Source organism: Chenopodium quinoa, unplaced genomic scaffold, assembly GCF_001683475.1.
Source record: "Chenopodium quinoa cultivar QQ74 unplaced genomic scaffold, ASM168347v1, whole genome shotgun sequence".
In the NCBI taxonomy this organism is placed as follows: Eukaryota; Viridiplantae; Streptophyta; class Magnoliopsida; order Caryophyllales; family Amaranthaceae; genus Chenopodium; species Chenopodium quinoa.
In genome coordinates this window covers 8,909,364-8,981,452 of record NW_018742738.1, presented here as the reverse complement: position 1 = coordinate 8,981,452, position 72,089 = coordinate 8,909,364, and the positions used below count along the sequence as shown (strand labels likewise).

General features: G+C 34.5%; 4 protein-coding genes across 4 annotated transcripts in view; 2 read left to right on the top strand and 2 right to left on the bottom strand.

The window, feature by feature from the left end:
- The window catches only part of LOC110724066 (protein FAR-RED IMPAIRED RESPONSE 1-like), a 1,025-nt gene extending 472 nt beyond the window's left edge, over nucleotides 1–553 (bottom strand). The window contains exons 1-2 of the mRNA XM_021903463.1: nucleotides 290–553; nucleotides 1–130 (exon numbers count right to left, since the gene is read on the bottom strand). The exon at nucleotides 1–130 is cut by the window's left edge and continues 337 nt beyond it. Coding sequence (XP_021759155.1) covers nucleotides 1–130; nucleotides 290–553 — 394 coding nt within the window. The remainder of the gene's footprint in view (nucleotides 131–289) is intronic.
- Nucleotides 554–32,778: 32,225 nt separating this feature from the next.
- Nucleotides 32,779–40,526, top strand: LOC110724204 (zinc finger protein VAR3, chloroplastic-like). The gene is made up of 6 exons (XM_021903611.1): nucleotides 32,779–33,360; nucleotides 34,460–34,577; nucleotides 37,177–37,523; nucleotides 38,756–38,869; nucleotides 39,887–39,985; nucleotides 40,108–40,526. Exons 1-6 carry the CDS (start codon nucleotides 33,017–33,019, stop codon nucleotides 40,226–40,228), a joined length of 1,143 nt encoding a protein of 380 aa, XP_021759303.1. The 5' UTR covers nucleotides 32,779–33,016; the 3' UTR covers nucleotides 40,229–40,526.
- A 13,229-nt stretch (nucleotides 40,527–53,755) lies between these two features.
- LOC110724019 (VQ motif-containing protein 20-like) lies at nucleotides 53,756–55,579 on the top strand. The gene has a single exon (XM_021903424.1). The coding sequence runs from the start codon at nucleotides 54,283–54,285 to the stop codon at nucleotides 55,069–55,071; it is 789 nt and encodes a 262-aa protein (XP_021759116.1). The 5' UTR covers nucleotides 53,756–54,282; the 3' UTR covers nucleotides 55,072–55,579.
- A 3,296-nt stretch (nucleotides 55,580–58,875) lies between these two features.
- On the bottom strand, nucleotides 58,876–69,780 carry LOC110724203. Its single transcript, XM_021903610.1, has 9 exons — nucleotides 68,973–69,780; nucleotides 64,494–64,728; nucleotides 63,948–64,117; nucleotides 62,896–63,038; nucleotides 62,493–62,670; nucleotides 61,770–62,340; nucleotides 60,971–61,083; nucleotides 59,857–60,100; nucleotides 58,876–59,252 (listed from the first exon to the last, which is right to left on the bottom strand). Exons 1-9 carry the CDS (start codon nucleotides 69,161–69,163, stop codon nucleotides 59,025–59,027), a joined length of 2,073 nt encoding a protein of 690 aa, XP_021759302.1. The 5' UTR covers nucleotides 69,164–69,780; the 3' UTR covers nucleotides 58,876–59,024.
- Between the last annotated feature and the right edge of the window lie 2,309 nt (nucleotides 69,781–72,089).

Below are 72,089 nucleotides of genomic sequence, written 5' to 3'. Positions count from 1 at the left end.
TCACACACATCTTTAAGCACTGGTTGAATGCATACTTGAATTCTTTGTCTTTTTTAAGAGCTCCAAATCTGGTTATGGCATTTTGTTCCAAATTCCAGATACAAAGTCTATGCCTTGTATTAGAAAGCACCTACATTGAAAATAAAGGGGTCACTTTATGCTGTTAAAAGGGTCACTTTATGCTGTTAAAAGGGTAACTTTATGCAGTTAATAGGGTAACTTTATGGGAAAAAGGAAAACATTATTGTCAGAGTTTAAAATCTGTAAAATGTCAATATAAATCTTTTACCTGCTCAATTGCATTTGCCATTGCTTGGTCCTGATCAGTGAATATTAAAGTTGGTGTTCTATTCTCCATAGCTTTCAAGAAGGTTTCTAGTAGCCACACAAATGAATTTGTTTTTTCATCCCCAATAAAAGCACATGCAAACATACAATTATGCCAGTGATTATTTATTCCAACAAATGGAGCACATATAAGATTATATCTGTTGGTTCTGTATGTTGTATCAAAGACAAGAACATCTTCATATATCCTATAGTCTTCTAGCATCATTGAATCTCTCCAAAAGATATTGAAAATTCTTCCTTCCTTGTCAAACTTCACTCTAAAAAAGAAGTTTGGATCCTCTGATTATTCCTGATTTAAAATGTTCACTAAAGTTTGAGCATCTCTAGCCTCAATTTGTTCCATTCTTAACCTTGAGCAGAATTTCAGGTGATCTCTTTCTTTTTAGGTCGGGTTCAAGATTCAAAACACTATGATCTACATTCTGCTCTCCTCCAGGCTCTGTAGCCATGTAATTGTAAGTGTCCATTGTAGTTAGACCTGAAGATTTCATTGTTTTTATTGCTTCAGCTTGTTCTTCTGTCATTTTTCTTTCAGAACGATGCAAATAATGCCATTGTGACCTTGTTAGCTCATGGTTATGCTGAATAACATGAGTCACTACCTCAAACTGTCCCTCTTTATTCACTTTTGCTCTTATGCATGCCTTGTAATTCGATCTTGTAATGGCTTTCTTGTTTTTACATTCACATCCTCTTCATCAACCATTTCAACTAACTTTGTTTTCTTGTCACCTGAATTTCTCTTTCCTTCAGCAGAACACACATAATTTTTCTCAGTTACAATTTTTTTGTGTGTCTTGTATCTAGTTGTATGCTTTCGTATTGAAAACCCCAGTATAGCAGCATGTTTTTCATACAATTCCAAAATTTCTTCAAAAGTTTCTTTTACCACACCTAGAAATGAACCTATAAGATCTAAACCAGAAGCATGAATTGGATTTGTATATGTGATTTAATACGGATATATCAGATTATAACCAGAGGCAGCATATCATTCAAATTGGAGGCAACAAAAGGGTAACATTTGTTCAAAAATAGGGTCAGTTTTATGCATGAAAAGGGTAACATTAAGGCATACAAAGGGTTACTTTTTGCATACAATTTGAATTTTCTGCATACAATCTTAGGGTAACATTTGTGCATAAATAGGGTCACTTTTATGCATGAAAAGGGTAACTTTAAGGCATACAAAGGGTTACTTTTTGCATACAATCTTAATTTTCTACATACAATCTTAGGGTAACATTTGTGCAAAAATAGGGTCACTTTTATGCATGAAAAGGGTGACTTTAAGGAATACAAAGGGTTACTTTTTGCATACAATCTGAAAAGTTTATAGAAATTACCTTCAGTTGCATTTGATTTGGTTGTTTGTTCTGAATTTGAATCAATTGATTTGCCAGGAACCACTTGATTTTCTACATTCTCAATTGCTTCTTCTGCATTGTTAATTGCTTCTTCTGTACCGTCCCCATTGTTTGGATTGTTGAATATTGGTATGAATTCATCTACAAAACTCTTAGTTTCTTCTTCTTCTATAATCGATCGATTTAAATCGATTTCAAATTCAGTTTCAATTTGCCTCTGTTTTTGTAGCAATTCGTGGATGAGATTGCTACAATTTGTGGTATCGAAAGTCGCATTCTCCAATTTGTGCGTTTTCTCACTTTCTCTCTTCTCAACTGATGATCGAATTCTGCAATTTGTAAGTTTTCTCACTTTCTCTGTCCTTAATTGATGATCGAATTTTTCAATTTGTGCGTTTTTTCACCTTTTTTCTTCTCAATTGATGATCGATTTCTGCAATTTTTGCGTTTTCTCACTTTCTCTCTCCTCAATTGATGATCGAGAGCTGCGTTTTATCACTTTATCTCTCCTCCATTGTTGTTCTGCGTTTTTTTGATTTTGAGGTATGAAATTCCGCGATTTAAAAAAAAAACTAGTAAATGAGTGGCACGTGCAAACAGTCAGATGTACAATAAAAATATTGTACACCAGGTGCATGCAAAAGGGACTGTCTTAAAAATATTTTGTGATCTGTTTTACAGCAGAAAAAAAAATATTGGTCGGATTTTTTGCCTACTTTTATTTTAAATTGTGTATTAGAAGCTACAATTAAAATTTAACATATCACATACTCCCTCCGTGTTTTTTTCTAAGTGTTACATTTTCCATTTTCGGCCGTTATAATTCGTTTTTTGGCAAAAAACTACATTAAAATATTATATCTCTCTCATCTCATGGTCCCCACCCAAATCCCCTATTACTTTTTTATTATATTTTTCCTCTCACATTCATTACTTTTCAATAAACTATTAACCCTACTATCTTTATTTTACAATTTTTTAATACTCCAACAACCCCACTTACCTCTTACTCCCTCCATTCCTAAATGTTTTTTACGTTTCCACTTAGGGTGTTCCTTTTTATTCTTTACATTTAGGAGTTGTTTGGTTGGGGTTAATTATTAAAGGGAAAGGGAATGAACATCTATCATTCCCTTTGTTCTTCTTTGTTTGTCCATTTTTATCATTCCCTTTCCCCATTTTTATTTTTGAGTTTACCCATTTTTATTCCAAATTGATTCCCCACCCCACGTAGCCTTTTGCATTCCCTTTCCCTACCCACCACTTCACTACCAGCCACCACCTTCTAACTTACCTCCACCACCCTGTCGCCCACCGCCACAACTCCTTGGCCCACCTCCGCCTACCTCCGCCCCTCCCCGGCCTACCTCCGCCCCTCCCCGATAAACCCTCATCACCCTCGAAAATATTCCCCCACCACACAACTACCCTCTCTTTCTCACTTTTCCAACCACGCCCATCGCCGAGCAACCCCACCACGCCCTTCGTCGGCCCTCCCCCACCTCTCCTCGATAATCGGAAGAAGAATTTCAAGAAGGTTAGGTTAGGGTTTCAGATTGAAGAGATTGAAGGAAGCTTAGGGTTTCGGAGCGTGGAAGGCGGTGGAAGAGAGAGAGAGAGAAGGGCGGTGAAGGGGGTGGTGGGGGTGGCTGGGCTATGGGGTGGCTGGAAAAGTTAATAAATGGAAGTTGTTGTGTTTGTAATGGTTGTGGTGGGGTGGTGGTGTGGTGTTTAGAAGGATGGTTGGATTCTCTTTGTTTTTTGTAACCAAACAACGTAGCAAATGTAATGGTTTTTCATTCCATTCTCTTTCATTCCCATTGTTCATTCCATTCTGTTTACCTTGAGTGAACTAAACGACCCCTTAGTATCTTTCCTATTTTGGTCATAAACTTTGGATAAAATTACCCTTGTTTTACAATTTTTTACTCAAAATTCCTTAATTTTCCATGTGCTACTGTACTTTTTGTACTATTTTAATAGTTTTCAACACTTATTATTACTTTCTCTCTCCTCTCTCCTCTAATTTATTCACCCCACATGCTCAACATTGTATTTTTCAATAAAATTGTACTTTCAATCATTGAAATATTCCAATATACCTCAACTTTACACAATTTCTTAATAACCGCGCATAATTCCAAACGTAAAAAACATTAGGGAACGGAGGGACTATTTAATTAGTCTTGTTCAGTTCTCGTGAAGAAAAAAAATATTCAGAAAAAATAATTAATTTTAGTTTAATAAAAAATAATTTAATTTTAGTTTGATAAAAATAATTTAATTTTATTTTGATAAAAATAATTTAATTTTAGTTTAATAAAAATAATTTCAATTCAGCAAAAATAATTTCAGTTCAGTAAAATTAATTTCAGTTTCGCAAAAATAAGGTGAAGTGAACATGGCCTAAATGTCTTTAATGTTGAAAGGACTTAGGTCCTGTTCACTTTACCTTAAAAATTTAAATTAAGTAAAAATAATTCATTTCATTAAAAATAAGTTTAATTCAATAAAATTAATTTTAATTCAGTAATTATAATTTTAGTTCAGTAAAAATAAGTTAAGTTTAGTGGAATTCAGTTTTCTTAGAATAACTGTTGGCGGTGGTTGCACCGACGCTAGATCTGCCGACGCCATTGTTGTTGGTGTTCTGGTCTGGTTCGTTTACAGATTTGCAATTTCGTTTAATAATTTGCAGTTAGAACTTAGAAGTATGAGCAAATTTTTTATAAGGATTTTTTTTATTTTAGGCACTTTTTACTTCATGTTAAAAGTAGTAGTAGTAAAAATAATTTAGTTCGTCGAAAATAACTTCAATGTTTATTTTTTAAGGCAAAATATAATTTTATTTTAGTAAAATTAATTTAAGTTCAATAAAAATAATTTAAGTTCAGCAAAAACAATTTCAATTCAATAAAAGTAATTTCAATACAACAAAAATAGAGTGAAGTGAATGGGGCTTAGGCTCCGTTCATTTCACCTTGAAAAATACGATAAAAATAATTGTATTTCAATAAAATTAATTTTAGTTCAGTAAAAATAAGTTCAATTTAGCAAAAATAATTTCAGTTCAGTAAAAATCAGTAAATTTTAAAGAAGAAATATTATAGAAAATCAGTAAAAAAAAATAATTTCAGTTCAGCAAAGATAATTTAAGTTTAGTAAAATTAATTTCCCCTTCAGTAAAAATAATTGAAGTTCAGCCAAAATAAGGTGAAGTAAACGGAGCCTTACTATTAAAAAAACACTTACCAAAACTCTATAGAGTGATTTTTTTTTTTTAAAGATCTTATGTGCACCCGATGTACAATAAATTAATATTTGACACTATCAAATAATTTAGTCACATCCTGATGATATAATCACTTTTTTAGATAATATATTTATCTTGTTGTAAGTCATATTTTAAATGATATAGTCGCTTATAAGCAGTTTACTCACATGTTATAATTATCTTTTGGATGATATAATAATCTTTCAAATAACTAGTTTTATGCCTCGTGCGACGCCCAAGTTATTTATTGAATTTTAAGATAAAATTTTAATCTTTCAAATTTTAAAATATATCGTTGATACAAAATTAGTTAGGAATTGATGTGCTTTTGTGACGATTTTTAATCTAGTAGACATGTAATTAATAATAATAATGTTTGAGGAAATGTTCGATTTAATACATTAAAAAATTAAAAAGTTAACAAAAAATAAATAAATAAATGTACAATGCCCGCCCTTTGGGTTGACCCGAAGCCAAAACTTTGGATAAGGGTTGAACATTTCTTGATTCGTAATCTGAAATTAAATTATCCAATTCAAGATGACTCATAACCCGACCCTAATTAACAGGTCTACATAGTTATAAAATTCTACTTGTACTTCGTATTAGATTGTGAAGTATATTATTTTAATTGATTAGTATATGTATTATAAATGGATGTTTTACGCTTTGAACTACTTCTTTCGCTCAAAAAAATATTATGATACAAAAATAAATTTATATGATAATTTTTTAGAATTATAATTTAATAATTTTTTTGAATTATAATTTAATAATTTTTTTGAATAGAATTATAATTCAATTTGTACCTCTAAAATATTGATTGTTATCGAAAATAAAACTCTAAACTAACAATTTTATCGTAAAATTCTATCCAAATAGAATTCTAAACTAACTTTTTTTATCTTCTGAAGCCTATTTAAATCAATCCAACGTGGCACGACACTTGGGCGTTCTAGTTAGAACTCCAAGTGTCGCTGCCTCGTGACCTGGCTAAGAGTTTAGCTTTATGTATTATTTATATATTTATATATTTTATAATTATTATTTGATACTTTTTTAATTATTATAAATTCACTTTTTGAATGGTATACTTACATAATCAATTTCATGGATGATATAATCACTTTTTAAAGAGGTAGTCCCAGTTAATCTATTTGGTAAACAAAATTTGTTTATCAAATAACAAAATGGTAAATAAAACAACATATATGTTTAGTTATCGTGACTTTTTGTAAATAAATCAACAAGAGTAGGATCAATATTTATAGCAGGTGTTATCATCAAAAATAGCAGCTAAGCACTCATCAAAGCATTTACGTTCAACCTCGACAACGCCATAGTATTTATAGCGGAAGCTACGGCTCTTCATAAAGGAGTCCAACTAGCTCTGGCATTTAAGGACATTGAAATTAAAGGTGATCAACCTATTAGTCATTAAATCAATAAAAGACATTTGGGCAGTACCTTGGAAGATCGACACATACAAAGATATTGTAGGAGTTTATAGGTACTAATTGCGGAAAACATGAATCATATTCATATAGCACCTCATCCCAAGATCATGCATAACACATAAAGAATTAGAATTAATACCTTTGTAGCGTGATTCCACGTATAATCGAGCAAGAACAATAAGGAGAATTAGAACCCCACATGTGATTCCTCTACTAAGTCCATGAGCACGGATCAAACCTCCACTAATGCTAGTTAGTTGTGATCGAACACTTCAATCAACCTTCAATGCAGATCTGAGTCATGAGCACACCACGAACCACCCAAAAAACCACCACACGCGCCACCTATGAAGGGCGGTCGTACGGTCAAGGGAAGAGAGAGAGGGCCGATTGGAGAGAGAAAGAGAGTTAGAGTTTTTGGAGTTTGTTGCTTGGTTCACAATTAACAGTTAATTATTATGTCATGCAACCCTAAGCATGGATTATATTTATAGATCATATCTCTAAATAAATCCATGTCAAGCCCAAAACAATCTAAGCTCATCAAACTATCCTAGCCCAACAATCAATGTGGCATGTCATAAACTCATGAGGCCTAATAATGGGCCTCTAACTTGTTTGACTCAACACTCTTGTGTGTGACCTCATAGGATCCATTCTATAAGGCTTTGGACTATTAAACTAGCCTAAAGATCAATTGTCATATCTAGCACCAAACATTGACGACCTTACAGAATGAACTAATTATCTCCATAATCGTGATCCTTGATATATCTAGTACGTAATTGCACTTATCGAAGACATAACTCCTTCAATCTCCCACTTGTCTGAGACAAGTGCGCAATATTCAAATTCCTTAAGTCAATGTGTGTTGATTTGATAACATGATTGCATCTCATGTCGTGATCATATTAATCTACAAATCTCTTCTTGAAATCAGAGTTAGAATTACAAAATAAATGATTACTATGTAATCCATTTTAGCACGGCCATGAATTTTCTAAATTCTCCCTCTTCAAGGGGCCAAGACACATTCCTAATTAAATAGGTAGACTCGATCCAATCTTGTGGCAACCAAAGCTCCCACTCAACTCATGAAGTAACCGGGAAACACACTTTATAATCTCCAATTATGGATAGACGTTTGAGTGTACCACAGTTAAATCAATCATTGAATGGAATCAATGTTCCACTCATGTCAAAGGAATCCACTAATATATCCGGAAGCTCTGACAGGCTAAAGTTGTATCACCCAATCAAAAGTAATTCCTAAATCCACTAACTCATGCAAATAGGGAAGTAGGGTCGAATCCACAGGGAAACTGGTCTTTCTATTCCTAATTAATCTAAGCAATCTAAATTATTAAGTAACAAAATAATATTATGGAAGGGAAACTAAACTACGAATATCAAGGGTAAAGAGAAATCGATGAATAAAGAACCTAGGGCATTGTTTCACCAATAAATAACATTCCAGGGTAAAACCAATAATCAATCATCAATGCATCAATTAATCAGATCATAAAGGGCTTTCGCTACGTATTACAATCACAAAAATAATCTACCAGCATTAAATCTCATCTCTTGAATCCAAATTTAAACATTATAAATTAACCTGCCTATTGAAACTAAGCCTAAATATCAATTCTCATCTCTCGAATCTCGAATTAATATTGTTAAACTCATACATAAAAGATCTGCGCAAATCTAGTTGCATAGCATTAAATCAATTAATAGGAAATTAATCAAGCATTGATAATCAACAACAATAAATTACCCCTTCATATTATTTATGGATCCCCACAAATCTAGAAAGAAAACTACTCACACATATTTATAACTAAACTAAACAAAGCAATTAAAGGAGACATGATGAATAAAAGAAATAAGATTACTAAAATTAATAAAGAAGAAATCGTTACCAAAATTAACGTAAATAATGAGTTGAATCAATAACAAGGTGTAAAGTTGTAGAGAGAGAAAATAATACTAAGTAGAGAGAGAAAGTCTAAGAGAAGAGGTAAAAAGAGATAAAAAGAGAACTAAACTTGCTTAACGAAATCGTATTTATATTAAGCAAGGAAATCCTAAACTTAAACAAACCAAACGACGCTCTAAACCTTATCAGAGACACGCGCCCAGTCGGGCGCCACACCGCCCGATCGGGCCTGCCTTTTGCTGTAGAAGACTTCTCTTGCGCCCGGCCGGGCGCGAACTCGGGCGAGACACTCTTTTCTTCTTCCCCCCCGCCCGGCCGGGCGTGCCTTCGAACGGAGCCATACTTGCTCGGGCAAGGCCAATTGGGCTATCTTGGACTTTTATTGGGCTCGTAACTTGGCCCAATCTGGATTTCCTCTTTGGGTCTTAAATACTCGGTCCAAATGCCTCGATATATCATATGTTGAGCCCTTAATCACCGGTTTGATGACTCTAACCGGCCATGGGCTACAAAAACTGGTCGTGCTCCTCCAATGCTCGTAGTCGCTCTATAAAATCCCGGAAAAATGCTCCAAAAGTGCAAATCCCTACAAAACTCAACCAAAACTACGAAAACACTAGAAAACACAAATTAGTAATAAAAGTGGCTCTAAAGAGCCAAAAACACTACCAATTATGACCAAGGGACGGGGGTAAAATACTATATAAAATGGAAATATCAAGCTCTATACTTGAACTTCAAAGTAGGTCTATAGTTCGATCATGCATCATCCATGCATATACATGTGATTGATCGAGCATCATCACTATGCCCCTATAGCCCATGAAACTGCGCTTTCCAATCAATCTTACATGCTAGTCCATTTATTGAAATCATTTATGTCCACTTTAATGATTCTGAACTAGGAAATTAAATAATATATGAATTTTGTTCACGTGTGGGGTTTCATTCACCATTTCATCAACCTAATGAGCCCATTAATCCATAATTATTTTGGACATTTTATTTAATATCAAAAACCATAATTAAATAAGAGAAATAATGAATTTCTGATTAAACATAATTCTGCCAATGAATGTATTACATATGTAATAAGTTTTTCTTAAGAAAAAATACAACTTAAATTACATCATTAGCCTCAATCCAGTTGCATTAACATATTTCTCATGCTTGGGAAGTGGAAGGGGTTTAGTAAGTGGATCAGCGACATTCTCATCCGTATGAACTTTGCACATCTTGACATCTCCTCTGCCAACGATTTCTCGAATGAGATGATACTTCCTCTCAACACGTTTGGATTTGAAGTGTGACCTAGGTTCCTTTGATTGAGCAATGGTGCCATTATTGTCACAACACAACTCGATTCCCTTTTGAGCACTTGATACAATGTCCATCTCAATTAGAAATTTCTTAATCCAAACTACTTCCTTAGCTGCTTCAACAGCAGCTAAATACTCTGATTCGGTCGTAGAGTCTGTAGCAGTGCTTTGCTTCGAACTCATCCAGCTCATTGCTTTTCCATTCAGACAGAAAATGTACCTAGACTAGGATTTGAAATCATCTTTGTCTATTTGGAAACTCGCATCCGTATAAACTTTGAAAACCAACTCATCTTCACCGCCATATACTAGAAACATTCCTATAGTCCTTCTCAAGTACTAAAGGATGTTCTTGGAAACTATCCAGTGTGCTTCTCCTAGATTTGCCTGAAATCTGCTACACATGCTTAGAGCATATGAAACATCTGGCCTTATACATATCATAGCATACATGATTAACCCTATTACCGAAGCATAAGGTTTACCAACAATACTTCTAATCTCTTTTGGCGTTTTAGGGCACTGAGATTTACTGAGCGTAATGCCACAAGACATGGGGAGAAATCCTCTCTTAGAGTCTTTCATTGAAAATCTGTCACGAACCTTATCAACATAAGTCTCTTGACTCAGTCCAATCATCCTTCGAGACATGTCTTGATGGATCTTGATTTCCAAAATGTACTCAGTGTCACCCAAGTCTTTCATGGAGAAACAACTCTTCAACCATTCCTTGACTGACTCAAGCATAGGTATGTCATTTCCCATGAGCAGTATGTTATCTACATAAAAGACTAAGAAAACTATGATGCTCCTACTGGACTTCTTGTATACACAAAGTTCCTCTTCGCTTTTGAGAATATCAAACTGTTTGATCCCTTCATCAAAACAAAGGTTCCAACTCCTTGATGCTTACTACAATCCATAAATGGATTTCTGAAGCTTGCATACCTTTCCAAGATTTTTGGTACCTTCAAAACCCTCAAGTTGTGTCATGTACACTTCCTCCGTCAAGAGCCCATTCAAGAAGGCAGTTTTGACATCCATCTTCCAAATTTAGTAATCGAAAAATGCAACAATCGCTAGAAGAATCCGAATGGACTTAAGACTACTAGGGAAAAAGTTTCATTATAGTTAATACCATGAATCTGTCTGTACCCTTTCACAACTAGTCTTGCTTTATAGATGTAGGAATTTCCATCCTTGTCTGTTTTAATCTTGTAAACCCACTTGCAACCAATAGGTTTTACCCTATTAGGCAAGTCCACTAGGGTCCACACAGCATTTTCAGACATCGATTCCATTTTGGATTTCATGGCCTCAAGACATTTATCTGAGTTGGGGCTCGCCAAACTTGCTTGTAGGTTGTAGGTTCATCATTCTCCAATAAGAATATTTCGGAATTCTCAGTTAACAGAACTTCAACAAACTATTTGTTTTTAATTCTTACAGACCTGCGTGGGTAGGAGCAACAATAGAAATGTTCTCTTCAACTCTTTAAAGATTTTCGCAAGAATTAGATTCAAGTAGGACGATAAGAGTCTCACCAGTCGAATTAGCTTGCTCCGACGCATGATTATGCGCCCTCGCCTCTGACGTGGTGTTATCCACATCCATTTTTTGCTCGTTTTGAATTTCTTCGAGAATTACTTTACTCCCACTCGGCTTTCTAGAGAGGAATTCCTTTTCTAGAAAGTCACCATCGCGAGCAACAAACACTTTGTTATCTTCGTGATTGTAGAAGAAATACCCTCTTGTCTCTTTGGGGTAACCCACAAAGAAACATTTGTCTGATTTAGGGTTTAGCTTGTCGCCTTGTAAACATTTTACATAGCATTCACATCTCCAAATCTTGATAAAAGACAACTTTGGAGCTTTTCCATTCCATATCTCATATGGTGTCTTTTCAACTGCTTTGGACAGGTATCTGTTTGGTACTTTAGCAGCTGCTTCTAATGAATATCCCCTGAATGATATGTGAATATCAGTAAAGCTCATCATGGACCGAGCCATATCCAGTAAGGCCCTATTCCTCCTTTCTGATACAACATTTGATTGTGGCGTTCCTGGAGGGGTTAACCGTGAAAGTATTCCACAATTAATCAGATGTCATCAGATTCTTGGGTTAAATATTCACCACCACGATCATATCGTAATCCTTTAATTGTTCTCCCAAGTTGGTTTTGTACTTCATTCTAGAATTCTTTGAACTTTTCAAAGGCTTTCGACTTCTGCTTCATTAAGTAAATGTAACCAAATCTACTTAAATCATCAGTGAAAGTAATGAAGTAATAAATCCACCCCTAGCTTTTGAACTCATTGGTCCACACACTTCTGTATGATGTATGAGTCCCAAAAGGTCACTAGCTCTTTCATCTATACCCGTAAAGGGTGACTTAGTCATTTTACCAAGCAAGCATGACTCACAATTTTCAAACGATTCATAATCAAATGATGAAAAGATTCCATCCTTATGTAATTTCTGAATGTGATTTTGGTTAATATGTCCAAGCCTGCAATGCCATAGGTATGTTGGGTTTGAACCATCAGTTCTTTGCTTTTTATGATCTATGTTATAGACATGATTTGTATAATCTAAGACATACAAGCCATTAGATAATTTCTCTTTAGCATATAACATATTATCTTTGGAAATAAAACAACACTTGTCTCTTATTTCAAAAGAAAAACCTTCAGTATCTAAAACTGGAACTGAAATAATGTTTTTGTAATTGTTGGAACATAATAACATTTATTAGGCACTAAAACACGCCCAGATGGAAGTCTCAAATGATAATCTCCAATAGCAAGTGCAGCAACTTTTGCTCCATTTCCTACTCGAAGTGTGACTTCCCCTTTTGCTAACTTCCTACTCCCTTATAGGCCCTGCATTTTATTAAAAATGTGAGCACTACAACCGGTATTGAATATCCAAGTTGAAGAAGATGTAAGATTAATTTCTACAACAAAAACATTAGGTAACTCTTACCTTCCGTTTTCACTGGTGTATAATGGGGACACCCAAGCATGTGGCAAGACCACCTACCGCAATAGAAGCACTAGCTTACCTCCTTCTTCAAGTACTCCTCTGTATGGTTGACCAAGAGGTTGACTAATGTCACTATCGAGCCTTCATCATCATGAATAAGCTTGACTAGATCAAATTCATCATGGAGCAAGAACATAATAGTATCATGTGCAGAGTTATCATCGTCACTGTCGAGCCTTCATCATCATGAATAAGCTTGACTAGATCAAATCCATCATGGAGCGAGAATAGAATAGTATCATGTGCAGAATCATCATCAATCGGTCTCCCTAGGATATCCATCTGATTAAATAATCCAATCAGTTTATTGACATGGGTCCTAACTGACTAACCAGTCATGAATTTCTTAGCCATAATCTTACAATGAATATTATAAGTCTCAAACCTTACATTATCAGTCCAAAAGTAGTAAATATGAGGGATCGAATTAACGACCTCTCTTACATTGTGGTCGTTGATGCCTCCACTTCCTAATGCCCCAATGCCACCTTGACAAATGGCACGAAGGCATTCATACAGATTGGTCAACTCATAGTGCCTGAATCTTCTTTTCCAACAAGTTAGAATAGATTCCAAAATGAGATTCCTGATTTTCTCTGCATCCGAAACATCTTTTGCATGCCTTTCAGGGGTAAAACTAACAGTTATCTGCTCTCAATGGGTATATATAAACGAGCTTCAAGCTTTTTACTTTTGAGAACATTTCTCAACTCGTTTTCCCCTTCCCTGAAGTTTCTAAGATTCAGCCTTAATTTCAATTTGTTTGGCAAAATAGTGTTGTCGTAAAGGTTATTCATCTACAAACAAAAACAAAACGAGGCAAAGTTCAATAATTATGTTTAATAAATTTTAAGTACCATAAGCGATATAAGATTGGTAAATTTAAAGCATTTATTCAATATTAAATGATCTCTATTGAATTAAATGATTCCAAGACCCTTTATTTGTGTAATAGTTGATCGGAATGTGGCCCTACCATCAAGCATTACATTTTCAAGGTGAGTAAATTCTTTACTGATTTCAACTCTTGTAATTCTTGGTTGAATAATTACCCATCACATGTTTAATTATTACCCTTAGCTTCAAGGTTCTAAACGCTTTAGGTAACCTTGTTGAGTATAACCACTTAAATATGTAAAATGTGATCTGCCCCACAATCCTAAAATAACAAGTGACACTCTATGGAGGTTGACCTATCACTCACTATTTAAGAATTGTTGGGTATTCAATTGGAAAAGCAACCTCAATATTAGTGGGACCTAGATTTATTATGTTGTGATTATTTAGTGAACTCTAGCGCATCATCAATCAACATAAAATAAATCTAACATGCATAATCTACTAAAGCATAAATAAAACATGACATAGTATGACCCCTTAATCCTAAGAAAACTAATAAAGCAGAAAATGCTCCCACTTGAATCTTCATAGATCTCATACCTCTTATTCCTTTGCGCCTCCACTACTCCATTGACTCTTGGATCAACTGCAACTTGTAATAGTATTCTATTCTATCTACTACTTAAATAAAATAAAATAAATTACAAAAATAATTAACGGTATGCAGACCGTATTTACATTACAAAAATACAAAACGATGCCCAGATCGTCTTTAGAATCTATGGGCCATACTAGTCTATATATATAGCAATAAATAATATCATATATTATAAAGTGCCACATAATAAATCACTCATCATGCTTACCTAAACTACAACATCAAATGTTCATAATTAAAGAAACGCGACTCTAAATATCTCATATTTTAATTAATTAATGCAATTAGATAATATCACATATTATTTCTAACCAACCATAAAATATCATATATTTTATTTTAGGTAAGAGATAGAATCAAATCATATTTTAATTATGGAAGATAAATCATATTTATTTTCCATGATTATCCTAACTAATTTAGGAGATTCTATCCTAATTGCCTAGCCAATGAGCCAATCACATAATTTTAAATTAATTATTATCCAAAATTAATTATGGGATAATCTCATTATTTAATCAATTATTATCCAAATAGAATCTTTTGCTCTTCCAAACTTAACTAAACTAACCACTTTAACTTTGTTAATTATCTTTTCAAAATCAAAACTTATCTCTTTAATTTTAATTTTGAAATCTGATTTTTTTTAATTAAAAATATTTTTTTTTTAAAAAAACGTGTGCCAACCACCGTGGTGTGGCAAGCCGAAGCCGGCCACGGTGGTCGTACATGTGAGGTGTACGCTGCTCTGTAGCGGTGCACAACAGCAGCAGCAGTGCCGCGCAACCCTTGCACAGTGCTGCTGTTGCTGCCCTTGCTGACTCGACCTGCTGCCCACCCCGACCCTCCCTCCGGACCACCTACAACAGCAGTCGCCGTGGCTGCGCCACCTAGCCGCGGTTGTCGTGCATAAAAGCCCTTTTTTATTTTAATTTAAATAAAACAAAACTATTTTTGTTAAAATTAAATTAACTTAATGTGGTCCAATTAATTTCAAAATTAAATCGTATTCAATCTTGAAATTAGGGTTCTTCATGAATTAATCCCCAATTTAATTTAACTCTTAAATTAAATAATTTGACCATGACAATTCATAATTTAGCATGAAATCAAATAGATTAATTTCATTAATCACATAACTATCGAATTAAATAAAAAACCAAAACACAAATTTCACAAATTTAGGGTTTAGGGTTTCGAAATTTTCGAAATTAGGGTATGTGGGGGTCAAAATTTTCGAGTGAATTAGGGCCAAATTTGGATCTTTTGATGGCTAATTTGGAGCAAATTAAACAACTTTTAATGATTCTATATTGTTAAATCACAATTAAATAATAATTGACCCATAATTAAATTATTCTCCCTCCTAATTGAATTTAAATTGTGGAGTATCAAAGAATTAATATTCAATCTATTTACATGCATAGGCTAACTGATACCATTGTAGGAGTTAATAGAAACTAATTGCGAAAAACATGAATCATATTCATATAACACCTAATCCCAAGATCATGCATAACACATAAATAATTAGAATTAAAACCTTTGTAGCGTGTTTCATGTATGATCGAGCAAGAACAATAAGGAGAATTAGAACCCCACGTGTGATTCCTCTACTAAGTCCACGAGCACGGATCAAACATCAACTAATGCTAGTTAGTTGTGATCGAACACTTCAATCAACCTTCAACGGAGATCTAAGTCACGAGCACACCACGAACCACCCAAACAACCACCACACGCGCCACCTATGAAGGGCGGTCGTACGGTCAAGGGAGGAGAGAGAGAGAGAGTTAAGGTTTTTGGAGTTGTTGCTTGGTTCACACTTAACAGTTAATTGTTATGTCATGCAACCCTAGGCATGGATTATATTTATAGATCATATCTCTAAATAAATCCATGTCAAGCCCAAAAAAATCTAAGCTCATTGAACTATCCTAGCCCAACAATCAATGTGGCATGTCATAAACTACAAATTTTTCCCTAGACTCTAGTCTAGGTTGCTTCCTCTACACCCCCTAACTAACTACGTCGTTTTATCCCCCTTCCCCCACCAGTGTTTGTTTTTTCTTTTTTTTTTTTGTTTTCTTCTTTATTTTCCATTCAAGCAAGTATATAATGTTCTTGAAGTGCAATATTCTTTTCTTTTCTCTCTCCTCATTTTACCAATTTTAATTTCTCTCTCCTCTTTTAACTGATTTCACTTTCTCTCTCCTACATTTTTTGATTTTTTTTCAAATTTTTCTCTTCTTCCATGGAGATTTTTTATCTAATTGCATTTGATTATGATTGTGACTCTATTTTCCTCCTTGGTGTACTCGACTCATTTAATAATCAATGTGAATAATTTGTTATTCAATCAATGTGAGAAATTTTGATTATAGTGCTTTGATTTCATAGTTTTTGTTGTATTGATTTTAATTTTGATAATGCTCTGGTTTTAGTATTGTTATTGTTGTTATTAGTTGATTATTCATATATAGTTTTGGTTGTATTATTCTTCTAATTTGATTCTTATTTGTGTTATTGTTTTTATTTTGTAATTTTGATTGTTGTCTTTAATTTCTAGTTTTGTGTGTCTTATATGAACAACTATAGTTATTGTAATAATATTACTAACCAACTATTTTTATTAGCTTGTTGTGTCATATAAAAATAATCTTAGTTAAAAAAATGATCACTTGTGCAATAGTAAATGTTCATTTATGTTTAATGTAGTTTTTTTTAGTAAACTATAGATTTATTTTAGTTGTATTTAAATATATATATGTTGTCCATGTGAATTTCAATAATTTTCATTCTTTTAAAGATACTCATATCTATTTTAACTAGTGATGAACGTATTTTAATATATTTGTTCCCTAAAAAAAATCTTAACATTTGTTATTTTGTTTTGTTGTAATAATGTTCAATTATGCAATCATAAGTGTTCATTTATATATATATACTTGTGTTTATGGAATTATAAGTTGTACATGTGACTTTTAATGATTATATATCAATATTTGTAGTTTCATATATAAATGATGTTGAGTTATGTAGCTATATAGATGATCATTTATATTTAATTGTAAGTGATCAAATGCATTATTGTAATTGACCATTACTGCTACTATATATGTTCATTTGTTACATGTTTATTTATTGCAATGGGAAAAAGAGGATATTATTTTTGAAGAAGCAAATCAGTTTGATTTTTGGGGGAAATAATTTCCTTCCGAAGATGACGCTTATGAAATGTTTAACGAGTATGCTTTTATGAAAGGTTTTGGAATTAGAGTTTGGAGGAGTAAGTGGCGAAGGGGTGACTCATTTTCTACGAAAGGATTTATTTGTTCTAATGGGGGTTATAAAGATAAAAAGTGTAGCTTAGAAATATTAGGTCCTAAGAGAGACTTGATACAAGAATTGAGTGTTTAGTTTTAATTTTGTACAGTTTTCTTTTGATCATTCAGGTGTTTTATGAACATACAGTGTCAAATATTCTAATATATATATATATATATATATATATATATATATATATATAGTTAGTGAATGATTGTTCAAAGTCGAAAATTGTAAATGTTCAACCACAAATTCAAGTTGTTATGAATATATAGTTTTTTGTTTATGAACATATTTTTTTTCCTAATATGAACATTATATATATATAAGGATGTGAATATTTAATAATATATATTTTTGAAAAAAAGAGTTTATTTCCTTCTTATTAAATTCAAATAGAAATTGTATATTGTTTCGGGTGTTTTTTGGATTTCCTTGGATACTGGTCACGATCTCCTGGCAACGAGACGGTCCGACCTGCAAAACAACGAATATTCCAGTTGTTGGAATATTCGCCTCCGACGATCAAGTTAGTGATCGGAACGGAAAAGGCTAGAGAGAGAAAGTAGAGAGAAGTTGGAGCTATTTAATGCTCTTTTTGTTGTAATGTCTTAATCCACCCCTCCCATCATAAATTATTGGGGTATTTATAGGGGTGGGACTCGTGCCCCATTCTAGGGTTTGTACCCTAGAATTGCGTGACGTGATTGGCTGCGCAATCAGTGAATGCCACGTGTTACTTTGGGGGCGCCGTTTTGCGGCTTTCATTGATGTCTCTCGGGATTTGGGCCCTGACGTTATTAGGCCTCTTTTGCGTGTTGATATTAGGGGAACACATGCCCTAAACACGTGGCATCTTCATGTAATGACACGTGTCACCCACTAACTGGGCCACGTGTCGCTACGAGATTGGCCTGAACCGTTGAGTGCCCTTAAGCTGGACGCGTGGCATCTTCCCATAGTGACACGTGTCACCCTATAACTGGGCCACGTGTCACTACGGGACTGGTCCACGTATACAGGGTATTTTTACCCTCAACATTTGCCCCTCAGAGGGGGTGGCTCGTACGCTTACAGACCGACTCCTCTGACCTCAAATAGTCTTGGGGCGTACGAGCATATTAGGGTTTTGACAGGCGGCTTTTTTCGGATAGCACGGACGACGGTAGGCAATCTCGTTTGCGGCCGTCTTGCTATTGCGGAGGGAGCTTTAGCTTTGTTTTCTTATCCGTTTATTTTCGGTCGTGTCGTTATTAGGCCGTCTTCTTCTCCGCCTATTCTAACGGCGTTGTTCTTTGCCCCTTCAAATTCTAGGTTAAATTTTCAAATTATAACCATTCAATTTTGTTAGGCGGGAAAGATGAATTTACCGTCTTACCCCCATAAATTTCGCCTATATATACAAGGGGTTTGACCTCATTTTCACACTTTGGAACTTTGCATTTTCTAGAGAGAAGTCAGAGCTTCTAGAGAGAGAAAGTGCCACTTTCCTTGAATCTTCAAGAGCTCCGCCGTGCGTTTGAGTTTTCAGGGCACATTCTTTGAGTTTTCCGGTCAACCTTCAAGACTTTCAAGTTTTCTACACGTACAGAGGTAGGCCGCCTGTTTTCTTTTTCTTGCATTTTTATTTCTTTATTCTTCATTTAAAATCTGGCTCAACACTCGGCTTCGTCCGTTTCTCCTCATGAGGTCGGTCGTTCGCCTGGGACTGAGGAGTCTAGAGTGGACGGAGACGAGTTGTCTCCTTCGTGGAGTGGGTCCATTTCTAGTGCATACCAACTCACTTCCACCCATTCTTCTCTGTCCCTGCAGTCGAACATGGCAAGAACGATGCAAACGTACGATCGTCATGCGGCCAGAAATCTAGACGGTAGTCTGGTGAATCCTAGGCCTCCTTATGACCCTAACAACCCTAACTTAGAAACGCCTTCTAATACTCCTACGACCACTTCCACAGGCACTCACTGCTCGGCCGTGGAAGTAACTTCTTCTTTTGAGGAACGCCAAAGAACTCAGGGCGCTTCTGCTGCGGGGGGAACGTCCGGGCAAAATCCAGGATTAATTTTCCCCCAATATGCCAACTCGGTTATGGATGGGGCCGAGTTGCTACTCTGTGAAGGACCTCCTTCCTCTTCTCGGGCGGACGTTGATCCGTCCGTCCCCACTCCCTCAGAACTCTATCTCCAATATGGCAGGTCGGACAAGCCAAGGACTGGGGTCTCAATTAATGAACCGTCCGACCTGCCTCCTCGCAGAGCTTCTCCTACTGGAAGTCAGGAGGGTCGGTGCCAAGGATAAAGGCAAAAGGCCCCTAATTCATGAAGACACCACCTCTTCCTGGGGCGGCCGTAGTTCTAGGAGCCGCAGCTCAGCAGAGGCAGCCGATCTGGATAGAGTGCTGTCCTCTGAGTTTGGGAGTGTTCCTCAACAAGAGGAGGATGAGGTTGAGAAAACGGCCGAGGGTGAAGCGGCGACCGCTGAAGGCGAAGAGGCGGATGAGGAGGATGTTGCCAACATTGACAACTTCAAGGATCCGTTTGCCTGTACAGTGGGTAGCATAGCCTTGGGCTACCTGAACTACAAATTCGAGACGTACAAGGCATTCCTCCACCTTGGAGAGGGATTCGAGATTCAGCCTCCAAGGAAGTCACGCGTTGTGGCTGCTTGGGAGGAAGAGAGGTCGCGCCAAAGGTCCTTTAGTGTCTATAGGGCGGCCTTAGATGTCGGACTGCGCTTCCCTCTCCACCCTTTCGTCCGCACCATCCTGAACGAACACGACATTGCCCTCTTCCAGCTGATGTCGAACAGCTGGTTGAACATTTTTGGATATTTGGTGACGTGCATCTGCAAAGGCTTCAAGCCAGACTTTGCAGTCTTCTGTGAGATGCACTCACTAACCAAGCTGGACGTGGATATGGACGGTTGGTTCATTCTAAGCTCCACCAGAGACTACATGATGGTGGTTGACCGCGTTTCCAAATGGCGCGACTGGAAGCACCGATTCTACCGCATCAAGACCAAAGATGTTGAATTTAACTTGCGGATGAATTGGTTCAATGCTGAACCAATTCAGCTTGGACGCGGGGACCTCAAGCTTGATAAGCCACCCGTCCACCCCAGCCAAGAGTACCAGCTTGAATATTTAAAGGTCAAGAGGGTGAAACGGAACGGCAAAACTGAGCGCGTTGCAAGTAACTGGGTCCCTTTATCCAGCTGGCTTCGGGATCCCACATTTATGTCCACCTATGGCCTGTACAAGAACTTGCCCCAAGGTGTACGCATGGACATATATTTTTACACATACGTAGGTTATTTGAACTTGAAGGATTTTCTAATACTTTTTCCTTTTCTTTTTCAGCTGAGGCGTACAAGATGCTAGACTCAGAGTAGAAAGGGGATGTAAATATGTTGGAGATTGACTTGGCCCGCTACAAGGCTCGTCGGAAGCTGTACGAGCAATCTAAAGAAGTAAGTATATTCACCTCCATTTCTTCTTTTCGTCCGTGTTGGGATGCTTGGAAGGTCCTCCCTTCCGGGTTCCCACGGACGTATTCCTGCGTTCGTGTAGACATTACGGAAGAGATCTTCTTCCTAACTAGACACGGCCACTCAATTGTATTATCTTGCTCTCTTTTCGCTAACTTTTGCCTTCAGCTGTCAACTCCGACCCCTAGGTTCAAACGGAAGCAGTCGTCCCCTGCCTACAAGACGGACAAGGACGGTAGGGCGTCCAAGCATAGGAAGACGGTCGCATCCAAGACCACTTCCACTACTGCGGCCAAGACCACATCGCGGACTGCCTCTAAGCAGTCCAAAGGAGAACAACCCCGGCTGAGTGATAGCGGGGCCTCCAAGTCCATGGATCCGGCCGCCATGCCGGATCATGACAAGTCCGAGAAATCGGACGATAGGGGTAAGTCGACCCCGGTAAAACCGACCGGGCCAGAAGTGACTCCGCCCGTACAAAGAGTCAATGAATTTGATTGGCTTGAAGGCTCACAGTCGGCTGGCGATCAGCCTGGCCAGACGGGGGAGGAGGGTGACGAGCCTGCGTCGTCCCCGTCATTCACCTTCAATCTTCCTACCCCTCCAAGCTTCTCTGACGGTTAGTCCGAGTAACTTTGAATTTTCTACTTCGCTCTTTACAAGTCCGATTGAACCTGAGCTAAAATTTTATTTTTGCGCCCTTGCACAGACATTGCTGAGGAACTGCACATGAAGCTGCCTGGCCAATCCTTTACGGGCGCAGACAGGAAGGCCATGAGGGAGGCCATGGTCAGGGCGTTCCCTGCTGAGCAGCTAGACAAGCTGTGGGGGTCCATGAGGGACTCCTTGGCCTAATGATCAACTGCAGTGCCGAGGTAATTTCTCTCTCAACTGTCATACTTAGTCAATTTTTCAGACTTATTTTGCTAACACGTTTCCCTGTACGCAGCTCTTCCTGCGGTTGAATGCCTTCCTTGAATGGAAGGACAAGGAGAATGAAAGACTGAAGCATGCCTAGGCTCAGATTCAGAAGACCCAGGATGCCATTACTGGGGAAACGGCCGTCCAGCGCCGATATTTCAAAACCCAAATCAACGCGCTATCCAACAAGGCGGTGCGGCAGGCTGAAGATTTGGTGAAGTTGGGCCAGGCCCTGGAGCAAGAGTCCGTGGCTAGAGATGCCATGAGACAGGAGAGGGATCATGCCCTCCTGGACGGCCAGCGCAGGAGGGAAGGATTCGAGGCCTCCGAGAAGCTTAGAAGTGATGTGGCCATGGCCCAAAAACACTTGAAGGAGGCCTTGGACGAGGCGGATGTTCTCAAGGCCGAGGTGGAAAGTTTAAAGAAGTCCGTTGAGGACTTAACTCTCCAGTTGCAAACACCTCAGGCCCCTAGTGCGGATGAGATCGTCCGCATTGAACAGAATGCCGAGGACAGGCTGAAGAGCCACTTCTTTGAGGCTTTTGAGCTTATGGTGGACGAGGGCGAGGTGACCTTTTATCAAGAACGCTTCACCAAACGTATCAACTTTGTTTTCCTCAGAGAAGAGGCTAAGAAGGTCAGGCAACCTTCTTCTGAGCTGGACGTCACGCCAACTACCTCAGAAGAGGAGGAAAACGAAAAAGTGGCGGCCAGCAAAGACAGTGAAGCTGAGAGTAAGGAGACGCCTGCTGAGGACGCGTCCCTTGCCGCCGTTCAAGAACCCGGCCCAGGCCAGAGTCCAGCTTCTGCCCCAGCCGCCCCTTGAATTCAGCTCTTTTCTGCCTTAGTTAATTTTTTTTTTCTTTGTCTGCTGCCTCTCCGTGCGGTTTTATGTAAATTACTTTGCCGCCCTTTGAGAGGTCTTTTATTAATCCAAGTTTTTTTATTATGCTTCATACTTTGAAAATTTTACTCTTAACAAGTTTTTGCTTTTTCGTACGCGTACTTTTTCATGTTTTTGTATACTCGTACAATTGGGGGGGTATGCCCCTTTATTCGGCGTTCGCCTAGTCCATATTTTAAGTGGTTTGATTGACTTGGTAGAATTTATACCTTAGGGGGTATGACTACTAGCAAGTCAATCAAATCATAGTAATGATTGCCCTTGGACTAGGTGGTACGCCGAATCAACACATTATTTGGCCGTTCGATTGGCTTTATGCGAGTTTGTCCGTTGAAACTATCGTTCAGACGCACTCAAAAAATTTCAAGTATGATATCAACTTAAAATTTCTAAGCTTTGGGCTGGGCTGGAATGCCTAGGTATGCCCTTGCCCCATTAGAGGGGTTTCATAGGGTGCCTTAACTTTTCCGACTGCCTCAGTTAGGGATGGACGTATACATGCGACTTAGGGTCAAGTCGCTCGTTTTTATTTATTTACTTTATTTTACTCTGCGACCGGGTTGTTGTGTTGCAAGCAACCTAATCACAAATTTCACGCGGCATTTCTGTGTAGATTATGACCGTGCAAATAAGCATAAATAGAATGGAAAATAATATAACAATGTTTGACTTTTCATTAATTTGTCAAAATTACATTGTTGTGGTCGTACGGCTTACATTGCTCGGTCAACAGACCTAGCTGTATATACAGCTTTTGGCTAAGTACTTAAACTTAAACATAATATTTCTTCAAATTGTCAGTGTTCCATGTACACGGGATAGGACAGCCGTTCATGGCTTCAAGACGGTAAGTCCCATCTCGGACTTCTTCCCTGACTCGATACGGCCCTTCCCAGTTTGGGGTCAGCTTTCCATCTTCATTTTCTCGTCCCACAGCCTCCATCTTCCTTAGGACCAGATCTCCCAATTTTAGCGGCCTCTTTGAAACTCGGCGATTGTATGCCCTTGTCATCCTTAGGCGATAGATTCCGTGTGTCTAAGAGCCGCGTTTCCCCTAGCTTCAGGGAGGAAGTCTAGGGCGGTCTTCATGGCTTCCCAATTAGCCGCTTCATCATATAACATCACCCTAAGGGTAGGCTCATACATCTCAATTGGGAGGACAGCCTCGGCGCCATAGACCAAGAAGAATGGAGTTTCTCCTTTGGAGCTCTTAGCCGTGGGCTGATGAGTTGGTTAATGTGCCCCATTCTAGGGTTTGTACCTTAGAATTGCGTGACGTGATTGGCTGCGCAATCAGTGAATGCCATGTGTTACTTTGGGGGCGCCGTTTTGCGGTTTTCATTGATGTCTCTCGGGATTTGGGCCCTGACGTTATTAGGCCTCTTTTGCGTGTTGATATTAGGGGAACACATGCCCTAAACACGTGGCATCTTCCTGTAATGACACGTGTCACCCACTAACTGGGCCACGTGTCGCTACGAGATTGGCCTGAACCGTTGAGTGCCCTTAAGCTGGACGCGTGGCATCTTCCCATAGTGACACGTGTCACCCTATAACTGGGCAACGTGTCACTACGGGGCTGGTCCACGTATACAGGGTATTTTTACCCTCAACATATATCACAAAAAATTAAAATATTGGATATTAAAATATACATCACATCAATTCCACACATGTTATTATACACAATGAATTCTCGATCCAAAATTGAAAAATTTAAGCTCGTGTTATTGGTTCGTGTTGCGCGAATTCATGCCTTCTTGATTTCTTTATTTTGTCTTCCCTTTTTTTTCCTTGGTATTGTGTGGTGCAACTCACTATATCCGCAATTCTTTGTTTAACTAATATACAAAAACAAATGAATTATTAGTTAGATTTGAGCAAGAAGAAGTGTTGAATGAATTGAACCAATTTTCATATGAATAACAGTATAACATATATTAATATAAAATGAGCATATATTAGTGTAGAAATGATATGGAAATTGTAGACACCCATTTGTGTCTCCCCAAAACCAAACCCAGTGATGAGTACCTTTCATGTCGAATCATAATCGAATGAAGTGAAAGTGTGGAAAGTTTAGTGTTGCAGATAGTTTTAATTTCTTTTCTCTTTTATCTGTTTTTAAAAACTTATTTTAAGAAAACAGCCAATCCAATTTGGTTGGTTCATGATATGGGTCCAATAGTAGTGTAGTTGGATGGGGCTTGACAAGAGCTTTCCAACAATATATTATAAGCCCAATTTCGATGAATATTGAGGAAGTTATGACCAATTTACTAAAATGGGCCGGTTTTGAGCCTTATATGCGGCCCAATGATCTAGGGGAGGGCCTAATATAGATTTATCATTCCTAATGAAATTAGGAATGGTTTTAGTCTTCTAGATTCTTCTAGAAGGTTCTTTTCATTCCTAATTCAATTAGCATTGATAAATTGACTTTTGTTGACTTTTCAGAGTTTTAATTAAAATCAAAGAGCATTTTTAATACGATTTTATCCTCCTGTACGGCAATTTTTATTTGATTTTACGAAAACGTGTGATTTTCTGAATCAGCGCCTGGCGCTAGTGTTGGCGCCAACAGCCAGCGTTGGCGCTGGTTCTGTTTTTTGTGCGCCAGACTCTGTTTTGATATTTTTTTTATCTTTTTGGCTGATTTTCTTTATAAATAACATCGTAAAAACTCCGTTTTCATTCACCAGTTTTCACCTACAACCAGTTTTCAATTCTCTCTCATTCTCTTCAATAATCATTCACCAACTCTCATCAAGATTCTCTTGATTACTCTCTCTCTCTCTCTTTTTCTAAACTACTTTTATATACAAAATTTCGCATTCGCAAGATCTAGAAACACCTAGCCATATTCGAAGTTGCCTTCGCCCTAGACGTGAAAGGTTTAATTTCTGAGGGCTTGGTCCCAAATCTCTATTTCCATTATTTAATTTAATTGTTTGATTATTATTTTCCTTGAAGTTACTAACATGTGTATTTTGTTATTAGAAAGAGGTACGAGACATCAAAGTAAGTGCTTTAATGGTTTTTTTATTGATGTTATGATATAGAAATCATGTTTAGATTGTTATTTTGATTCCTAGTATCATGTCATTATAATGATTATTATTATGATTATACTTTATGATTTATGATTATAATTGTTATAATTATTATGATGATTACTTTTAATTATGATTATTATAATTATGATTATTGTTTTGATTATTATTATGTTGCTTGATTATATTTATTTTATTGCTTGATCACACCTTTTATGCATGTTTAAAGGGAATTTGGTACTTGTAATCACGATTAATAAGATAATTAATAATCTTGTTTAGGGTTAATTTGATTATAATTCAAGTGATCGCCAATAATAGATTAATTTGTGCATTAAATTCAACCAACATAGATTAAACGGGTTTAGGGTAATCCTATTGATTGCATGTTAGTCAAAAAGCGCACATGAATGCGATCAGAATAAAGTAGAGGCCTATTATTAGGGCAGGTTCAATCTCTTTTAGGTTGGATTTGTACTTTCATCCCCGAACCCTTATTTGGTTTCAAGACCTTATGGAGTTGACGATCTCTTGGATCGTTAAGGGGTGTAACCTTCACCCTGTGAACGGTTTACAAGTTCCTAAAACTTGTTGGCGACTCTTTTGCTCTATCTTCTTCCCTTTTGGACGCCACCGTACTTTAGTGTATGATCACAGTGGGGTTCAAGCTAGGGGTTAACGCTTGAAATTATTCAATACAGAAATGAACAACTATTAATACATAAATGAACATATTTACATAATTGAATATGAAAATAAACATCTATTAATATATAAATGAACATGCATTAGTTTAAAAATGTCTATGGAAGATATCAATCAATGAACATGAAATATATACATAAATAACTTTTGAAGCTATTAATACGTGATTTATCATATATCCATATTAAAAAAGACATACATTGAAACTCAAAATTGATCCGAGCATGAAATATTTTAAGAAGATCACCAAAATATTAATATTTATCAAAATTCTAATGATCGTATATTAATATGTGAAAACCATATACATTCATGTGATTGAACATCTACCAAAATACAAATGAACATTCATCAAAATAATATTCCACTATAAACTAGGAAAAAGAATGAACATATATTATGACTATGTAGTAATATATAATTGAACATTTATATTAATGATTTTTTTTTTGTGAATGACTGTTTACTAATATATAAATGAACATTTATCAAAATGGAAATTAAATGAACATTCATTAAAAAAAAAATTTAAAAACCCATTACGAACTAATTTAATTAATGCTTACTTTTCTCCAAATTCTTTGATGTTCTTCTCTGAAACTATTTCCTTCGTACAACAAAAAAAAAAAAAGAAAAAAAAACTTCATATACTCAAAAATCAAAATGCACTTGTTCAGATCACTAGTTTTTAAACGAAAATTATTAAAAATTACTTAAATGCAATAGTTCATACTTTTTTCCATGTTATATGCTTTGATGATATTCCTGTAACACAATTGCAGCAAAAAAATTATTAAATCTAGAGTTTATATACTCTTTTTCGAACTAAATATGTATACAATCACTTACTTCTTTGAATTTCGACCTTGATTTGTTGAATTCTATAGTAATTGAACAATTCTTTTGATAATTTGCCACAATTTTGTAGAAATTTTTGTATTTTTAAATGCAAAAAATTGGTTTAGAGAGATAAAATGCAGAAAATGGGTTAGAAGAGATAAAGTAAAATGCAGAAAATGGGTTAGGAATGAGAAAAAAGATATGAGAAAGGTGGGTTGATTTTTTTTTTTAAAAAAAAATTATATAGGGGGTGGGGGAGGGTTAAAATTAATACAGTTACTAATTTTACGGAAGGGATGTTAAACGAAACTCTGCGTTTAAGGAGGGGTGTAGGGGAATATGCCTAGACTAGTGTCTAGCCATATATAATTAGTCATAAACTCATGAGGCCTAATAATGGACTTTTAACTTGTTTGACCCAATACTCCTGTGTGTGACCTCATAGGATCCATTCTATAAGGCTTTGGACTATTTAACTAGCCTAAAGATCAATTGTCATATCTAGCACCAAACATTGACTACCCTATAGAATGAACTAATTATTTCCATAATAGTGATCCTTGATATATCTAGTAATTGCACTTATCGAAGACATAAATCCTTCAGATATTTGTTATCTTCTTTCTTGGTTTTGCAATTGGAGTATCCATCACATTTACCAAGAGGCAAATCGCACAACAAATTGGGGGAAAAAACTACATAAACATTGAATGTATGTGGCTCCCACATACATTATGACATGACATCATTTTATTGGTTGTTTTAATGGGCCCCAAAATCCACTAATTTTGATAAATCATTCAAATTTGAATGAAATTTCAAATTAACTTAAGGTTTGAATTTGGAATTAATTGTTATTTTCAATGTAATTAATTTAATAATTTTTTTTCTTCATATTTCAATATTTTAATGGCTCTACAGCATTAGTAAGACTATAACATAAGCTCTTTATCGTTTATACTTCAGATTTATCAAAATGACAAAGTCAATCATGCGGTGCACAAGTCATCTCTTAAGGCTAACTAATAAAAATTTCAAATAATGAACGATGTAATTAGTTTATTTAAGAAATTAACAACTTGAAGTTTAAGAAATTAGCAAGCTAGATTAATTCACGAACAAATTGTCCATCAAAACATATAGGGAAACCTCACAAGGACAATGATTTACGGTAAACAATGGTAATAATCGTTGTTTACCTCAGAATAATAAGAAAATTGTGTTAAATAAGTTTTTGAATTTTCGATAATCAACCAGAGTTATTAATGTGGATAATCAAGTTATTAATGTTTACCTCACAAGCTTAACTTCAAACATATAATCAAACATACAACCTCGTACATTAATAGCTTCGATAATGCATAATAGCTTGTATGCAATGTTTACCTCGTACATTAATAACTTAATTGTTCGCATTTACAACTTTTATGTTTGGTAATTGAGGTGAAATTTCTGTTTTAAGGTGTGTCAATGCATAACTTCAAACATTAACAACGATTAATAATCAAACATACAACCTCGTACATTAATAGCTTGTTGGGCGCCATTAACGGTGAAATTCAATGATTACTAAAGTAACAAAAGTAGTCAAATTCGTATTCGTTAGTTAAAAAAATGGAGAGTCGAATGACCTCAACAATGGTTGAAAACGATAAAATGTCGGCGAAAATGGCAAAAAAAAAAAAATGCCGATGATATTAAACACTTTAACTTACTAATTTATTTAGTAACACAAGCAGATTGTTTATTAACACAAACGGACAAACAATTATGTTAGGTAACTAAATATAAGAGACGTAGCACTACTTATTATTAACAAAAAAAAAAAAAAAACAACAAAATCCTACAAATGTCAATGTTTACCTTGCAATCTTTATTACTAATGATGAACATAAATTTGCATCGATGAAATATTGTCTCCAAGTTTGATCCCTCACAAGAACATGAGTTGCCTCTTTTTCAAATTTTATTTGTTCTTTCCCTCCAATTGATATTTACAAAGATAGTAACAAATATTGTATCCTAAATCTTGTGATGAGTAAATTATATTTTATAAATACACTTTTGTAGTAATAACAAAACCAAAAAAAAAAAAAAAAATTGTGAACATATAATTATTAGTAATAAATTGATATATTGAATATAATTCTCAATAATTTTTCAAACTTTGAATACTATACATAGAACATAGTTGTAACTTTCAAAGTTACCAATTTACCCTTAATAATTGAACTTACTAAAACACATTAATCGTTATAGGAAATAAGACAACATTATATTGACCACGTGTAATGATTATTGTTTAATTTTTTTTTTCATGTCCGAGAAAAAAGGCGACAAGTGTTTAAAATTATGGATGATGTGAAATAAACACAGTCATTGAAAAGTCATAAGAAATAAAATTGAATAAGTAAACATATAGTAATCGAGTTTCACATCAATATTAACCATTGATGTGAAAACTGTAAGTATATGATTAGTTACCGACGATGATGCAATGAAAAGTAATATATTTTGTTTGCTAAATGTTTCTATGGTGAATATCAGATTATCTCACAATGTTGGTTAGTAACACATTGCTCATAAATTATTACACATTAAATTTGGTACTGGGTTCGTATCTCATCCTTAATCACAACGGTTTTTTTTAGTATAGTTTCCTTAATCACATAATTATATGGTAACAAAAAAAATGAAAATATAGTATTCGAAACTATATATTTTATTCATATATGTCAATTTTTTTTATTAACAACCTTTTTTTAAAAAACACACGGGAGTATTTAGCAATAAGTGATAATAATTTGTGTGTAATCTTACCTTTTGTGATTTTATGTTTACTCTCAATTATTTGATTAAAAACCTTCAAGAAATGAATAAAACCCTCCAACGTATGAATTAATCAATACAACACTTTATAATTGTATAATTGTAGCTAACACCTATTTAATTTTATATATTTTTTTATATGTAATAAAAATATAATATGTGCATTTTTGGTATGTTTGAAAACTTTGTAGTTATAACAATAATGACAAATTACTAACACTTCTTTTAAAAAGTTAACAAACATAGTAGGGTTAAAATTGTCCAATTTCATAAATTTTTTGAAAATATATCGATAGGGATGTCTATAAAAAAATCTTTAAAAAATAATTTCATTGGTTTTTTTTATAATGATTTGTTGATTTGTAGTTTGTAAAACATCGTCAAATGAAATATTATTCGATTCTTATAATAAACATCTATCTTCATTTGACGTTGGCTAGAATGTTATTTTATTAGTAACAAAATTGCATATTTTAGTAACCTAAAATATTTTTTTAGTAACAGGAAATATTATTTGGCGCCAATGAAATTTGTCCCACCTTCTTAAAGTAAATGGCGCCAAAAACCAAAAAATTTTCCCTCTCAATTTTTTAGCTAATGATGAGTTGTCAATTTTTAATTGGTAATGTATGTGGTGTCCCACATACATTCAATGTAGGTTTATCATTGTCCGCAAATTGGGTAGCTAATGTAAGCCATTTAATGTGCAATAGTATGGATATTGATGTTTGTAATAAGGGCCTGTTATGAACTGAACTAAAATGAAATGAATATTTTGTAAGAGAAGGAAATTAGGAGCTGAACTGAACTGAACTGAACTGAACTGAGCTGAAAGGAACTGAACTGAAAATAAATGTATGAGAACAGGCCCTAACTCTAGTTTATTTTCTATTCTTTCTTCTAATATTTAGAAATTCCCCTCGTTAGGGGGTGGGAAGAGGGGATTTAGTGGTTATGATATCAGTAGTTTAGAGCAACTTCAATGGCAAGCTAATTTGACAATTAGCTTGTCATGCCACATAAGCTTTTAATCTAATTATCAATTTAGGTACTTTTTGCTTCAATGGCTAGCTATTAGTTTAGTAGTAAACGTTGGACAGAAAATACATGGAAAGAGTTTAATTGGTGTAATAAACATTTTATTTTGGCAAGTTTAATTCTCAAGCAAATTAACTTAGTCAAGCTAATTGAGTTTTCTAGCTCCAATGGTCAAACTAGTAGCTAGGGAATTATTGAAATTGCAAACAACTCCCTAGTTACAACCATTGAAGTTGCTCTTAGAGAGAGGGGTGAAATCATCAATTAACCTATACTAAAAGTGAATCTACGATGACACTTGTCACAACGTCATTAATAATTTTCCCTCCTTTTTACACTTTTCCTTTTTTTTTTTTATTTTTTTTTATTTTATTTTTTTGCCAAATTTTAGTGACTTCCATTTTATAAGCTACAATAATACTTATTTCTATTTTGACAACATATCTAATCCAATCATACTCAATTAATATACTTCCTCCGTTAATGGTTAATTGCAACAAAGGGGTATTATTTGTGAGATATAAAATATTCCTTTGTTGCAAAACTTGCAATTAACCATTAACGGAGGAAGTATATTTTTTTTAACATATATTCTATATACTATTAATCTTTTAGTTACAAATTTACAAACATAGATTTAAAAATAAGGTATTGAAATATATCATTGTCCAAGAGTATTTAATATTAAGGAGTATCAATTTTTTCCTCCAAGCTCAACATTAATCATTTGACATTAAAATTTATTTTAATTAAAAATAGAAAAATCATTTTGGTAGCGTAATTTGTATGAATCTTAAAATTATACACAACGTCTATACAAACAACTGAACAAAATTATTTTATTATATTATACTCCCTCCGTTTTTTATACACTAGAATTGGATTTGCACATTTGTCGGGACACAACTTTAATTATCAACATCTTTTATTAGAGATTATTAAAAATTATGATTATATATATATATATATATATATATATATTGAAAACTTCAATCTAATTACTCTACACATTTTATGCAATGTGATTATTAAAATTAAAATAAAAACCGCTACTGCTCACTATGAATATATGTTTAAAAAGTTGATTACGGAATACTAATTATCCTAAAGTAATATAAAATCAACTAAATTTTCATTTAATGCCGGTCAAAGTGTGTCAACAAAAATATAAGGACGAATGTATATGAGTTCGTATACGGGTACTAACCTTTTTTTTTAAGACATATACGGGTACTAACCTAAACTTATAATTTCATTTTCTTATATTAAACCTAATAACTTCTAAATTTCTATTACTAAATTATTTTTTTATAAAATAATTCAAAATAATAACCTTTACGCATTTGGTATAAATTAAAATTCAAGTTATTTTGTCTCAAATATTTTTTTTTTGGATAAATTATTGTTAAATTAACAACTAAACTTATTCCCCTAAAAAAAAAAAACCATTCTTTAAAATTTTTGTTGTAAAGTTAATTATAATGGACTTAACCCAGTAAAGAGTATATTGGTGAAAATGTGAAATAATTTTTATTCTACACGCACAGAATTGAAGGTGTAAAAAAAATATATACCAGGTATAGAGTTCCCTCCCGAATATAGGTTATTCAATCCGAAGTAGAACACAACAGGAGCAGTAGCAACAGTAGGAAGAAATCAGAAATGTTAATCCGAGCACCTCACCCTCTCTCGTCAATCTCTCTCCTCCGTTTTACCGCCAAACCCAGGAACCCCCACTTTCCTCCTCACACCACCTTATTCTCTCGTCTCTGCTCTTCTTCTTCTTCTTCTTTGGTTGCTGAAACTTCCTCTGAAGGCTCTGATACTTCTACCACAGTTTCTCCTTCTCATCATCCATGGCCGGAATGGGTTGCCTTTGTCGACCGCTTGAAATTACAGGGTTATTTTCCTCAGAAGTCTTCCGATGATGGGTTTCGTTATGGTGAAGTTAGCATCTTGAAGGACCCTTGCCTCAGCTTTGCTCGTGACCGCTACGACCTTTTCAGGTTTTTTTCTTCTTATTTTTATTTGCTTTTGTTTGAATTATTTTGTTGTGATATGTTGCATTTTAGGTTGAATTTGAATTATTTGGAGGTTGAATTTGATTGAATATATGTGGGGATTTATGTAGGTTGTGTTTGTCTTTCTTACGAATTTGGATACAAATTGTAATATTTGGGGTAATGCAATGAACTATTATCCTTAATTTATGTTTTTGTTCATTACTTTTAGGGAGTAAAGGGATTTGGATTAACTAGTGTCGTATAACTTCAATTGTATTAACTGGTGATATCACTAGTTGGGATACTCATAATATGTAGTTTTCGGCCAAGCAAATTCGACTGTTGTTGGTTTTTGAGATAATTAAGTTTGATCTGATTTGTGTAATTGTGAAGTTTTATGACTAATTCACACATTGAGGTGATTGAGCCCTTGAGGGTCAGTATTAGGTGTTTTAAAAGATCAAAAAGAGGGAAGGTCTTGTTAATGTAATAGAGGGAAGGTTATCAAAGAAGATTAAGGGTAGTTACACGAAGGGGAAAGCTTTAGTTAGGACAGTATGATGAAATTCAATTAATTGTCACCTTTTGATCAATATTGAACAAGTGGTTGTGAATGAATAATGAAGCTAATTAGTTGTGAATGAATAATGAGGCTAATTAGTTCTGTGTCCATTATATTTCTAATGAAAAGGTAAGAGAAGAGACATGTTTAAATTGAACTTTGGGAAGATATAGTGCGGTTTTATGCATTTTGGAAGCTTAGATTTGATAACAATGGCTGTAAAGAAGATACTTAAAGCAAGATTTCTAGCAACTAAACATTTGCAGCATAGTTATGTTCCTTTTAGAACTTCCAACTACTTCTTGTAGCTTTTCTCTTCAAGGGTTATTTTGTAACTTGGTAAAACTACTCTTTTCAAGCTCTTTTTATCTTTTTTATTTTTTGAATAGTTTGCATAAACTGTTTCTACATCTGTAATTTATTTATTTTAAATATATGCTTGGCAGCTATCTTTGTTGAACATCTATTTCGGAAATGGGTTTATTTTTAATTTTTATTTTTATGCAGTACCTTATCTTGGCTTTCACTTATTCCATGCAGGTCTTTGTCAAAAGGTGATATTCAGACATTGGTGGAGAAAGGATGTCCTAAAATTCAACGCAAAGTTATTAATTCTGCGAAACGGTTGAGAGTATATGTGGGATTGGAAGAGAAAAGTGTGAGTAATTTCGATTTGTTGGATGTAGAATTGAATAAAATTATCTCATTCTATTGCTTTTGCATCCTGAATGTCATATATTATGGATCTTATTTAACGAATAGGTTTTCTAAATTGTCCCATTGTCATGCCAAGGTATATTGGTATTATATATCTGCTCTGAATGTTGCTCTTTTCCTTCTAATATGATAAGCAAATCATATACATAGTTTCAGGAATTCACAATCGCTCCCTCACCAATTAAAGGCCGGTCTTGGGCCTGATTTGTGGTTACATATGTTAGTATCATCTTAGCAACTAATGAGCAGTTTCCACTGTGTAGTACTCCCTCCGTCCCTAAATTACATTCCTCTTTGGAAATTTACACGGGAATTAAGGAGGAAAGAATAAGACAAATAACAATAATTAGATAATGCAATAGGAAGTACAAAGATGGATTAGTAATTACTCATGACATGTCATGTCATCAATCCCTTGCAAAAAAAAAGGACCAATCACATGCTCCTAATTGAAAATTTTTAACCAATCATATTCATTGTAATTTGGCACAAGGATTATGAGTGAGATTAGGTAAGGATGAGTGAGAAAGCATTAAATATAAAACAGAAAAAGAGAGTTGATTTACTAAAAAAAACTTACCAAAAATAGAAAGGAGGAATGTAATTTTGGAATACCAAAAATAGAAAGGAGGAATGTAATTTAGGGACGGAGGGAGTAGTCTGTAACTGCCTTTATGCATTTGCTATCATTAACATCAGATGCATTACTGCCACATGTTTAGCTTAAAAATTGATAAATGTATGAGCTCTCAATCTACTTTGTTAGTTTGTTACTGCCAAGCAGGTAGGACAATTATCATCCAGAACATATGGAGTCTATTACATGATTTACATCATATGTTAAGTACATTTCCTAATCCCTAAAATCCACTTCTCAGGCCATAGAGTCAATCAATTGGAAATAATCGTAGGATAAGTCTAGTGTGCTTGTTTTGTAAAATCAATTAGTAAACCTCATAAATGGATTGGTAAGTCTAAGGAATATCTAATTAGTAAGTGAAGTGTCATTTAATGATGCTGAACTTGTCTTTTAAACAAGCAACATGCAAGTATCTTAGAAACACATCCTTTTTTGAATTAAATTTGATATGCTAACATTTTGTGCAACATGAACTTTCTGCAAAAGGCATTAGAGATTTAGAGATGTCTTAAAATAATATAAATTTGTTTTCCTCCCAAAAATAGAAGTATTACTACTAATTCAGGACTGGGTGAATAAGAAAATTTGAAAATTTGGGATTTAATGTGGTAGCTTAAATCTCAATATTGCTACTAGGCTACAAATTTTACTTTTGCAGTCATTTTTAAAAATTTACCTGTTGGAGTCCTTGGAAACTTGGAGGTTAGTTGTCTACAAAGAAAGTGCTGCAAAATTCTCTAGTTTTTCCTTTATGCCAGATGACCAGATCTATAATATATCCAAGATTGCGACAACTCATTTGGAGTAGGAAATCTTCTGCACATAGTGTAAAGCTGTGCTACTGAGAATTGACATTCCTTTTTGTTAGAGGTGCAATTTTAGAGTTATTGTGCCAAAAAGTTGTCTACATGTTCTGTTCCTGGAAAAACTATAATGAAGCAGTTTTTTTCCCTTATATTACCTTTTTCGGAGTTTATAAATCTTAAGTATATAGTAAGAAGAATGTCCCTTGATTTCCGTGAGCTGTAACATCTTATCAACAAATTACCAGGAGGTGGTTTTGCTCTCATGTATTATGGTGAGCCCAGACAAGTACTTTCCAATTACACTTGATAAATCCTCTATGTCTTTATTGGCAGCACCATTCAAATTAGTGAATTATTGTGGCGATTTGCTTCCTGCTTGTTCATATAAGTTGGTTCCTTCACTTTCAATGCTATTAGGGGCTGATGCCCAAAGCACTTCAGCATTATGGCTTTAGAGTTGTGATACAAGTATGTGTACCGAGGCATTTTAAATTTTCAGCATGGAGGCTTTTAGTGTCCAGGGGAGTGTGAACCTTTTTGGGTGAAGTGAACTGTTGTATATCTAAATTTGAGTTGCCAGATTTCTTGAATTTGACATTTATGTTAAGAAGAGTATCATCTTGCAGGCAAGGCCGCACGCTACCTGATTAAAGTCATGGTTATTCAAATCTAGCTATTAGATATATAATTTGCCTTGGTTAAATGATATCCTGACTTTGTAACTCCTTGCCTTTTAGTCATGAAAAACAAATAGTAGTAGTTGTTCTACTAAGTATTGAATATACCAGTAAGTCTTCAACTCCAGCAGGAAACAATAGGAATATGTATTGTTGTGAGTATTGTCAAGATGCCCATCATAAAGTTGCCACCTTTGCTAAAGTGAAAATTGAGAGATGTGGGAATGCTCATTCTACTGTAACAAGCCTTTTATACAAATTATTTATTTTCACTATTACGAAGCATTGGGAAAATGAATAACTGAAAGGCATTGTTTCTTGTGTTCGGATGAATTGGATCTGGGTTATTCAATTTACAGCTGATTGAATTGCTTGTTAGCTAATTGTATATTGATATATATCTTTATTTACCTGCAGGTATGTAACATATGCAGTCTTCAAGGATCTTGTGATCGAGCTTTTGTAATGCTTGGAGAATCTGAAGGAGGTGCTCGAATGGTGGATGTCATGCGCCTCTTGTTGACCTATGCATTGGATCCCATAACTATCTCTGGATTAGTGAGTACTACCAGTATTGAGCAGGCTGAATCAGCTTCAAGGAGATTGCTGAGCTTGTTGATTAACTTAAGTGAGGTGTCTACAGGTCTACCTCCTCGTGAGTTTTCTGAAAATTCTGCCTATAAGAAGGAACAATCTGTTCATGCTAGGGATGCTGCACTGTCACAAGATGTTCAGAAGAAGAAAGGGGATTGGACATGTCCTAAGTAAGTCTTAAATTTCCTTAGCCGAAAAAGCTAAACATAAACTGCTACATTTATACTTAGAAACCAACAACCACACTACATATTTCCAACTTTGTGTGGTTGGAAGTCTAAGAGTAAAATAGTGAATGACTAGAATGAGAATGAGAAAATGTTAAAATACTCATACTGCTGGCCTGCCCCATAACCTTGCTTTGTATTCCTAACTTCTACTATGTTCATTATCACCTGAAAAGAGAGGGTAATTCAGTAGCAAAAAAAAAAAAAGAGAAAAAAAAAACCCCCGTATTAGAGCAACTTGTTCATCTATGGGGAACAAGTAGTTTGATATCATTGACAACCTTTAACATTCCAGGAACGCTCTCTAAAGAGCCCTGTTTGAACTTGTTCACAAATTCAAGGTCTCTTAAATGTTCTACTCCCAGCCTATATCTCATAGGAGGCATTGGTCCTAAAATGTATACAAAGAGTACTTTGTGTCTTCTTTTATCCTTAGTCTCAATAATTGATGCAAATTCATCATCATTGGGGAAGAAGGACGGAGTTCTAGTGCTACGCATATAGAATTAAAGCACCATTTTAGAAATATTGATAATATGATGAATTTCTATATATTTGGAATTCTTGTGCTATGCCTGTAACTCTGTAAGAGCCCCCTTTTTGGGATTGTACATGCTGTTTAATGGCCTTTATGGTTAAATAAAAGGAAAAATTGTCAAAAATAATACAAACTTTGAGCAATCCGCCAAAAACAAGTTAAACTTTTAATTATTTTTGAATAATACAAACTTTGAGGGTTATCCACTTTAAACAAGTTAAAACCGATTAGTTACCTCATGAATAGGTTATATGGAACACGTGATATTGTATTTTTTTAAAAAACTATTAAATAACTTTATAAGATAAATAAAAAAAAAAAACGGTAAAATAACTTGTAGGTAAAATAACTTGTTTAAAGCAGATATCCCTTAAAGTTTGTATTATTTAGAAATAATTAAAAGTTTGACTTGTTTTTAGCGGATTGCTCAAAGTTTGTATTATTTTTGACAATTTTTCCTAAATAAATTGATTTTTGAAACATATTTTATCTGGAATTAGTTTACTCTCTCTCTCTCTCTCTTCTTTTATTTTTGGCAAATATCAGTGATATCAGTTAAGCATTCAGTTCATACATATCTAATTAATAACATTCAGATTCTGATTTATTGTTTCATGCCCCTTGGATTGATTTGCAGGTGCAATTTCATGAATTTTTCTAAGAACATCAAATGTCGGAAGTGCAATGAGGAGGGTCCTAAACGGGTTAATGCCGTTGTTGAGATGAAGAAAGGTGACTGGAAGTGCCTCCAGTAAGTTGTGGTTTCCTTGAACACCCTAACCAAATTTATTTTTCCAGATTGTCATGGTAAAATGTACATTATTTGTCATGTGGGAACTTTATATAGTAGTTTTATAAATATCAAAATATGGGAGGGTGAAGTAGACAGCTTCCAGGGTTGTCAATTCCCAGAAAAAAAAAATTAGTCAGAAATTTGTTATGTTGGAAAGATGAAGTGCAGCTGTCCTACTGAGAATAGAATGCGGGACTTACTGTTTTATTGAAAAAGGGGCAATGTCACAGTGAGTTCCAAATGATAATACTTCCTCCGTTCTTTTATTATTGCACCACTTGCCTTTTTAGGAAGTTTCACAAATATTGCACCATTTCCTCTTTAGGAAAAAAATTATTTGTGTTCACACTATAAATACCCAACATACTCTTGCCTTTTCACACTTACTTTTTAATATATCAATATGTCACATGGGCAATTTTGTATTTTTACCTTTCTCTCTCTTATTTTTTTCCACTACCAAAATATTTGTCCCCAACTTCTATGGTGCAATAATAAAAAAACGGAGGAAGTATGAGATTTCCAGTTCCTCATATTGATTGAAATTTTTAGTAAGCTATGACTGTCTGGAGAAGTTGGATCAAAGCTATTGTTTGCTTAGGTATAAAAGAGACATGGGAATTTTTTCTTCCTTCTCTTTTCTTTAAAGGCCCAAATGTAAGACGTTGCCAATAATTACCTACATTGTAGACTTTGGATGCAGTTTAATGCCAAAATAAATAATTTATCATAGCTGCCATGATTGCTCGAAAACCTATACAATGTTGTCATTGAGTAGTGATGCGACCGACTTTAAAGGCCCTAAATGAAGTGATGGGATGTGGTTTATAGGAGCAACTTCTTTGAGTATAGAAATCAACCTTTTGCATTAGCTTATGAAGTTGACAGTATGATTTGCTGTTAGGTACTTTGCTTTATATTTTAAGTTTACTGTTGATCTACTTAGCACACTTTCCTAATAATTTGCTGTGATAGGTGCGAATGCATAAATTTTGCTAGCAGACGGAATTGTTTTCGTTGCAAGGATCCACGACCCCCAAGGGCTCTGGAACCTGGGGAATGGGAGTGCTTCAAGTAAGCCTTTCTATCTCTCTGTTTCTCTTCATGATAGATAATCTAACATTCTTATTCTTAGATGTCCAATATTGTGCTATGATTATGATTTCAAACTCTAATTAATAGTTCATTTTTGATAGGTGTGATTTCCTGAACTTCAGAAGAAACGTTATCTGTCTTAAATGTGGTAGTGAACCCCATAAAGAAGAAGTAGCGCATGACAAGATACAGAATAAGCGGACAAACCTGGTGGTTGAATGAGTCGGATAGAGGAACTTGCCTACTTCAATGACATAGATAACAGCAGTTGCATCACTGATCTGGTAACATTTTGTAAGCGACCTTGTCATTCAATTTTGTAAAAGTAAATTGAACATGTCTTTACATTTTAGAACAATATATTCTAGTATGGTCACACGTTTCTTCAGTTGATTAGGATATACGCCACATTCCCATGTTTTTCATTTTCTTCCATTATTATTTGATGCGAAGCTAGGTGGATTTATCAATATAAAGTCTGAAAGTTAGTGTATAAAATATAAATCCAACTTTTTGTTGAGTTCCTGTTTTCAAATTAGTTGTCAATAAGGGAGCCCTTTGAGCTTTTCAATCTGGAAGTTTTTTTCCCTCGTGGTTTTCATAGGTGATACTGTCAATTTGTGTGGCTAGTACTTAATGGTGTAGCTTCTTACTAAAAGTATACGTTTAAGTTCATTAATACTCCACACCTTTTATAATTTAAAAAAGAAAATTCTACATGGTGACATTGTGTTCTGCAAAATTATATAGGGTAAAATAAGATACTTTGATTATACTAAGTGACCCTTTGACTAATTTACCCCTGAGCTTCTTTTATTTATTTATTTATTTATTTTTTATTTTTATTTTTTGTGGGAATGGAATAGGGAGCGGTGACTTCTTAAATAATAATAATCGTCATTCGGCACTTACGATCATCCCTTAAGAGATCTAAATTCTCAATATAAGAACTAAACACCCGTAAACTAATGACATCGTTTCTGAACTAGTGAACTAAACCTGAATAGTTTTAGATGTTTTTGCATTGTTTTTTACGGAGCTCCATTGATGTATAGTCTCAAAAGTGATAAAACTTGAATGATCATCTACATCAATCTTCTAAATGTACCTCTATACCAACAGCCTCGTAGTTCTACAAATTTGCAAACTGAATCTTCAAATTTGTATTCTTGCACTCACTAAAAACAAACAAACAAACAATACTAAACCCTACACGGAGAGATTGACAAAACCCTACACGGACAGATTAACAAAACCCTACACGGAGGGACCGACTATAATCACCATGCTCTTGGTGATCTTTATTGACAAAAAAACATTAAATTAAGAAAGAATTTGGGGGCTTACCAGTTACCATTTATAAATTTCAAATGGTCGTTCGGTTTGAAGGGAGAGAACAGAGAAAATTTTAGGGTTTTTTTTTTAAAGAGTTTTTGAATACCTGAGCTCATTTGTTAAATTACTAAAAAAAAATCTGTTAAACATTAAATTTTTATTTTTGTACAAAAAAAAAAAATCTACCCTTCTCTTATGGCAGCTGTTATCAAGCTTTTTCTTCACCATTTCTTACCATTGAAGCTTCAAATTGTACAAACCATTTTCTTAAACCTTTTGACACATACTCCATAAATGTCACAATTGATAATTCTAGCCCAGATTTGAAAAGAAGATTGATAAAAGTTCCCAGCTTTGGCCTCCAATTTCTTCTCTAATTTGACCATTGTAGAAACCACCACTATCCACCATTTTTTTTTATTGTATTTGCAACCATAACCACCAACGAATAACTTTCCCTAATTTGTTATTATTGATGTGTAAAATTTCAAAACAACACATATAAGTGTCTCATATTGAAAAAAGAAGAGAGAGTTGAATACTTTATATGGCTAAGGGGAGATAAGGTTAATTTTATGTTTGGATAACAAATTAGAAGGGAAATGGAAGGGAGGGAAATAGGAGGAAGGGGAAGGAAGGGAAAGTGGAGGAAATGATGAGCTCCATTTTCCCTCCAAATTTCTCCAATTTTGAAGGGATGGTCTTTATTAAAGGAGGAGGGAAAATGGATCCCTCCCTCCCTCCCTCCCCGTCCCCTTCCCTCCCTCAACATGTTATCCAAACAAGGAAGTTTGTCTCCCTCTCTTTCCCTTCCCTTCATTTCCTTCCATTTTTTGTTATCCAAACATAGCCTAAAAGGCTATTTCTCGTGATGGTTTTGACGTAGAATCTTTTGGACTTATAAAGTGATACTCATGAAGGGTGTGACCCATTTTAACGGTGTTGGAACCTAAGTTAGGTTGAGTCTTGATATGACCCTGCTTATGGACAACTCATAGGTGTGGGGGGTTATCCATACAAACAAACTCACATGTGACTATGTGAGTGGAAATGGTGTTCCACATTAAACGAATGTGAAAGTGAGGAGAGTGTTGAGATGTGTATCTCATATTGATGAACTAAGAAAGTAGGTGTGTCTGCTTTATAAGGTTAATTGGCTACTGCCTCATCGCTATTTGATTTTAAGGTGAAATTTCTTTGGACTTATAAAATGGATATGTGACAGGTGTGGTCTAAGCCTGTTTAACATGATGTTAAACCCAGATCCGCGGTTAGGACCTTTAATGTACTGAATTAAAAGGAAATTATATATAAGGGAAGTGTTATTTAACAATCATTAATTGAGGACCACTCTTTTTTTATTTTTAATTTTTTTAATTTTTTCCATTTTTTTTAGCAAAACGAAATTTGTATCATTAATTTTATTTGTTAAAGAGGGTGGTTGCTATGGGAGAGGACTCATTATTGTCAAGTGATTGAATTAATTATTTTACTATAGACCATTTAGGGGCGAAAACAAGAGGGTCTGGGGTGGGCCTTGGTCACCCCCTAGGTTATATTTATCAAATAAATTTTGCATGAGTTGATTTTTGATGAGAATATAGAGATTTTGTTCTAGCTTCAAGTTCGAACCTTCTCCTTAACATTTTTTTACCAATGATAAAAAAAATGATTTTCAACATAATGTCATCAAATGATATGATATTTAGATCACATGGTCTAGCTCATTACTTGCCATGGGAGGTAGAGGTAGTAGTGTTTGGTTGACGGATTTTCCGTCTTGTATTGTTTCTCTTTTGAACAATGATCTCCTTATGAATGAAAGCTAGTTGCTCCTTTGGAGCTTTTCCTAAAAAAAAATCAATTAAATAATAAAAAAAATTATTTTTCCACTCATTTTATCTCTTATCATAACCATTAATGACGTTGAAAATTAAGATTCCCTAATGCAGCAGTTAAACACCTCCCGACTATTCAATCGGATCACTGTCCAATCATCATTGCCCCAAATGGTTTTGCGCCAATTGCTGAAATTAATAGGCCGTTTTGGTTCCAAGCAGCTTGGATGACTCTTGAGAACTTCCGAGATTTTATTGTAAGTAAGTGGAAAAAAGAAGAGCCCCTTATGCCGAATCTCCAACATCTTGCAGAAGAGCTAGGAATGGAACAAATCGACCTTCCATAATATTTTTTAAAAAAAGCGCAACCTCATGGCACGTATAGCTGGTGTGCAGCGAGCTCTTGCACTTCAAAAGGCTCGAGATTTAATTAAGCTTGAGTCTAAATTACGGGTGGAGTTGGATGAAGTTCTTACACAAGAAGAATTGTTATGGTATCAAAAATCTAGGGTGGAGTGGATAAAAGATGGTGATCGTAATACCACGTTCTTTCACTTAAGTACTATAGCTCGTAGATGGCGCAACAAAATCTCTGCAATCAAAGAGAGCACTGATGGTCGATGGTTAACCGAAAAAGAGGAGGTCCAAAATAATATTGTAAATTATTTCAAGACCTTGTTTGATAGTGATGATGAGCAACCTCAAGAAGAACTCCCCCGTGACATCTTTCCAGAATTTACTACATATGACTGGAACAATTTAACAAGGCCATTCATCAAGTGTGAAATTGATAAGGTGATAAAAGAAATGGGTGCGCTCAAAGCTCCGGGGCCAGACGGATTTCAAGTTTTATTCTATCAGAAAAATTGGGATCTAGTAGCAAAGAACGTGTACACTCTAGTCTTTGATGTGCTCAATGGGAAAGGAATGCCGCATAATTTGAATGACACATTCTTGGTTCTCATCCCAAAAGTTGACAATCCGGAGGTAGCTTCTCAATTTCGCCCTATTAGCTTATGTAATGTTGCTTATAAAATCATTACGAAAGCTATTGTTAATCGAATTAAACCTATGATGCCACACCTTACTTCTAGTAAACAAACTAGTTTCGTGCCGGGGAGACAAATTACTGATAATATTGTTATAGTCCAAGAAGTAATCCACACTATGAAAAATAAACAAGGTGCAGCCGGATTTATGGCTATCAAAATTGATTTTGAGAAAGCATATGATTGCTTGAGATGGGAATTTATTCGGGATACTCTGATGGAAATTAGGTTCCCTATTTTGCTTGTGGATGTGATTATGGAATGTATAACATCATCTTCTATGCGTGTGTTATGGAACGGAGAGCCAACCCAAGCTTTCTCTCCTAAGCGTGGCATTAGACAAGGAGACCCCCTATCTCCCTACATTTTTGTACTTTGCATGGAGAGATTAAATCAAATAATTGAAGAATCAATAATTCTTAATCGTTGGAAACCAATAAGGGCTAGTCGGAATGGGCCACAATTATCAAACCTAGCATTTGCAGATGATATCATATTATTTGCTGAGGCCAATTTGGATCAAGCAAAATGGGTGAAACAATGCTTAGATCGTTTTTGTGCGGCAGAAGGTGAGTTGCTCAAAGTCAAGGATTTATTTCTCGGGGAATACTAGTGAGGGGCAGCGTCTTGATATCACTGAATTCTTGGGGATTGAGCAAACTGATGATTTAGGCACTTACTTGGGTATGCCTACTTTAACCAGCCGTGTTACTAGAGATACATTTGGCTACCTTTGTGAGAAAATTGATCGAAGGTTGTCGGGATGGAAATCAAAATATATCTCCTTGGCGGGGAGAATTACTTTAGCCAAGTCAACTATCACAACTATGGCTTCCTATGCAATGCAAACCTCAAGAATTCCAAGAACAATTTGCGATGACATTGACAAACGTACAAGAAGATTTATTTGGGGAGGGGATGAAGAAAAGAGAAAAATTCACCTCATCTCTTGGGAAAATCTGCAAAAACCAAGAAATTTGGGGGGATTGGGGATTCGAACATCAAGGGAAACTAACTCGGCCTTTTTAACAAAGCTTGGGTGGAGAGTTCTCACCGAACCAAATGCTTTATGGGCTTGTGTTCTTGGAAGCAAATATTGTAAAGGAAGATGCGATGTTGATATGTTTGAACTAAAAGCAAATATCTCAAATGTATGGAGGGGAATTACGGAAAATGCTAACATTATTGCTGAGGGAACTCGTGTAGCAGTTAGTGATGGAAGAAAAACTCTGTTTTGGGATCATAGGTGGGCTAGCTCGAAGACATTAAGGGAGCAGGCAATTGGTATTATCCCTTTAGATATTGAAGGAGCTACAGTTGCGGAGATGTGGGATGAGAATCTAGGCTGGAAATGGGCTGCTTTTGCTGACTTGTTGCCTCAAGATACTCTGCGAGAAATCGAGTCTCATAACTTGATTATCAATCTGGAGCAAGGGGATCTGGTATACTGGCAGAATGGTCCTAAGGGTAGATTCTCAATCAAGTCAGCTCTACAAATAATTAGGAATGATAATGTAGAGCATGATGATGGTTCTTGGGAGCTTGTTTGGAGACTCAAAGTCCAGCAAAGAATTCGATTTCTCTAGTTGGTTCTCCATGACAGAGTGATGACAAATGCTAATCGCTTAAAGAGATCTTTAACCGAAGACCGTTGCTGCAGTTTGTGTGAAAATATTGAGGAGAGTACCTTTCATGCCTTAAGGGACTGTAAAGCTGCTAGGGAAGTTTGTCGTCAAGTAGGAGGGCCTGCAATGCTTCTGATTTTCGAAGTGGCAATTTACAGCAGTGGCTAATTCGAAATATTAAGGTACAATATCGCAATAACTTATCCCCTGAAATTTGGCCTACTTATTTTGCTATCGTTATATGGTGGATTTGGAGGTGGAGGTGTGTTGGTGCATTTGGGAAAAGCCATGAAATCCCAGTTGATTTTAAACAATTCCTCTTGGAACGTTTTGAGGAAGTGTGGAGAGTTATGGGAGATAGTGTAACTGATAATTCTCAAGTTGTTGCAAGGAGGGAGGCCTTCATTAAATGGAACGCACCACCAGCTGGGTGGATGACATTGAATTCAGATGGAGCAGCTAAGGGTTCGCCAGGCCCAGCTGGTGGAGGAGGCATTATTAGGGACTGCTCTGGAAGACTCAAGTATGCCTACTCTTTGAAGTTTGGAAATTGCAGTGCCTTTAAGGCAGAAGTGTTGGCAGCAGAATATGGTCTTGAGTTGGCTCGAAAAATGGGTGTTACAAAATTAATTTTGCAAATGGATAATTTGGCAGTAGTGCAAATTCTCTTAAATGAAGATGATAATTACAATGGTGAGTGCATTCATGATGTTAATCATTGTAAGAAGCTAATAAAGCTGCAAGTTTGGAAAGTTCAAGTGAAACATGTATATTGAGAAGCAAATCAAGCTGCAGATTGGTTAGCCAATCAAGGAGTAAATCAGAACAACAAATTTCAGTTGATTCAAGTCCCTCCCTTAGCTCTAGGGCGTATTTTATATAATGATGTAGTAGGTGTGGCTATGCCACGATTTATCCCCGTAGTTTTTTCTTTAATGTTTTCCCGGGGCCTTGCCCCTCGTTTGCACCAAAAAAAAAAAATTTGACATTGAAAACCGCATACAAAGAAAAAATGGTCGATGATATAAAAGTTTGACTTATGAAATAATCCAAGTGAAATAAAAATACAAGTAAAAGTAAACAAGAATTGTATTATGATTGCAATTTTTGTACAATTTGAAACTCAAATTTCAAAAAATTATGTTAAATTTAAATTTTCCATGGATTTTGATAATAATATTATGCTCACCTCAAGGGTGATTGGGGTTCCTCAACTCATCAAACCTTAAAAAATAACACCCTTCAATTCGCCATCATCGTTACAAATACGACAAGCGAAATTGAGTAAATTATTCTTTCTCCGCCATTGAAGCAATGAAGAGTAATCTGAATTTTCGATTATAGTAATCTGAGTTTTAAGCTTTCTCATCATCTCACCATTGATGCAATTATTAAAGATTTGAAGGGTAGTCTGAATTCTAACTTAACTGAATCGATAAATAAATAACGACGATCGACCAATCGTCAATAACAATAACAATAAATAAATTTGGAAAAAACTGTTGCCATAATATACGGAACTTTAATATTCATCTTAAGAAATTCATTAGAGTAACTGAAGTTGCTATTTTTAGATTTGATTAATATATCAAATTTCTTTCAAATTGAATTTTTTACTCGCTATTTTCCAAAAACATAGGGAATTTTTTAAAATGATTAATTTAAAATCTTAAGTTAATCCAAACAGAGAAATTGGATATGAAATGCTTGTATCTAAACACAACCTTAGGAGCATTGAAAAGTTATAGAAGTAAATTAAAATGATTAAGGAGTACATGGTACGGAGTATATTATAAATTTTCGATTGGGCTAAGGCAAACTTGAATAACAATAACTATAAACATAAAAAAAAGTAACGGTTTAAGTTACTTTAGAAAAGCACAAAACTCTACACGTAATTTCAATAATCTCATCGTTTATATTCAATGTGTCAACTTTTATTGTTAAAATGTTTCAAGTCTTTTAACTATTAATAAACATTATTGGAAGTGTATGATTGCTACAAGTGTTATCATATTCAATCATTTACAAATAATACTCGGATTTAAATTTCGTCTCAATGTATCTGCTTAAGAATCTTCCTATTTATTATCATTTCAATTATACTCACATTATTTACAAAGGAACCCTAAAAAAACGTTTATCAAGGATCATTTTCGTAAATAAATCAACAACTTTTAATACATGTTTCACAAATCTATTAACTAAGGGTTCGTTTGGCATTGCTGTGGTATTCTGTTTTTTTTTTTTGGTTTTTTGTTTTATAAAAGTATATGATATGTGTCCCATAATGAATCAAAAATATATAAACTTATTAAAATTATGATAATTTTAAAAAATGACAACAGAAAGTGGAAACACCTTTTTCTTGTTTCCTGTTTTTGGTTTAAAAAAAACAGAAAATTGAAAATCAAAACTGATGCCAAACAAAGGTTTTGTGTGAGTCTATTTCACGTGAGTCCGATTTATAAAGCATACTCCCATTCCCTACCCACTGTCACTGCCTAGCCCCTATTGGCGATCGATGACCTTCTTTCTCCCATTTCCCGGTGCCGGTGACCCTTCCCCACCCATACTCAGGCGCCGGTGTATATATATATATATATATATATATATATATATATATATATATATATATATATATATATATATATATATATATATATATATATATATATATATATATATATATATATATATATATATGAGGGATCATGTGAGAACCCACCCCTTAGGTGAGAATCCTCTTAAAATAATACCCAATCTTACACCATCAATTTTGAGATTATGGATGGCTGAGATTAATTATCACTTTCCCATGCATTTTCTTGGGAACACGCATTTCAGTCATAGTACATGTTTTTTACTTTTTTTTCCTTATTTTCTGCATTGAAACACCGATTTATGTACTATAAAACCAAGAGATTCAGCCATTGAAGAGAGAGAAAATGGAAAATCTGGTTTCATTTTAATTTAGCCATTGAAGAGAGAGAAATGAAGGCAGATTTCAAATGAAAATTTCTCTCTCATAAAGAAAGCTTTTGAAGCGGATTTTTTTTTAATTTGATTATTTTTTTTGTGTAGAATAAGCATACAAAATTTCATAATTTTTGGAGTTCGTTTGATATTTTTTTGGGTAGAATTTTCGAAGTAGTGCAAAAAAGGAGCAAATCTGGAACGACGGATTTCAAATGAAGATTTCTCTCTCATAAAAAACCCTTTTGAAGAGATTATTTTTTTGAATCTGCTTATTTTTTTGTGTAGAATAAGCATACAAAATTTCTGAATTTTTGGAGTTCGTTTGATATTTTTTTGGTAGAATTTTCGAAGTAGTGCAAAAAAAGAGCAAATCTGTATGTGGTACAATAGTTAAAAATTCTGGAACGACATATTTAAAATTCGAAAACTAGGGGCATATCATGTAATTGGAACACTAGTTCTTATATATGGAACAATATATAATATTTATGGGACAATAATTCATATTTCTGGAACAATATAAATTGTATTGACAATAACGGGCATATCATCCAATTGGAACAATATTAATTACTTATTTTATTATATTAAAGGAATAATTTTGAGATGTTTCAAAAGATGTTATTATTGTTTCAAAAAGACTTGTCGCTGTTTCAATTAAAAAATGTAATGTTACATTGAATTGTGTTGTCAACGTTAAGTTAAAATGTAGTTGAAGTGTACGTTAATGATGTTTCATAAAATATATTAAGTGTTTCAATTTATAATATTAATGTTTCATATATATTATTGCTTGTTTCATATAGTTGGGCTATATATGAACTAGGTTTACTGTGATTTCTTATACCTTATTGATGTTTAAAAAAACATACCTTATGTTTCATTTTATACTACTTATGTTTCATAAAATATATGTATTGTTTCATATACTAATGATATTGTTTTATACATAATATAATATTTCATTCGGATATTATTTATATTGTTCCAGAAATATGAACTATTGTCGCATAAAACAATATCATTAGTATATGAAATAATACATATATTTTATGGAACATTAGTGGTATAAAATGAAACATAAGGTATGTTTTTTGAAACATCAATAAGGTATAAGAAATCACAGTAAACCTAGTTCATATAGAGCCCAACTATATGAAACAAGCAATAATATATATGAAACATTAATATTATAAATTGAAACACTTGATATATTTTACGAAACATCATTAACGTACACCAACTACACTTAATGGATGGTTGAGATTAATTATCAATTTCCCATGCATTTTCTTGGGAACACGCATTTCAGTCATTGGTACATGCTTTTTAATTTTCTTGGGAACATGCATTTCAGTCATTGATACATTTCACACATATGGTATGGAACAATGTATAATATTTATGGGACAATAGTTCAAATTTCTGGAACAATATAAATAATATTCGAATAAAATATTATATGAAATATCAATGATTTTTATGTATAAAATAATATCATTAGTATATGAAACAACACATATATTTTATGGAACATAAGCACTATAAAATGAAACATAAGGTATATTTTTTGAAACATCAGATAAGGTATAAGAAATCACAATACACCTAGTTCATATAGAGCCCAACTGTATGAAACAAGCAATAATATATATGAAACATTAATATTATAAATTGAAACACTTGATATATTTTACGAAACATCATTAACGACGTACACTTCAACTACATTTTAACGTAACGTGTTTCAATGCAATAAATAATAAAAAACATGTAATAATGACAGCTTTTGGCAGATTTTGTGTCCCAATGCACAAAAATTAAAAAAAAAATACAAACAATCATTACAATTAATGAAGGTGGCCCACGTGAATTCCCACTAATGAAACAATAAATCTGAACCATTCATCTAATAAAAATGAATGGTGTTAGATGAGTTCTCATTTTAAAATGGTTCTCACCTAAGCCATGAGTTCTCACATGATCCCATTTCTATATATATATATATATATATATATATATATATATATATATATATATATATATATATATATATATATAACAAGAATAATCCAACCTTTCGCTGGTTCTCCTAAAATAATCCAAGCTTTTGATTAACCTTAATCCTAAGTTTACCTATTATTCTCTCCTAGCAACCCCAACAGGTCACCTCATTCATTGTCACCGATTACCAATCCACGTGTCAAATAATCATTGGTTAATTATTTTTATTTAGAAAAATTATTAAAGTAAAAAAAAAAATCCACCTCTTCCTCTCTTTTTCCCTTTCTGTTTCTTTCTCTCTCCTCTACCTTCCAATGGTCATTTACCATAACCACCTCACCTTCCCTCCCACTAACCCACCAACAACAGCTCACACCAACCTGATATCATATATATCACCACCACCATGAATCACAAACCACCATCACCACAAACCAATGCAAACCACTCGCTCACCAGCCACCACTCACCACTTTCCACGAATCTCACCAGTCAGGCAGTCACCACCCCATTATAACGAACCACCGGGCCACCACCACACATGATCTAAATCACCCACAAAGTTAAACCCCAAACTGACGAGGATTGACAATGGGCTAGTGGTGGTTGTTTTAAGAAGGAGATAGAAATTTAATTGAGAGGGAGAAGAGGATGAAAGATTTTGAGAATTGGAGGAGTGTGGTTCGGTGGTGGGGGTGAGAGAGTGGTGGCTTCGGGGGCAAGATTACAGTGGGAGATAATGGTGGTTTTAAAGGTGGGGTAGGGAGGGAAGGGGGTTGCAGAAGCTGCATGGAGGTGGGGAAAGGGAGTGGTGTGTCACTGGTGGCCGGTGGTGGGAGAGGCAGCAAACCAGGGAGTGGCTGGAGGGTGGTGGTGGTGTTTAAAGGATGGTGGGTTAGGGCTCTCATGATAGTTCAATCCAACAAAAAAAAAGGAAAAAAAAAATTCTGATGTTGACTTATTCAGCCGGTTGCAGGTAAAATAGGATTGCTAGGAGAGAATAATAATAGGTAAATTAAGAATTATTCAAGGTTGGATTTTTTTGGGAGAACCAGCAAAAGGTTGGATTATTCTTGTGAAATTTTCATATGAGTCTGTCCTGTTTGTATCCGTTCTACACAATACTTTTTGATTAACTATTATTTAAACAAAACATGCTAACATCATTAAGGGACACATGTCAAATTCTCAATAAAAATTTTCTTGCCTAAACTATTTTTGACATCATCCTTATTTTTCTCTTGTATTTTCCTTTTTATGTTCCAAAACTAAAGAAATACAATACTTATTTCAAAATTAATTAATGGAATTATGAATACACTTTTTTTCAAATAAAATTGACAACTATTTAAACAAATAATAGCTACTTGCCTTAAAAAAAAGCTACTTAATCCGAGTGGAACGCAACGCACGGGACTAAACTAGTGTTGATTTATTTACGAAAATGTCATAATAATTTTGATTTTTTTTGTTGATTATTTACCAAAATGACATGAGATAAACTTTTTTTTTTACCGAGTCACCCTAATCTATAAATATATACGAAATAACAACCAATAACATCATCACTTTTTAAAAATTGTATACATGTCAAGTTGTTGTTAAAATTTTTCCCGCCTAAATCAATTGCTGACATCATATTTTTATTTATTTTTTTGAAGACAATTATTGTTATTATTATTGTTATTGTTATTATTATTGTTATTATATATCACTAGTTAGGACCCGTGCGATGCACGGTTTATATAAAACCTATTTTTAATTTGTACATTTTAATAATAAATTGCTATATTATACATGAATATAAATAAGAATTATGTATATTTTGTAATTTTAAATCTTTTATTTACATCAAAATTGTGATATAGTATCTATTCGACGTCAATTTCCTACAATAAAATGATATGTTTTAGTTGTAAGGTAGAAGATTTTAATATTTAAATTTCAAAAATGTTAAATAGGATAGCTGTACCAAAAAAAAAAAAAATGATGTCATCATTGCATTTAAGGAATCGGGAGGGAAGCTCTAACCACTTGAACTATCCCTCACTCTCATGTTTTAGTATAGTTAATAGATTACAGATGACAATTAATGGTTATATTTTTATAATTTATTTCATATGAGAGACATGTATAAAATATATATTTATTAAAATAATTTTTTTTATGGATGCACGGGACTTATCTAGTTTACAAAATACATGATATTCATAGAAATTAAAATAAATAAAAAATTTAAATTTTGAAAACAGAAAACTTGGAAAGCAAGCCTTCAATATAATTGTCAAAAGGTAAATTTTAATTTAAATTTAAGTTATAGAACAATGGTAGTACAACAGTCCAACTATAATTTTTATTAATTAATTTATTTATGAAAACAGTCCAACTATAATCTTCAAAGTATCTTTATTATTTTACTTATTTATTAACGTGAGAAACCCCAATTGCCTAACACAAGATTAAACACAATTATAAAAAAAAAAAAAAGGGTTTTTCTATATAGTAACCCTGTTTTTTTTTTTTTTTTTTTTTTTTTTTTTTTTTTCACTTTTCTACGTTATGCCCCAACATATATCACTTTCCACACTCTAAACCCAATATATTTTTTGTTTCCATACGGTAATCTTGCCGTTATCCTACCATTAAAAAGTTCCGTTAGTGGGGCCCACTCTCCATTATTAATATTTTTTTACCAATTTGCGTGTTGAAAAATATTCCGTCAAAAGTTTCGGGGGCTATTTTGGGCTTAGGGAACCAAATTGAGCTCAGATTTGGCAAAAAATAACATAAATGTCTTGTTTTGCTTATTAAGAAATGTCTCGATTGACGTGTTCACATTTTAACACACAAAATAAGGCATTTACATTATTATTTTTTTTTGTGAAATATGAGTTTAATTTGGTCCCCTAAGAACCAAAATAGCCCTCGAAACCTTTGACAGAATATTTTTAAACGCTCAAATCGATATAAAATTATTAATAAATGGAGAGTGGACCCCACTAACAGAATTTTTTGACGAGAGGATAATTACAAGGTTATCATATGTAATCAAAAAATATATTGGGGTTACAGTATAGAAAGTGATATATATTGGGGCACAACACAAAAAAGTGAAAAAAAATATAGAAAAACCCAAAAAATAATAATACAAAAACACATCTTAATTAAAATTAATTAATTGTCAATAAACTGATAAGTTTGGTAATTTGTTGTGTGCAGCATCCTAAAAATGATAAGAGAAAGGACATTTGGGATCCTACACACTTCTTTACCGCAAACTACTCCCTATTACTTTCCATTTCTATAACAGCCACCCACTTATTAGTTACCTATATATACCCATTATCCATTTTTTACCACTAAATCAAACCATCACATAATTTAACTCACTAAAAAATCAAACAAAATCACCACTTTTTTTGGTTGGTTTAGAGTCATTGATCATAATGCCAAGAAAAATGAGCCCTCCATCCTTCCAACAAGATCAACACTACCCCCACCCCCACCCTTACCACCACCGTGTGCCGCATCCGGTCAAGAAAGAGACTACTCCACCTCCGGCTGCCACGACAACCACCAATAACAATACTGTTTATGGTAGAATGACCCTGTCGTCTTTGAAGGTTAATAGGGACTCCCTTATCATAAAGAAATCTCCGGGACCTAGTAGTGCTAAATTGAATCAACAACAACAGCAGCAACAACAACGAGGGCCGGTTATTATCTACACTCATTCCCCTAAAGTCATCCACACCAATCCTAGGGACTTTATGGCCTTGGTACAAAAACTTACAGGTATGTCAAGAAACAACGAAGAGGCCGCTAAATCTGAATCTAGTGTCCCGAATCATGAGTCTGTCGCGCCTAAGGTGGATTACACCCCGCAGCATCTGCACCAGGATAATAATAATTATATGGGTAAGGTTGAAAGTTCTAATTGTCTCGGCGTAAACAATAACAATGACAATAATAATAATAACAGTAGTAATAGCACAGATGATAACGAATCATCATCAGTTATAACAGACGAGAATTGTAGCAGTAGTGGTAACCACACAGGTGATGTTGTGGGACAATTCAATCCTTATATGACTCCGCAGTTGTTTGACCTACTGCCTGCGCCACCACCCAGTCTGCCGCTCTATTTGCCTAATTCGTCGGACATGTTATGCTATGGTGGTGACCCGGCTATCTATGATTATGATATTAACTTTCCATATGATCAGATAACTTAATTTCATTTTTCTTTTTATATTTTGTTTCAATTTTGGCTAGTTAAACAGTTTTGGGGCGTCTAATGTGCCTGTTTTGGTTAGATGGCGTACATACGTCAACAACTTTGGTATTGCATTAGAGTTACTATGAACCATTTTTGTCATTCAATAAGTTAAATCTTATTTACGCTTTAATTTGAAGTTTTCATTTGTAAATTAACTTATTCTGAAATTACTCTTTTAGTTTTCGACTGAAAATTAGATAATACACCCGGGTGTACCATGCTCATAGTGCACCCGGGTAAACAAAAAAAGGCGGAAAGAACATGTAGTGTTTGATAAAGAACATACCAATGTTTGACAAAGAACATACCTTTAATATGTTCTTTGAGTGTGATCAGTGTGTTCTTTGAGTAAAATTATATGTTCTTTACATTATAACTTATGTTATTTAACATATGTTGATAAACATATATGTTTATTTGGGTTTAATAATACAAAGTATGTTCTTTGAATTTGGCGTGTATGTTCTTTAAGGTCATAGTGATGCCCAAATTCTACTTTTATTATCATGTCATATTTAAATTACTTTTATTATCGTATATTCTTTAAGTTTGATTAGTGTGTTATTTAGGTATTAACTATATGTACTTTACAATATAAATTATGTTCTTTTAACATATGGTGTTTCGGGGTTTTCTGATGTCCTGCGGGAGAGTTACAATTCCGAGACTGGAACCGGACGCCTGTACCTGCAAAACAACGGAGACTCCTGGTGGTGGGAGCTCCGCCTCCAACGGTCAAATTAGTACTTGATTAAGGAGTAATTAATGCGGAAATTAAAGTGATTGGATCTCTCTAGGTGAGAGTGTTTAATGTAGGTAATCTGCTTTGTTAGCGTGATCAGCCTGTTATCTCTGTAATCCCCCCTTAATGAGGATTAAGGGAGGTATTTATAACCTTGGGAAACGTGTCAATCCTAGGTTTAGGTTAACCTAGGGCTGATTGGGCTTCCCTCGGAAGTTGGGCCTGGGTGGCCGGTTTCTCCATTAGGCATGGAGTATGCCACGTGTCATGACATAATAGGTCCAAGGTGGACGAATAAGCGTGTGCCACGTGGCAAGCCATGACAGTTCCAACTGGGGGACACTTGGCAGGACCTGATTGGCCCACGTGGCGCATTCCGATTGGTGGGAGCAAAATCCCCTAATCATATGGTATTTTGAAATTTGATATTGAAATCTTAAATTATTTTTAATTGAAAATAATATTAGAGTAAAAAAATAAATTATTATGGAAAGTTGAATTTTTTTTGGAGAGATAGAAAACTATTTTTTGGGGAAATGATATATTTGGTAAGGATTTTTTAAGAGGTGATCAACATTGGCATGACTCGCATCCCGACCCGATCCGGCCCGAAATAGGGTGGGATTGGGCAAACCTAAAAATGCATTTTTAGTTAAAACTCAAACCGGGTTAGAAAAAAGCCCGAAAACCCGCTACTTTTCTACGGGTTTGGGCACGATAAATTATGATATGGCCCAGCCCTACTAGATTTTTTATCACCTCTAAATTTTTTCCGTTAATAATGTGTAATTTTTCAGAAAATTTAATTAAGTTTTAATCTCGTTCTTTTTATTATATCTTTATGTTCTTTGGTAATGCATGTTTTTGTCAAATACAAATATGTTCTTTATCAAATACATGTATGTTCTTTATGAAACACAAGATGTTCTTTCCGCCTTTTTTTTATTTATCCGGGTGTATGATGAGCACTGTACACCTGTGTGTATAAACCACGGATTATTTTCGACTTTGTCAAAATTTGCACTGGATAGTGAATGCTTCAGCACAACATGATTAGATGATCGAGGACATTGTGCTTAGGATGATAGAGCTCAAGCTACTCTTACACTTATTCGATTAGGATGTAGCTCAATTCTAATGTTCTTTTGTATACCAACAGTGTAGGGCTATAGAAATTAACATCTTCCCCACATACGGATTTAGTTGTCGCGTTACTAGATTTACACCATCAGTGTGAGATATGACTTAGTTTTAGCATATGAAGTAGATTTTGAGCATCTTGCTGGCCAAATAAAGCGTAAGAGACACTTGATCTAAGTAGTAGTATAAATTGTTTGCTGCATACCACAACTAGTAAACTTTCGGATGCAAATGCAAGATTCAATGTTCACACGAAATCGACCAAAAGTCCAAAAAATGTTACATTTGTCCTTGCACGCTGCAGAGAAAGATACAGGTTGAACAAGAAAAGTGAAGAAAACGACCATCAAAGAAGATCTTTAGGAAGACTTTCACCATGTATTTTTTTTTTTTTTTCGTGTATTACCACTGTAGGCTTCTTGCTAAGTTTGTTTCAACATATTTAAGTAGATATTTTCTTATATCATACATTTTCAGATTAAATTAGACTAAATCATATCAATTTTATTTTTTTTATATGCGGTTATTTATGGATAAATATATATTTAATTTCGTAATTGAAAAAATTATAGGAAAACTTTTATATACACCCGGTTTTCAATAATATACTGTACATCGGGTACACTTTTGTCAGATTTAGTGTCACTTTTGTCAAATTTATCAATGAAGCATAAATAACTCTTATATGTGTCAGGGTAACTTTTGTGCGTTTTAGTGTAACTTTTGTACATTTTATTGTCACTTTATAACGGATGTTCAGTAATTTACTGAACATCCGTTTTATTTAAAAGTTTGTCAAAAGTATATTCACAAACTAATTGTTTATTTATGCTCATAAATTCACGATCTAAAATGAACCGAGCCGATAAAAAAATGAACCGAGCCAACCGATAAAAAAATGAACCGAGCCGATCAATAAAAAAATACGAGCTCGATTGAAACTCGTTCATATTTGTTTATTTAATAAATGAGCCGAATTTGACAAAATTTAAAGCTCGTTTGATGAATGAGCTTGAACACAAATGAACTCATAGATGTACTCGTTCAAATAAGTTCATGAACTACATATTCGTTTGTAAAGTGCTTTTATTTGAAAACTTTTATATCAATTGATCATTTAAAAACTTTTTATAATTTATCTTACATTCATAAATTTTATATTATTTTATATTATCTCTATGTGCAACTTTTGTAAATTTTATATACAACATAATAATACTAAAAAGTTGCACATAATTTTTTTTAAAATTTTATTATTATTATTATTATTATTATTATTATTATTATTTTAAGAAGAAAGAAGCTCGTATATATTTAAACTGAGTCATATTAGAGAGTTATTTAATAAACGAACCATTCACAAACATTATAGTGTACTAACGAACATGTTTGAATAAAATTATAGTGTGCTTCAACTCATTCATATTCGCCTTTTGCCTCTATTTCCATGCTTTCTGAAACTTTCAGGAATTTGAAAGTTTCAGGAACCTTGAAAGTCTCATTCATCATACAAGCCTTACTAAATAGCAATATAGCATATTGTGCTGCCTTTGATCACCAATACTATCTCCTTGTTTCTCCATTTACTGGCCAAGCATAAGAAACCATTCTGCACACAAGATTCAGGGATTATCCCAGGAATTCAGTGAAGTTTCCCGATCTAGTTGTGGCTGAATGAACTCCAAGTTAGTTGCTCCCTTCTGTATGTCATTGTGAGTCTTAATCTTGCCAATGAAGCTCCCTTCTTGAAAAATATCTCTCTGTCGACCTTTTTAATTATGTCGCCGTTAATGCTTGCTGGTCTCACTGTTTAAGAATAGGTAGCCCTCATTTGCATCTCTGTGGGAAATGCACAACGCTAACCATATGCACAGAGAATTATGTTCAACTTTACACTTCTCATTAGATATATCTTGTATACTAGAAAAGAACTTTATTAACAGTCATTCTATTAACAAGCAGCTTTTCTATTAGCAGAATGATACAATGATTTATTACTAATCTACAACCTTCAAGCAAACGTGAAATTATTTCCGTTTCTTATCTTCATTCTCTCTCTCAAGAGCAACTGGTGCAGCGGGTATGCTAAACCACCACTCCCTCAAACGCCTCTCCCATTTTTCTGTGTTTGCTCTCCTTGGAGGGGAATACCTTGTGAATACCTCCAGAAAGCACAACAGTATAATGTACTTACTTGGGACAAATGCCAAAAACACAGCCATGCCCGAAAGCACTATTGCACATTTCATGGTAGCCTACAAAATCAGTAGGATCAATATCAGATCTCGAGTCCAAACTAATGTAAATTTGTAACATAGATCAAAACATTAAGTAATAGAAGAAAACACAAACAAGAGCAACAATTTTTTCTCCCCAAAGTCCATACTAAATTACAAAGAGCATGTTTGGTATAGTGTTTTTAATGAGTGAAAATGGAATTAGTTACCCGTTTACATTAACAAGTTTTTGGTATGAGAAGTAGGATAGCACACTCCTTTTCCTAATTATTGCCACCAATTTGTTACCTTTACCAACCTGATGGTAACAAAATTGTTTCCCTCCTTGATCCTCAATTTGATACAAAGGATTCCTTTCCTCGGGTATACCAAACAACTAATAATGGTAACACTAAAAATTTTAACCTTTCCTCTTATTATTCGTTATATTCCATACCTTTTCCTTGATTCATACTCCGTACCAAACATGCATTAAAATGTACATGTGTATAATCAATTCTCCTTTTTTGTCTTCTTTTGAGGTGCTTATTCATCAGTATATAATATAATCTTTATTCAATTAGGTAGAGGTTGGAGAGGGTCAAAGTATCAAGAACAGCTGGAAATAAACGAAGATACTAACCTGAGGTGAAATGGATAGCAACAAGGCACGTAGTTTGAGAAGAATAATATTTCCAAATTGGATGAACTCTTCAGCTTGAGAAACTGCGTTCTGGACTGCCAAAATCTGTTCCATTGCATTCTTTGTTGGTGGAGCTATTACCTTCACCTCTGAAACAGGTCGACCTTGACTAAACCAAAGTGTCAGAAGCATAAAGAATGCAATAAAGATTAGAGGCGAAGCAACAACATACACAAGCCATCCCCTGCAAATGCGGCACAACCAAAAGGTTACTATGTACTAATATCCAAGAAATCAGAACAGACAAGCATATATTATAGAATTTGACCAATTTAATGGTGTAAAGGCCTCAGGAGTTATTTATCAAAGCCATCCTAGATTCCTAGTCCTTAATTATCAATCATTTGGCAGCATTGTTAACATGCCTGAAGCATGTAAAGTGTTTATGTTTCATTAATTATATGTTCCTTGAAGTATTCCTGCAACTAGAAGGTTCTATCCTTTGGTGAACAACTAAACACACATGGAAAGTGGGAACATGCGAAGTTGTTTGGATAATAGAAACAGAATGAGACCCCTGGGTAAGTACAACACTCTCTTGTCTGATCAACAAAACTACTTTCAACACCACAACTCATGAAATTTCAGTCAAGTCTTACAATTACATACGAAAACAATTAATGGCCAATTTTCATTGCAAAACTTCAACATGCACAAGTTTCCACAATTTGGACAGTTGGGAGTATAGGAGCAATGAATATGTTGCAGGTTAAAGTTTCAACTGGGGTAATCCTCATTTGGCTAGAGATATAAAAGGTTATCCTCAACAATCCTAATTCCATGAGCTAAACCAATATCATGGAAGAGAGTCACACACTGTTCAAAGAAACCAAAACATAGATTGCAAATTAACTATACTAGTCTAATCAAATTCCCCCAAAGATCTTTCATACCAAGATTCTCAAACACATTAGAAGACGGCCAAATAAAAGAAAAGAATGTGAGGAATGAGGCAAAGCAATCAGCAAACTTGATAATGTTACATCAAAAATATCTTCAACTTAAGGCCATGGACACATGATATAAGATAAATAATTAGATCCAAATAACTTACCTGAAGACAGCATAAGCAACAATTGCGCAGAATACCAGAGACTTCAAAGGCTCTTCCCAATAAGCCAGAGAAAAAATACAGTTGACAAGTTCTAAAACAGGAAAAAGTAGCTCCTGCAAAAATATGTCAATAAAAAAGTCAAGACAAAAATAAAATTCTGTCCCGGGGAAATACCCTAATCCTATCAGGTAATGGGACATGGATCAAGAAATGAATCCATTAAATGCAGGGGGGTGAATTATGGTTTTAGTCTTCTTTCCCTGTCTTCATCGGAACCCCCATTTGTCTCTTTCATTATCTCATAAGCACACACAATGCGCATACACACACACACACACACACACCAATAAACCACCGCTATCTTCATTTATACATAAAATACAATAAGCAAAACCAGAAGGTATTAGGTTTGATCACCACTATGCCATAATAAAGTAGTCAGAGCCAATAAAACTTAGTCAGTTTAAATTCTCACCAAAAGCCTACGATATTCCTGCAAACCGTCATCAACATCATCACATGTTCAGACATGTACTTTTAATACAACTCTGCTTGTCATGGTTAATGAGTGTAAGATTGTAAGGCTATTCAATTCCAACTAAGAAAAACAAGTATAAATGCCCCAAAATGGTTGGTATTAACACCTGAAAATGCGGTTAGCTATTGACAAGTCAGTGCTTTCTATGGTTGAACAACCACAGTAGCATATCTGGGTTTAACCCACTAACTTCATTTGCAAGTGTAATATCTATATCTGATGGATGGCCAAATGTTAATGTCAAGGATTATCAAAATATACCTTCATTACCGCCAAGTTGGTATCAATACCATCTACTTTTACACCGTCCACTGTTTCCTGAGCTAGGACCACCTTCTCATAGCTACTTCTTGATTCCTTAACAACCTTCTCCAAGGGAGTTGTATCCCCAACTGCTATCTCACCCACAAGAAGTACATGATTGTTATGGTCATTGGAACCAAATCCAAAGCCTAAAGTAGTGGCAATCGCTAAAGCTGAACTAGAGTGCAAACCACATCGTCGAGGACTATTTGTCCTTTCTAACTCTCTTGAGGTGGACATGCTGGCTAGAGTTTCTAGAATCATATCTCCCCCGGGTAGATGATCACAAAGATTAAAAAGAAGAATTGCTTCCACACGAACAGGGCCTATTAAATTCATATCTTGAATGGCCTGCAACCGAAGAATCCCAAGTACAGCTTTTAGAAGTGCTTCTTCCCGTCCAATGCCAGATATCTTGTACTTGCGAATGAATTTATGAGCAAATAAAATCTCCTGCATAATCGCCAACCAATAGTCACGTCGACTATGCCCTTTAAGCTCAGGAAATTCCATTATTACCGGTTCTGATCTGAAGGATACATAATGAATTTAATCAACAGATCTAAATTTACAAGACAGTAATATTAGCTACAATATAGTAGTCTTCTGATGCACAAACATGCCAAAAGAAGGTATAAGCTACCTGAAAACCTATAGACTAGTAAGAGATAATGGTCTTACAGAGAAACAGATTTGTAAGCAACAGCCTTATCAAAAAGTCTTGTACCCCATGGACCAGTCAATTCAGGTTTGACACTCTGCTTCAAATCATCTGCTAGGTCATAGCGTGTTGCTTTATCATATGATACAACTTTAAGAGGTTCAAAATATAGAGCATGATCAGTAAGGATTAGTCTCCCTGCATCAGATGAAAATGAAGTAGGGATGAGGTAAGAACATGCTGTAAAGACACAAAAATATTATGAAGTATTAAAAAAAAAACAAAAAAGATATATCACAACTTTAAAACAACTGCACTACAAGAATGTCATAAGCCTCCTTAAATAACAACAACAATGATCAAGATGAAGTTAGAGAAGATGGTCCCAGGGTGAGGAAAAATTTCCAGAAAAAGATGACTCACCAGGCCATGTAGAAATTCCCAAATGCTGGAGAACTGGTTGGGTTGTCACTGTGCCATCCACTTCCACTATCTTCTCCCTTCTACCTGACCGCAGTTCAGATAGCAACGATGAATCAGATTGATTCTTCAATTTCTTTACAGCTCTGAAATAAAAGAATGAGACCAAATTAGGGTTTTTTTCATGACCTCTAAAATATTAACATATGAATAAAATAAGTTGATAAGGTAGTAAAACGAATAAAGCAAGAAATTTCAAGAATAGCCATGCCTGAGAAACAAACAAAATCACAGTAACGCATATTCCCACATATAAGAAAATTAATCATGATTGATGTTTTGGAGATGCTGTCTTTTGCAAAAGGAATTCAAATGAATAATGCATCCATAAATTCTAAGATATATATGATCGATATCATGTAAGAGTTCATTAATTTGTGTCAGTTTACTTCTCCTATTTATACACTAAATCCTACCTAACTATGTACAATTAATGTTTCCAACTTTTTATATTGCACAGTTGCACTTGCTTTATTATTGGGTGGTAGACTGGTAGATGGATGATTAATGACTTTCGTTGGGAGTCTAATAATATTTGGAGCCAAATTCTACTTTTCTAAATAAATCTAAAACATCAATTATTTGTCAGAAATTACAATAGTGTAAAATATCAGTTAAATACAACTTAGTAACTGCTAAACAAGCCAATGATTAGGATCATCTCGTCCCCAAAGGACAGCCTCTCCCAAGATAGAAAAGCAATATAGATTTAGGTACATTGGTATCTTAAATTTGATTATATATCTTAAATTTGACTATAGTCATGATCAGCAAATACAAAACCCTGGCAGTTGTAGCTAAGTGGAAACTGGAATGAGAAACAAGAGTTTCAGAACCCAGTTGGAAGCAGAAAGAACATAAAGATATAAATACCCTGCCAAGTGCCAATACAAGAAATTTATGCATAATTGCCATCATCTAGTACAAAAAGCAAAGATATTAAACCTGTAGTTATTACTTGAACGTTGCAAGAACTGAATTCACCTAAATGCTACCTTTCTAAGCCAATAAGGTACTTCTCATAGACAGAATACTGAAGGCGACCACCAGTTGAAGCAGTAAGAACCAGAAATAAATTGTTGCTGATGACTACATTCGCAATAATAGGCACAGCAGGTGCTATCCTAGAAAAGGCTTCCAGTCCAACTGTAGCATCTTCATCCACCTGCAACAAGGTTAATCAGACAGTATGCCTAAGCATAAAAGAAGATTTGAAGCATCAAAGTCACAGAGAACTCCCCTTCCCCCATCTACAGAGAAAGTTATAGTACAAAATCCTCAAACATACAATTAGTAGTAAACAAGCATAACGAATTAAGTTTAATGGATGAAACTAGGGGTAAGTATTATTCATTTGGAGGATAGGACTTGAAATCACTGCTAAGGTTGCTTGCCATAGTCAGTTATCCATAATGTATGACAATAAAATTTGGAGGTGGTGCAGATGGAAGCCATGTCCGAGATCTTAAAGCTCTCTTGAAACTAAAACTGAAATTAGCCATTATTTTTATAAATTAAGAATAAAATAGTAATATACTCACAGTAAGTAATGGTTGGCTAGAAGAAGCAGGAAACTCCCACGCGAGCATCATATCATATGTTAAACGACGGAATTTTTTATCAGCCAAATAACCAGTTACTTGCATAGACAGGGCAAGTGCTCTAAAACAACAGTACTCCAGTAAGTTTCTAGCATAATGAGAAGGGCTTCTAACAGATTCTGAAGCAACTGAATCAAAATCTTCTTTAAGATCACTTGTTGAAATCCCAAGTATTCTGCAAAGGAAGAAAATGCCAGCTTTAAAAGTGAAATACCGAATAAGCAGGAATTTTCATGAGTATTATTTTAAAAATTACAATTAAATTATAATTGATAACAGCGCAGCAGGCTGACATCATGCTATAGGGCTATACTAATCTAATAATCTCAGACGTGCAACAGTTCAGAAATGTAAAGTGTCAAAACATTCACAGGGCTAGAATCGTGGCAAACAAAAACAACAAAAAATATGAAGCATCTTGAGAAAAAATTACAGCAAAGATAGTATGACAACAAAAGGTGCTATGTTATAAGATCCTACAATATGATCTCTCACACATGATACAATAAGAAAAAGAGAGCAGCCTACAACACCCCAAAGTCCTACATCGAATATTATTGAGAGAGTTGATTGGGTTATTAAAGTCTAAGCCCTCTACTTAAAAGACAGAGCCTTTATCTTCTAAGCTCAAACAATTCTTTATATCAACTCATAGGACTATAGGAGACTTCCAAGAGTTCCCAAATATATGGATTAGTAAGGTTGTCTAGCAGAGGTAATAGGATAGACTCTTATTATTGGTATCTAGAAGTGCACAGTGATAATCAAGCCTACAATAGAGAAATCATATTCATAAGAAGAAAATCTATGACCAACCAAAGAATCCTATCAGAATATAACAAGAGATGTAATAAATTTAGAGGGAACCTGGCTCTACTACCAAAAGAATAACACCAAGGTTTATGATATGACTGCAACTGCAATTGTAATAATACCTGCATAATTTTACTTCAGTGCATTTTGGCAGACAGATTTAAGCAGACATGGCATGATCTCTATAATGCTTATACTGGTCATAGTTGCGAATTTTTTTGCTTCAGTGGTAAATTTGGCATAACAGATTCTGGACGAGGCACAATCTTTATACTAGTTGTATTAGTCACATTGGCCTTAAATTTCGCATACATCTATTTGGCCCACTGAAAAACTATTCTACATGACTTAATACAGTATTCTCTTATCGGACTAAAGTGTCTCTTTGAATAGTGCTGTTGAGAGACTCCCACCACAGTGAGTTAGCATAGCAGTTGGAGTAGATCATATGTTAACATGTGGCAGCCGTAAAGTACATTTAGTAACTATAGACAATTAATGGCTGATCATTTGGCCTGATGACCTCCTCTAGGTGTTTCCCATTTTCATGTTGCCTGTCATTTTACAAAGTTAAGACACACAAGAAAGATATCCTCACGAAGGAAGAGAAGACAGCCACTGTAATTCCCACAGCTGCAACATTTGTTTAGGACATCATAATAAAGGTTGTATTATCATATAGTCATGAAGATATCGATTCATATCCTAAATAAAAAAACCACTCCAACCTCATTCATCAATCTCTGTTGTCAATTGTCATAAAGCATTTACGTAATGGAAAGGAAAAGTTATGGTATCTTGGTCATGCAATTTCATTAAGAGTTAAAGTTAGATTCTCTGCCCAGGAAACATTAGCTTTAAGAAGAAATAAAGGCAAAGCAACTACATGGAATTAAAAGACTCGCCACTAGCATACAATAGATAAGAGATGGAAAACAGGAAAAAAAAAATGTTTAAAACTTGCAACCCTGCAATATATTTCTCTAAAACTCAACAGAAACATTTCCTCCTATCCATTGGAAACAAAATACTTCACAAACATAAGTCTACTCCAGCATAGCATGGAAAGCTCTAAGCAACTAGGCTGGCTGCCTAACTATTCCTTTATATAAATCATTCTTTTTATCCAATGGCATAATAAAGCTTGACAACTCCAGTTCCAACCACTTTCTTAGCATAGATTTTGAGGAATATGTGGGATCAGTAGGTATAATTAAGTACAAATTTCTCCGTCCTTTCAAAAGTTTACCCAAGAAGAAAAGGAGCCTTGAAATCAGGCTAGATAGAATCATGTCAGTCAAATTGCAAAAAAAAATGCATCTCACAAAGATCATAAGCTGTTGAGCAACAATAGTAGGCAAGCTGCAACTCTCTTGGAGAACATAAACATAAAAAAATAAAAAAAATAATTACAATTTAATATTGGTTTTGTTTGAACTTAAACTTTGTACTTAAGAAGAAAAGTTCCAGCCTCAGAAGTCAGAATGAGGTAATAATTGAAATTTACTCATAAAGTAAGCAACCTAAAGTCCCAAACAGCCCAATATAGTTCAAATCACTAGTTTGTTCCATACATCAATCTTGTAGTGCAATCTTCAATTTGGAGCATCGGTACATGTTTTATTTCAATTGTTTATGAGCTATATGTAATAAATCATGCATGGTAAAGTTAAGTAAACTTTCTAAAAACCATTTCAATTTGTAATTACTCTAAAACTCAACCATTGCTGATAAAAGTGCATTGTTTACACATACACCTATTATAGGATTATAAAAATTAAAAAGTATATCGAAAATGCAAATGTGTCATGTTGCAATACCCAAAGAAGATCACCTACTTACGCCTATTATATGATGAGAAAAAAGGTGTGGATAATGAAAATGTATGTAGTTGCTACATCAAGAAAGGAAAGCTCAATAAGAAAGAAAGCTTAGAAGTAGAAGCAAGGAACGCAGCGCACTACCCTCTAGGCAACTATATATGTAATCTTCACTGATATTTTTAAGAGCTTGATTGACATACTTAGGCTCCTCTTTCCATAATCTAGTATAAAATGGTTTGCTAGCTTTTGCTTTGTGAAAATCATATTTTGAAGTGACTGCAAGGTTATAAGTTATAGGCCTATAGGCATCTCTTCCAAATATTCACTTCAAGTCTAGGCCAGTAGTGAATGGTGGTTGTGAATAAAGCCTTTTACTCCATGGAATTTGTCTTTGGTTTCATACACAATGTTTGGATAGGAATATTTGGAGGGAAAAGGGAGGGAAGAAAAAGTGAGGGATACAATGTCCCTTATTCGGACATCACATAGGGCAAGGGAAGGAAAAGGAAATGAAGGGATACATTTACCTTCCCCTTTAACATACCAAATCCTTCTATTGTTGGCGAAATTTGGAAGTAAAATAAAAGGTTATTTTCTCCCTCCCCACACATCCTTTTTTATTTCCCCTCCCTTTCCCTTCACCATTGTTTCAAAACATAGTGTTAATCTCAATAAAATAAGTTAAATAAGGTATCCAAATTCATACTACATCTTAAAATCGAACTTAAACAAGTTTAAATAAGGGCCAATGAATTCAAAGAAGAAAAGATAAGATGAAAAGAATGGAAACTAAGCCCTTCACATTGTATTTGGATAGAGAGAAAGAGAGGGGAGTTAATATCCCATAATTGGAAGTTCACTCTCTCCCTCCCCTTCCTTCCCTTTCCTTTCTGTATACTTTCCTCCCTGCCATTTCCCTTCATAATTGCTATCGAAAAGCAAAGAACCTTCCACGTATCTAGACCAAAGAGTACATGTTCGTTACTAGACAACTTGCAGACCTATTTTAGAATTGTCCCCTCACTAACTCGTGAATTCAGTCATACAACGTAATCAAAATATTTGTACTTTTTTTTTGTAATTGATAACTCAACAAAAATAATTCAGATCAATTCCAACATGTTTATCACTAAACAACTAAGAAAATCATTTCACTCCAGAAGTCACCATGCTTACCAACTCCAATTTGCATTTCACTTGAACTTCATCAGTCCTAATATGACAACTTTCACAATGGAAGCTAGCATGCTTAGTTGCTACACATAACCATTATTAATCCAGCCAACTTTGAAAGTATCTAACAACTTCGGATTTTCCACAAGATGGACAGCATAATACCAACTCTGGTACTCCATATACCACATTAAATTGGTTAAATACTCCAGAAATCCATAGTTTGTAAAGTACAATCGCGTAGTCAGTTGAAAAACTAAGGGGGTATCTGGTTCACGATTCACGAAATCTAGGTAAACCCATACCATTACACATTGCACACTGCCTTGATTTTAGTCATGGAATAGATATCAATGCATCACATTCGTAACAAAATTAAGACCCAACCACACAATGGAATCATAACATTTACATACTACCGCAATTTTAGGCATGTAAAATTTAACAGATATCATCAAAAATTAATCAACAACACATCGAGTTAGATAATTCAAGTTGAGGATCCAATATAGAGCAAATTATATTTAAATACATACTAATAAAACAAAAAACACCAACAATTAGCATAACAAGATTGCTTAAATATGTGCATGAACATTAACAGTCATACCTTGAGCATCTCCTTGCCACAACATTAGCAACAGGTGAAAGTTCAGGTATCCAATTACTATCTCCAGAAGATGATTTGCCTAATTCCTCCATTTCCTCTTTAAATGAATCCCGACTACCAACCAGCCATTTGAATGACCCTTCTCTCATAAAATCCTCCAACATATTCCTTGTTTTGTTCACCATTGTCATCTAATCACAAATTCAGCAATTACCCAACAAAATTTACAAGAACTACAACCAACCCACCAAAAGTTATTAGTTTTTTTCGTGTCGATTTTAAGTCAAAAGTGGCGCCAATGAGCCCAACAATGTGGCCGTATATCAAAATACTAGATCCGCCACTGATTATCACATCATCATTACCATACCATACCAAGAAACAAAACCCAATTACTTATTATCACCAAAACCCAGAAAATCAGTGGAAAGTTTCAAGAACACCCATCAAATAATCTCAAGTTAAAAATTTCCTTCAAACATATGAAAAACAGCAGGAATTATCAAGAATTTATTCGATGAGTAAAAATTGAGGGTAATGGAAATTAGTAGAAAGTTGAAGGGGTGAATTGGAATGGAAGCAAAGATGGAAGTATAAGCAAGAAGTTGAGGAAGTAATTGGGAGAAAGAATCAAAGTTCACATTTTTCACGAAAAGATTGAAGGCTGAATCGGTGGGTTTTGGTTGTATTGTTTAAGCCGGCTTGATATTTTGTCGGATAAGAACAATTAAAAGAGAAGGCGAGTACAAATGACGTACAAATTCATCGGAAATCGGTGTTATGAAAGAGCAAAACAAAACTACAGACGGTGAGATGCACGATTTGGTTGGGTTTGGGCTAGCATGCATCAATTAGACCTGTTCAACGGGCCAGGCCGGGCTAGACAGGGCTTTATATGAGATGGGCCGGGACAGGACGGGCCAAGCCTAATCTAAATGGGCTAAACTTGTCCATGGGCCATTAAGCCCGGCCCAACCCATTAAAAATGCATAAACAAAGTATAGCAGTAGAAGTATATGCTAATATTCAACCTACCAAAACCTCCATATTTGTATTCTATTTTTGAGCTAAGTACGGAATACTATATCAATTTGTTACATTGGTACAATTGGTTGGATCACATAGAAAAAGTCAATGGTTAAGTACGGAGTTTTCATTCTATTGATGGTAGATTTAGTGGCATTAGTGTACATAGAGGTGGTCACTATCTCAAAACATTAGCATGTTCGCATGTTCTCATAAAATCATACAAACAAGAAGGTGATAAAAAAAAAGAGCAGAATTGAGCGAAATCGAACAAACAAACTAAACAAGCAAACTGATCAAGCAGAATTGAGCGAAATCGAACAACATACCTTGGTAATCGATTGAGAGCGGCAAGCAAGAAGGTGATAAATTGAAGATTTAGAATTTGGGGATTTTTTTAGGGTTCATAGTTTGGGGAAATTGAGAATTTTTAAAATTGTCATTAGAAAGTTTTAGAAACAAACATAAAAATTAGAATAAAAAAGCCTTTTAAGTGTTACCCAATTTCAGTCCTTTTTAATTTAGACCCAACCCTTTAAAAACTCATTATTTAATAGCCCTTTAAAAGCCCACTCCATTTAAATGTTGAATGGGTAAAACCCTTTTATAAAATGGCTGGACCAGGGCTTTCAATGGGCCCCTAACCCATTGAACAGGTCTAGCATCAATAAAAGGCTTGTTAAACTTGACCCAAATTTGCAACAAATGTACAAATAAATGCATATTATGTGCAACATTTACTAAAAATAAATGCTACACTTTATTTGCAACAAATGTTTTCTTTCCTTTTATTAGTTGTCATTTCTCTCTATCTCTTTCCTCATCACATGCTTTTTTATATCTTTCTCTCCCTTTAACACTCACATACAAATTTTGTCTAGGTGTCCGTGTCAATGTTTTTGTTGCACATAATATATAATGGAGGTAGTATTTGGGATGCTCGATTTGGTTTGGGCTTTAGCCAGTAACACTCAATCCAACAGCTTGCATGGATAAGGACTTTGTGGGTGCAATGTCGAAATATTATGGATTTAGACTATGTTATATTCACCTGATTATTAATTGTCTAAACTTATTTTATCAGAACTTACGGAGTATTAAAATTTATTTTAGTTGTAATTTGCATTTCAGTAGCCTTTATCAGAATTTATTTTTCCTCAACTAAACTTGTCTGGACTTATCGTAAGTTATTACAACTTAATTAAGTGAAAATAAGATGAACATCAAAGACCTTTAATCTCTTCAGCTAAAATAAGGTGATCGATCTACATATTGTAAAATTTGATTTGGTCTAATCAGAATACTTCTGGCCTGATCTAAATATTTCTAGTCTGGTGACTTTGGTCTACTTTGATCTGATTAGTATCTGATTGATCTAGTCTTTGTTAGTACTTATTACATTTTTTTTATATATATATTATACATTTATTTACTACTATATCCATTGAAAAATAAATATTTACTACTATTAATATTATTTTATCATTTCTTTTAAAAAAATAAAATAATAATAATAATAATAATAATAATAATAATAATAATAATAATAATAATAATAATAATGTTTCACCCTCTGATGAAGGAGATGGTATTGTTCGTTTTGTGCTTAATAATTTCACCAAGTTGCAAGCTCCCTCTTCTCCTGCTCGAGTTGGGCATGTGGATGGTTTGGCTCGAGATCATAGCGGTGGTTTTGATGTGGCTCTCCTTGATTGTTTATTCTCTAAGGGGTTTCACTCTATTAAGTCTATCCCTCCCAAGTGTCGTTTGGGGTTTTCTCGGGTTCCTAAAGGTGCTCTTGATAAGGTGATCTCTAAGTCTGATGACATTTCTAATTGGGTCTCTTTGTTGGTGTTACCTCTTTGTATCCTTAGAATCTTTCGCCCGCGGAGCAGTCGTGAGTCTCGGTCTTCGATAAGACGTCGGCATCAGGAAGAGAGTATTTCATGTGCTATTTGTTCTTGGAGTGTGGCGGGTGGTAATTTGCAGCTTGTAAGGGAAATTTCGACAGAGAATTTTCCTACTTTGTCGGTGGTTTATGATGAGGATCTCAACTTGGAAGAGCGTAATATTAAGCGGTGTCGTAGGAAG

Bases quoted from the DNA above. Each gene is read 5' to 3' on its own strand.
- LOC110724204 (XM_021903611.1), top strand. From the start codon at position 33,017: ATGTTAATCCGAGCACCTCACCCTCTCTCGTCAATCTCTCTCCTCCGT. The intron at 34,578-37,176 runs GTGAGTAATTTC...ATTTACCTGCAG, and splicing joins TGGGATTGGAAGAGAAAAGT to GTATGTAACATATGCAGTCT. The intron at 38,870-39,886 runs GTAAGTTGTGGT...TTGCTGTGATAG, and splicing joins GGTGACTGGAAGTGCCTCCA to GTGCGAATGCATAAATTTTG.
- LOC110724203 (XM_021903610.1), bottom strand. From the start codon at position 69,163: ATGACAATGGTGAACAAAACAAGGAATATGTTGGAGGATTTTATGAGA. The intron at 60,101-60,970 runs GTAAGTTATTTG...CCGCATTTGCAG, and splicing joins GTTGCTTATGCTGTCTTCAG to GGGATGGCTTGTGTATGTTG. The intron at 59,253-59,856 runs GTTAGTATCTTC...CTGATTTTGTAG, and splicing joins TGCTATCCATTTCACCTCAG to GCTACCATGAAATGTGCAAT.
- LOC110724019 (XM_021903424.1), top strand. From the start codon at position 54,283: ATGCCAAGAAAAATGAGCCCTCCATCCTTCCAACAAGATCAACACTAC.